The following is a 72,089-nucleotide window of genomic DNA, read 5'->3' on the forward strand; positions in this document are numbered from 1 at the left end:
CTGCTGGCCTGTTAGGGCGGGACGGTATCCATCCCACTCGGGAAGGTGCTGCTCTCATTTCCTGCAGCATAGGTCATAGTCTCAGAACAGGCCTAGTTAATTTCTGACAATCCAGACCCAAGGCCAGGGAGCAGACGAACAGGCTAAACCGACTGTCTGCTAGCTGCACAGAGTCGTCACTCAGGGCCCACTACATCGAGACTGTGTCTGTTCCCCGAGCTCAACAAAAAGGTAAAAATTTTCAGAGAGTTTGTTCCAGTAACCTAATCAATATAAAATTAGATCATACTGACTGTACAGCTGCTGCCAGCACCTTTGATCTAAAGGTGGGGCTATTAAATATTAGATCTCTTACATCTAAAGTGCTAATGGTTAATGAACTCATTACTGATCAGGAGTTTAATGTACTGTGTTTAACAGAAACATGGATTAAGCCAAATGAATATATAGCATTAAATGAAGCGAGTCCTCCTGGATACAGTTATATACACCAGCCTCGTCTAACTGGCAGAGGAGGAGGCGTCGCGGTTATTTATAACGATTATCTAGGTGTAACACAAAAACCTGGTTATAAATTTAATACATTTGAAGTTCTTCATACTCATATATGTATGTAGCCTCGAAAAATAAGTCTACCCAGTTAATTCCATTGCTTATTATTTACAGGCCCCCGGGGCCATATTCTGAGTTTCTTTCTGAATTTGCAGATTTTATCTCAGATCTGGTTATTTCCTTAGACAAAGCTTTAGTTGTCAGAGATTTTAATATTCACTTCGATAACCCAGAAGACCCTTTAAAAACAGCATTTGTGTCCATCTTAGACTCAGTCGGGATTAAGCAGAATGTCATAGGACCGACCCATAATGGTGGTCAGTCTGAAGTTATCTCAGATCATTGTCTCATCTCATTCAAGATATGTCTGAGTAATAATATATGCACCTCACCACACTACTGTATTAAACGTACTTTCACGTCAACTACTGCACAGAGCTTTATAAATGATCTCCCAGAGCTGTCAACTTTGATTGGGTCACTGTCAGCCCCTGCAGAACTTGATCAGGCAACTGAATGCTTAGAGTCAACATTCCGCCATACTTTAGATAATGTAGCGCCTCTAAAAAGGAAAATGGTCAGAGACAAAAAATTAGCACCCTGGTATAATGATGACACTCGCACATTAAAACAGACCACTCGAAAATTGGAACGGAAATGGCATCAAACAAAATTGGTAGTGTTCAAATTAGCTTGGAAGGAGAGCTTCCTGAAGTATAGAAAAGCTCTTAGTGCTGCGAGATCAACATATTTCTCCTCCCTAATAGAAGATAACAAAAATAATCCTAGATTCCTATTTAATACTGTAGCAAAATTAACCAGGAATAAGTCCACTATCAACACATGCACACCTGCAGTATATAGTAGCAATGACTTCATGAATTTTTTTAATGACAAAATTGAGAATATCCGACAAAAAAATTCAAACTACTAATTTAAGGTTAGACAATGAAAGTGACCTTGTAGTTAACAATATAACTATCAGATCAGCAATTAGAATGTTTTACTCCCCTAAAAGAAACTGAATTACTTTTCATTAATCTCTACATCAAAAGCTTCAACTTGCGTACTAGATCCCTTACCGACACATCTATTCAAACAGATAATGCCTGGAGTAATTGAACCGCTTCTAAAAATAATAAATTCTTCTCTTATGATTGGCTATGTACCCAAATCCTTTAAACTAGCAGTTAGCAAACCCCTGATTAAAAAACCTGACCTTGATCCCTGTCAGCTGTCCAATTATCGGCCAATATCAAACCTCCCCTTTATCTCCAAGATCTTTGAAAAAGCTGTGGCACAGCAGTTATGCTCATATTTACATAGGAATAACATCCATGAAATGTATCAGTCAGGATTTAGACCTCATCATAGCACAGAGACAGCACTGGTTAAAGTAGTAAACGACCTACTGTTGGCGTCTGATCAGGGCTGTGTCTCGCTACTTGTGTTGCTTGACCTTAGTGCAGCATTTGATACCATTGATCATTCCATTCTTCTGGATAGACTAGAAAATGTTGTGGGAGTTAAGGGAATGGCCCTCTCCTGGCTCAGGTCTTATCTAACTGATCGTTATCAGTACGTTGATATAAATGGTGATATTTCTAGACGTACCGAGGTAAAGTTTGGTGTTCCACAAGGTTCTGTCTTGGGTCCACTGCTTTTTTCTCTATATATGTTACCTCTGGGCGATATTATTCGTAAACATTGTATTAGTTTCCACTGTTATGCTGATGACACACAGTTGTATGTCTCTGCAAAACCTGATGAGAGACACCAGCTTAATAGAATTGAGGAATGTGTTAAGGACATTAGACACTGGATGCTTATTAATTTCCTTCTGCTTAACTCTGACAAGACTGAAGTACTTGTGCTAGGACCACATACAGCTAGAAGTAAGTTTTCTGATTACACAGTGACTCTGGATGGCCTTTCTGTTTCTTCACATGCAGCAGTAAAAGACCTCGGAGTGATTATTGACCCCAGTCTTTCATTCGAAACTCACATTGATAACATCACCCGGATAACTTTCTTTCATCTCAGAAATATTGCAAAGATAAGAAATTTAATGTCATTGCATGATGCAGAAAAACTAGTCCATGCTTTCGTTACCTCCAGGTTGGATTATTGTAATGCCTTACTGTCTGGATGTTCCAATAAGTGCATAAACAAGCTCCAGTTAGTTCAAAATGCAGCAGCAAGAGTCCTTACTAGAACTAGAAAATATGACCACATCACGCCTGTCTTATCCACACTGCATTGGCTCCCAATCAAATTTCATATTGATTATAAAATACTACTATTGAACTTTAAAGCACTAAATGGTCTCGCACCACAGTACCTGAGTGAACTTCTGCTCCTCTATGACCCGCCACGCCTACTTAGATCAAAAGGTGCAGGCTATCTGCTTGTACCTCGTATAGTGAAGGCTACATCAGGGGGCAGAGCCTTTTCTTACAAAGCCCCACAGTTATGGAACAGCCTTCCAAGTAATGTTCGGGAATCAGACACAGTCTCAGCATTTAAGTCTAGGCTGAAAACATATCTGTTTAGTCAAGCCTTTTGTTAATGGTGTTTATGAGGTAAAGGAGTAGATCTGGAGGGTCCTCAGACATAGAGTGTTTTGGTAAACTGGGATGTGTGGATGCTGTCAGTCCCCACTCGCTTGCTCACTCGAGTTTGTTGACGGTGTAGTGGCTGGCTGCTTTATGTCCCGGGGCTCCCTCATGCCTGTGTTACCTTCTGGCTCTCTCCTTTTAGTTATGCTGTCATAGTTAGTTGCCGGAGTCCCTGCTTGTACTCGGTGCAATATGTATACTGCTCCTACTTATTCAGGTGACATTGGGCATACCTAACAACCTGTGTTTTCTTTCCCTCCCCCCCACCCCAAATCTGTCCCTCTGAGTTACATGGAGTCAACAGGAAATCTTTTGGTGGAGAGGGTGGAGACCTCGACTGGCTATCGTAGCCTGCAGGGAATCAGCCGTCAGACATTCTGTCGCATGTCCCAGACCCGGTGAAATGTAACTGAATTGTCTTGGCCAGCCCTAAAGGTCCCATCTGCATCTCATCATTGCTGAGGAGTGTGCTCCCATCACCCAATCAAGCATCCAGCCAGAGCAGGTCATGATATTTTTTACCATATTAACATGCCATTGTTGTGTGTTATGCCTGATGTAAAGACTCTCGTCTCTGCGAGCCTACCACACAGATTTAATACTTGTCATTTTTAGGGCATACCTAACAACCTGTGTTTTCTTTCTCTCCCCCCCCAATCTGTCCCTCTGAGTTACATGTTGATCCTGGGATTGAGATGCTGGCCTCTTCTGCCCCTCGGACCTGCTTGATCCATCCTGGTGCCCTGTGTCTGGTCGGAGTTTTATCGCACCGCTCCTGTGAAGGACGGCCCCATGAGGACAGTTGAGGGTTATACCTGTTAAAACTGTTAATATTATAGTCAGGCTGTCTGTTGTTGCCCAAATGAGGATGGGTTCCCTTTTGAGTCTGGTTCCTCTCGAGGTTTCTTCCTCATGTCGTCTGAGGGAGTTTTTCCTTGCCACCGTCGCCACAGGCTTGCTCATTGGGGATAGATTAGGGATAAAATTAGCTCATGTTTTAAGTCGTTCAAATTCTGTAAAGCTGCTTTGCGACAATGTTTATTGTTAAAAGCGCTATACAAATAAACTTGATTTGATTTGATTTCCACTACAGACACATGTCTGCTTTTAATGCAGTGTCGCCTGAGGGCCTGAAGATCACAGGCATCCAGTGTCAGTTTTCAGCCTTGCCTCTTGCATACAGAGATTTCTCCAGATTCTGTGAATCTTTTCATGATATTATGGACCATAGATTATGTGATTCCCAAATTCTTTTCAATTTTACATTGAGGAACGTTATTCTTTAATTGTTGCACTGTTTGCCCATGCAGTCTTTCACAGAGCGGTGAACCCCTCCCCATCTTTACTTCTGAGAGACTCCGCCTCTCTGGGATGCTCTTTTTATACCCAATCATTTTACTGACCTGTTGTCAATTAACCAAATTAGTTTTGTTTAGTATTACACAACTTTTTCAGTCTTTTGTTGCCTCTGTCCCAACTTTTCTGAAACATGTTGCTGACATCAAATTCAAAATGAGCATAGATGTTTAAAAAAACCAATAAAATTTCTCAGTTTCAACATTTGATATGTTGTCTTTGTACTATTTTCAATGAAATATAGGGATTCCTGGATTTGCAAATCTTCACATTCTGTTTTTATTTATGTTTTACACAGTGTCCCAACTTTTTTTTGGAATTGGGGTTGTATATACTAGACTAATTACATGTAAACTAAAATGTTTCAAGCATTTTTTTCTATTTTAATTTTTATAATTATGGCCTACAGTGCAAAAAATAATGCCTCAAAATATTAGAATATTTAATTTCAAGTTTGAGTAAAACAATATACCATGTATCTCATGTCTAGTTCAGTACACACAACCACAATCATGGAAAAGACTGCTAACTTGACAATTCTCCAGAAGATGATTATCGACACCCTCCACAAGGAGGGTAAGCCACAGAAGGTCATTGCTGAAAAGGCTGGCTGGAAGAGGTGCACAAGCAACAGGGATTACCACAGCCTTGAGAGGATTGTCAAGAAAAGCTGATTCAAGAACATGGAAGAGCTTCACAAGGAATGAATTGAGGCTGTTGTCAGTCTATCAAGAGCCACCCCACACAGACGTCTTCAGGAAAGGGGCTACAGCTGTCACATTCCTGATATCAAGCCACTCCTGAAGCAGAGACAACGTCAGAAGCATCTTACCTGAGAAAAGGAGAGAAAGAACTGGACTGTTGCTCAGTGGTCCAAAGTCCTCTTTTCAGATGAAAGTAAAATTTGCATTTCATTTGGAAATCAAGGTCCTAGAGTTTGGAGGAAGAGTGGAGAGGCACAGAATCCAAGGTGTTTGAAGTCCAGTGTGAAGTTTCTACAGTCTGTGATGATTTGGGGTGTCAGGTCATCTGCTGGAGTTGGTCCACCGTGTTATATCAAGTCCAAAGTCAACGCAGCCGTCTACTGTATTATGTAGTCTTTGTACTATTTTCTTTTTTTTTTTTTAAAGATATTTTTTTGGGCTTTTTCACCTTTACTGGATAGGACAGTGTAGAGACAGGACAGGAAATGATTGGGAGAGAGAGACGGGGAGGGATCGGGAAATGACCTCGGGCCGGAACCGAACCCAGGTCCCCGGATTTATGGCACGGCGCCCCAGCCACCTGAGCCAAGACGCCCCCCTTTGTACTATTTTCAATGAAATATAGTGCTTCCGAGATTTGCAAATCTTCACATTCTGTTTTTATTTATGTTTTACACAGCATCCCAATTTTTCTGGAACTGGGGTTGTATATCTGCCATCTATATACGCTCACCAGCCACTTTATTAGGAACACCCATACACCTGCTGTTTTATGCAGTTATCTAATCAGTCAATCCCTTGACAGCAGCACAGTGCATAAAATCATGCAGATACAAATCAGGAGCTTCAGTTATTGCTCACTTCAAACATCAGAATCAGAAAAATTGTGATCTCTGTGACTTTCACTGTGGCATGGGTGTTGGTGCCAGACGGACTGGTTTGCGTATTTCAGAAACTGCTGATCTCCTGGGATTTTCACACACAACAGTCTCTAGAGTTTACACAGAATGGTGCGAAAAACAAAAAACAGTGAGTGAGCGACAGTTCTGTGGGTGGAAACTCCGTGTTGATAAGAGGGGTCAGAGGAAAATGGCCAGATTGGTTTGAGCTGCCAGGAAGGATATAGCAACTCATGGCAGCTTTTTACAACCGTGGTGAGCAGAAAAGCATCTCAGCATGCAACAGCAGAAGACTACATTGGGTTCCAGTCCTGCCAGTCAAAAACAGAATTTTAGAATCAAGAACAAGTTCCTATTAAAGTGGCTGGTGAGTGTATATAAAAATATAGTATTTTCTTGTGAAAAATAAAATACATGTGCCAATTTTATTGATAGGGACTCTTGTGAAGATTTGTGGGTTCATTAATTATGCCAAATATTTCACGTTCAGGCTTGGCCATGGATAAAACTTGCAACAAAATGATAACTAAAATATCATATCATCCAAATCAACAAGAATGATTAAGCATATAGAAATTCATTGTATTTCAGTGTTTTTTGTGCATTTTCATTCAGGTCCCAATAATTTTTGAGGGCACTGGATAAAGACAATGTTTCTGGTATTGGTATTGAATGTATTGATAGGTGTAGAACTAAACTGAGATTTTTTGTGTTCAAATGAAATCTTGTATTTTGCATATCTTGTATTGATATCATATATAATGATATAGTATGACTGTTATAGATGACTGAAACTGAGTAAACTCTTAGTGAGCATCTGATCTTCTGGGACTTTACACTGTGCATCTCTGAGTGATTTCATAAAAACAGTACCTGGCTAAACCAGTACCCTTCCAGATCATGCCAGCTGTGAAGAGCCAGAGGAAGGAAGACGATGGTGGAGAGGTGAGGAGAGATGGAGGAGAGCAGTAAAAGAGTAATCATACATGCCAGTCCTCTCCCAGATCAATTAGGCAGTGTTAGAATTCATGAAAGTGGTGTGAATATTAAAGCTCTGCATAGATGTGTGTGTGTGTGTGTGTGTGTGTGTGTGTGTGTGTGTGTGTGTGTGTGTGTGAGAGAGAGAGAAAGAAATGCTGCATATTCACAGTTTTGACCTTATGGACAACTTTAATCTGCCTACTGCAGTAAAACAGCTGGAATTCCAGACAAAATGGGACAGAAATCACTGTATTTTTTTTCTTTATTTGTGCCTCTTCTTAAAGAGCTGCCATATGGAAGAAAGCTTTTTATTATTAAATTATTATTTTTCATAACCTGTCTATTCTGTTTTGGTAGCAGAATATGTAAGAGACTCTTGGCTTTAGAACAGTGGTTCTCAAAGGGCTCTGTAAAACATAGACAAAGGTTATGCTTGCACATTTCCTAATTTGAATTGAATTGATTTAATCTGAAATTAAATAACTCATCATCGTCTGTCATCCGGCGGGCCGGTGACTTGGTAAGATATCCTATCCCAGACTTGCCGGTTGAGGATAGCTGCTCTGAGTTGTTCTTCCTTCAACCCCGTCTCTCGCTCGAGGACCGTTTTCAGGGTGGTACGTGGTCGACTGACTTTGCGCTTTACCTCAGGCTCCCACAAGAGAACTTGTGCAGCAGGTTGATCGTGACGAAACACATGGCCGCACAATGCCAGACGGTGTTTGGCGATTATGGTCGAGAGGCGTGGTAGGGAACCGTACAGGCGGTCGTTTGTCCAATGGTCCTGCCAGCTGATGTTGAACACTCTGCGGAGCATGTGGGTGTACGTGCCATCCAAGGATTGATCTTGTGCTCTCGTTAGAAACCAAGACTCGGATCCGTAGAGAAGAATGGATTCAACTGAGGCCTTGAACACTCTGACCTTTGTGTTTCTAGACAGCGGGGCAGCCCACACCTTGATTAGAGAATTTAGGGCACCCCAGGCTTTGGCCTTTCTGGAGTTGATGTCATGAGCAGTGTTCATCCAACTGCCAAGGTATTTGAAGTCGTCCACCTTCTCGATAGTAGAGTTGTCAAGCGCATGGAGAGATTGGTCCGTAGAGGAATTTATATGCATCCATTTGGTTTTGCATGCGTTCAACTGAAGGCCAACTGATTTAGCAGCCAGTCCTACTCGGTGGAGAAGATCCTCGTCTGAATTCACCGAGTCCTCGAGAAGAGCAATGTCATCAGCGAAGTCGAGATCGGATAGATGGACAGCAGGGTGGCGAGAACTTCTATGACGTTTAAGAGCGAGCCCATCATCCATGCGAAGGGCTAAATGCAAGGCGTAATCAAGAACAATGATGAAGAGCAGAGGAGCTAGGGGGTCTCCTTGAAGAATGCCCGAGTTGATAGAAAACTCCTCAGTTACACCGTCAGGAGTTATAACCATGGCAGTGTTATCGATATACATTGTCCTGATTGCCTAGACCATGCTAGGGGGGACGCCATATGCTTGTAGAATGGAAAACATTGTGTCGCGTCTGATGGAATCAAAAGCCTTCTTAAAAGTCCAAAAAGACTATCACACCTTCTTTATGGTGGTTCATGAGCTCTTCGATAATGCACCGGAGAGCTAAGATGTGAGCGCTAGTAGAACGCAGTTGACGGAAGCCATTTTGGTTTGGGCACAAGAAGTTATCCATTACTGGCCTCAACCTATTGAATAACAGTTGGTTATACACTTTAGAGGCAATCTGAGCTAGACTAATTCCCCTGTAGTTGTCAGGCAACGTCAGGTTGCCTTTCTTAGGGACAGGGATGATGCCTGCTAGACCCCATTCATTGGGCCTGTTGCCTGCAAGGGTTTCATTGCAGAACGTGAAGAGGAAGTCGCAGATGTTTGGGAGCTTCCATAGCTCAATAGGGAGACCATCCATTCCAGGAGCGTGACCAGATTTCATCTCGTCAACAGCAGAGTTAACTTCATTACGGCCGAACGGCCCAGTGAAGATTTGCTCATTGAGTTCAAAGATTTGGATTATCTCAGTATAACTAAAAAGTAATAAATAATAACTAAAAAGGAATACAAAGGAATACAAAGCTAATAAATAGCTAAAATATGGTTGTGCATATGAGCCTAATTTTTGAATAGTTGGATAATATTTAGATTGAGGTACATTCAATTTTTTCATAGTTAAGGGGTGTGGTGTAGCGGCTATGCTTTCGCTGCCATATCACTCCTCAAGCATTACATGGCAGCAGGAAGGTTTATGAGGTAAAGGAGTAGATCTGGAGGATCCTCAGACATAGAGTGTTTTGGTAAACTGGGATGTATGGATGCTGTCAGTCCCCCACTCGCTTGCTCACTCGAGTTTGTTGACGATGTAGTGGCTGGCTGCTTTTTGTCCCGGGGCTCCCTCATGCCTGTGCTACCTTCTAGCGTTCCCCTTTTAGTTATACTGTTATACGGTAGTTAGTTTTGCCGGAGTCCCTGCTTGCACTCAGCACAAAATGTATACTGTTTCTACTTATTCAGGTGACATTGGACATATCTAACACTGTGGTCCCCCCGTCTGTCCCTCTGAGTTACATGTCGATCCTGAGATTCCAAAGAATTTCTTCTGCAATATGTTGATGCACTAATTTTCAAACATGGCTTATGACACATACAGGATTAAAGCTTTGAGTTGCAGCTCAGAAAGTCATGTGTTCAAACTCCAGCACTGCCATTGTTGGGTCTTTGAGCAAGACCCTTAAGCGTGCATTCCTTGATTCTAATCCAAGACACTTTTTGTCAAATTCAGCAATTATCTCCTCATGGTTTGGTAACTGGCTGTTCTCTGTGTGTGTAGAAAAAAATCTGTTTTTCACACACACCCCTGGTTCTGTAAGTGGGAAACAAACAAAGTGGCCTGGACTGAGCCACACAACAATATTCCAGTCAATCACCAACAAGGGGCAGGGTGTTGGTGCTCCTGCACAGGACAAGGGGAAGGAGAGTGGGGAGATGGGGGGAAGGGGGTGGAGGGAGTGATAAGGATGGTGATCCACACTCCATAGCAGTTTGTAGTGGTAATGCACCAATTCGGTCTTTGCTAACCAGCAAAAAACCTCAAAGAAGAAAGAAGAGAGAGTCATTGGTCAGGAGAGGTGTGTGAGGAAGTGGGGGGGGGAAGGGGGAAGCAAACCTTCGCCACCCTGTTCTCACGTCCATCCTGCTTTCCAATGGCTGCTCCCTGGACAATAAACTGGACTACATCTGATTCCAGTAAGCTACTCAGCAGTAGTTTAGAGATTGCTTCATCTTTGTTTTCATGGAGAAGTGGCTCAGTGACAGAATTCTGGACACCGCAATTTAGCTAGTCAAGTTTATTTGTATAGCGCTTTTAACAATAAACATTGTTGCAAAGCAGCTTTACAGAATTTGAACGACTTAAAACATGAGCTAATTTTGTCCCTAATCTATCCCCAATGAGCAAGCCTGTGGCGACGGTGGCAAGGAAAAACTCCCTCAGATGACACGAGGAAGAAACCTCGAGAGGAACCAGACTCAAAAGGGAACCCATCCTCATTTGGGCAACAACAGCTAGATGGGCTCACCTCATTTCATGCTCACAGAAATACATCTCTCTGCAGTAAGGCTTGTGGCTGCTTGTGTTACATCAACACAGAATGGTGCAAGAACTTGGTGCTAGTTTCTAGTTACTGCTCATCACTTTACTCATGCTAGACCTGTGTACTATTTGGCACTGCACTATCTTTTACTGTTTTTTATTCTTTTACTATTGCTCTTTTTTAGTCATTATTGTATTGTGTTGTGATGTTTGCACATGTGCATGTTATGTAGTTCTGTGTAGGTCTGTTTAGTCTTATTTAGTTCTGTGTAGTCCCATGTAGTTCTGTGTTTTTTTATGTGGTACCATGGTCAAGGAGGACATTGTTTTGTTTCATTGTGTACTGTATCAGCTGCATATGATTGAAATGACAATAAAACCACTTTACTTGATCATGGTATTTTTTTGTACAATGTATGCAAAAGTGGCAATGTCATCAAAGACCTAATCAAAGACTTACATAAAAACACAAAAACACAAGTTTGCTTGCATAGTAGGATTATTTTGATTGATGCATAATTTGAAATGCTGTGGTAGGTAACATTACCTTCCTCGTTAGCTTAGCTACAAACCTACAGTCCTCTCTTTAGTTGCTTTATTTTTGTAAAAATCTAAACAACTCTCACTGCTCTTTTCTTCATTGTGGTTTGGATGATGCATTTGTGTACTTGTATGTTGTTAATTTGATGATATTTTATATTACGTTTGTTTTGCTTTCCTCCAGATGTGTCATAAACATTAGGTCAACTGGCTACTACTGGCTACTACTGTTAGCCCTGTGCTAAGACTGGCGACTTGCCCAGTGTGTACCACCTCTTGCCCAAAGTCAGCTGGGACTGGCTTCAGCTTCCCCCATGACCCTGACGGATAAGGGGTATATATAATGGATGGATGGATGTTTATTTTGCTTCAGCTATGAGAAAGAGACATTCACTGGATTCTGCCATATTTCTCTTGTGGTCAGCTAGGCCATTTTTTAGTGTCGTTGCGTTGGCAATGCATGTCCATGAATTTGGGGGGTGGACCTTCTGAAGGAGCACTGAAAGGACATGTGTATTTGTTTGGCTGTTGAGTTTGAAGATCAAAAATCTTTCTCCAGAATCAATGACTCCCTTTTAATCTTCAGCCAAATGAGCAAATGTACTGAATTCTGTGTTATTTTAAATAAATAACTAGACTTCATGTCAAAACTATAACTATTGTGGTTGCACAATTGCACTTTTTGACCATATAGGACATATTTATCATCATCATCATCATCACTGCCACTAGACACAAGCATGGCGGTCCATATGGCGTCTGTCCATATGGCGGTCAAGTTCCGACCGCCTCTTCTTTTCAAAGGTCCTCACACCATCACAAACTGTTCTCCTCCACTCCAATCTATCTAATGGATTTGTGGCCCAATTACCAATCTCACAGTCTTTGAAGGTCCTTTTTATGACATCCTTAAATCTCTTCTTAGGAGTGCCGGCGCTTCTGGTTCCTGTAGATAGCTGATTGAAGAGAAGCTGTTTAGGTAGACAATGTGCATCCATTCTAGCCATGTGTCCATACCATCGTAATCTATTCTGCTATAGCATAGCCTCAATGCTTGTCACAGAACACCAGTCAAGAACCTCAGTATTGGTGATATGATCGTACCACTTGATGTTCAGGATTGTACGTAAGTATCTTTGGTGAAATTTCTCTAGCTGTTTTACTTGATATTGGTACATAGTCCAAGTTTCGGAACCATACAGAAGTGTAGGTATCATGATAGCTTGATAGACTTGTATCTTGGTGTCAAGCTCAAGTTCGTGATTATCAAAAACACACTCACGTAGCTTGCCAAAAGCTGTTGCAGCAGCACTGATCCTGTTATTAATCTCACAATCAAGGGAAACATCACTGGCTACATAGCTACCAAGATACTTAAAGTGCAGGAATACCTTAAGGACAGTTCCATCCACAGTAATTTCAGGGTGAGTGACAGCTGAGGTGGTGGTACCATAAACAGGTCGATACATTACTTCTGTTTTGGTGTAGTTTAATGATAGTTCGAGACTACTGTTGGCTTCTGTAAATGCATCTGTAATTCTCTGCAGTCCGGCTTCTGACGTCGAGCAGGCAGCAACGTCATCAGCGTATTGGAGCTCCACAACTGAGACTGTAGTCACCTTTGTTTTGGCCTGTAATGGGCGCAGATTGAACAAGTTGCCATCATATCAGTAATCTATTTTAATTCCACAATTTCTCAGTTGAGGCTCTGCTAATTGCAAGACAGTACCCATGTAGAGAGCAAACAATGTGGGGGCTAATACCCAGCCCTGTTTGACACCCAATTTCACAGGAAATGGTTCCACTTGCTCACCTGCACATAGTACAGAGGCAGTCATCTGGTAGTGAAGCAGGCGGATCATCATGATCAATTTATCTGGACAGCCATACTTGCTTAGGATCACCTGTAGGATTTCTCTATTGACTGAATCAAAAGCCTTACACAGGTCAAAAAAGGTTATATACAGGGGAGTTCTTTGTTCCCTACACTTTCGTTTCCATTTCCGGTTGAGAGTACGTCGTGCGCATTCTGGCTGCCGCTTCTCACCAGAGCTTTTTATTTTATTTTATTTTATTTCTTTTTCTATTTTCATTTTATTTATTTATTTATTTATTTATTTATTTATTTTTGTGTGTGTTTGTGTAGTTTGATGTTTGTTTGAGTGTTTTGTCCGCCGGTGGTGGTGTAGCTCCAGACCCAGTTTTGGACGTTGGTTCTCTCCAGGCCTTGGTTCGCTGCGGGTGATGCCTGCGCTCCCGGCTATGGACTGCAGTGAGCTCGTTGCTCATTTAACATCGTGGTTGTCCAGCGCTCTGTGCTTTAACGCTTGGCGTGATGTTCCGAGCGATGTTACTCGGTGGTGCCGCGGCGGCTGTGCAGGCGGTTTGGGACACACCAGTGCTCTGCGTGGCGGAGCTTCTCTGCTCACTGTGTGGATCCACGGCGTGGTGTTCGAGCGATGTGGCTGACGGCGTCACGGCGGCGGTGCTGGAGATGTGGGACTTGTTTTCATGCGCCTTTTGGTGGGACTGTGGCTGCTACACCACGGGAATTACATCCTGACCCCTACTTGGTGGACTTTTTATTTTTTATTTTATTTAATTATTATTATTTTTATTTTTTTTCCTTGTCTATAATTGTAAAGCGTCCTTGGGTTTTTTGAAAGGCGCTATATAAATCTAACTTATTATTATTATTATTATTACACTTTTCTTGCACTTGCTGTAGGGCAAATATTATGTTGATGGTGCCTCTTCCAGGTCGAAAGCTGCATTGTGTTTCTGGTAAAACCTCCTCTGCAATTTGACTGAGCTGGTTCAGTATGGTCTTGGCAAACACTTTACCAATGGTTGACAGCAGTGAGATACCTCGGTAATTGTCACAATCAGCTTTATCACCTTTTTTTTTTATAAATTGTAACTATCAGTGCATCTTTCAGGTCAGCAGGTGCATGTTCCTCATTCCAAATACTCTGCATAAGGCCATAGAGGCACTGAGCCTCTTCTGGGCCACCATGCTTCAATGCTTCAGCTGGAATTCCATCTGGTCCAGATGCTTTGCCACTCTTCTGTGACTTAATGGCTAGGTAAACTTCAAGTGTGGGTGGAACTGCAAGCCCATATTTGATTGGAAATTGTCTCAGCTTGCTAATGGCTGTCTGGTCGACCTCAGCTTCATGATTCAGTAAGTTGTTCCCTCCAATGCACCTGTACTAATGCAGGGTCCTTTACCAGAGTTCCATCTGCAGTTTGCAGTGGGGTTAAACCATGTGTGCTAGGACCATAGACAGCCTTCATTGTGGCCAAGAAAGCTTTCAAGTTCTGTTTGTCTGCTAATTCCTGAAGCTCTGCTGCTTTGTTTTACCACCATTGGTTCTTTAATTCACGAGTGCGCTGCTGCAATTCATTTCTTGCTTTTAGTAATTCAGACTTGGAAGATTTTGTTCTTGAGTGCTGCTGCCACTTGATAAATGCACTTCGCCTACTCTCAGTAAGCCTTTTGATTTCAATATCATTTTCGTCGAACCAATCTTGGTTGACTTTTTTTGAACCAATTCTTTTAGTACAAGAACTAAGAATCGCATCCTTCAAATCATTCCACTTCTAAGCCACAGGTTTTTCATCTGTGAGTTGTAAGAGGCTGTGAGACAATTTTGTCTGGAATTGTTCTTGGACAGCAGGATTTTGCAGTGATGCAACATCAAACTTCTTCACTTTGGCCTGTAGTCTTAGCTTCTTTCAAGGTTTAATCATAAGTTTGCACTTCACAAGGCGATGATCCGTTGAGCAGCTATCAGAAGCGATAATGGCATGGGCTTTCTTGACTTTTCGGTCTCTGGCCTTAGTAATTATAAAGTCAATTTGATGCCAATGTTTTGATCTAGGGTGTTGCCACGTTCCTTTATATCTGTTCATCTGGAACTAGGTATTGGTAATAAGGAGGTTGTGCTCAGTGCATTTGGTAAGTAGGAGTTGACCATTCTATTTGATCTTTCCAATTCCATTATGCCCAATTGGTGGCCATGTCTCATGGTCGGATCCAACATGAGCATTAAAATGACCAAGTATCACCAGATGATTCTTATTTAGGGTGTTGACAATCACCTGATCAAGAGCAGTGTAGAAGTTTTCCTTCACAGTGTCGTTTGCATCGAAAGTTGGTGCATACGCACAGACGACTGTAATATAATAGTCATTGTGCAGTTCAAGTCTAGCTGTCATGAGTCGCTCACTCAATCCAACTGGAAGTGCCTTGAGATGTTTAAGAAGGCTTGTCTTGATGGCTAAGGCAACTCCATGTATACGTCTTTCATCCTTAGGCAGATCCTTCCAAAAGAAGGTGTAGCCACATCCTATCTCACTAATCCTTCCCTCTGCAGGGAGTCTGGTTTCTTGTAGTGCTGCAACATCAATGTCTAATCTCCTTAGTTTGTGTCCAACTAGTGCTGTATGTTGCTCAGGCCAAGTACCTGAGTCCATTAGGGTGCGGACATTCCAGGTGGCAAACTTCATATTGCAAGTACAGTTGGGGTGGTGTGAACGGGTATTCTCCGGGCTTCGCAGGTTTAAACACCATTGCCAGAGGAGGCAGCATGTTGGCTACCCCAGATGCGGTAGTCTTTCCTGGTCTTCACCTATTTTTCACCACTGCCAAGGGAGGCACCACAGCAGTCACCCCGAATGCAGTAGCATCATCCAAGGGCAAATGTCTGAGCATCATTCATAGGACAGTGTGTGCAAAGGAATTACAGACTCAGGTGCACAGTCCGAGGCCACTTGTCTGCTGCAGGACCTTGATTCCGTGGCAAGACATAAGTCAGGATGACGGAGGTACTGGAGAGTTGCAGGTTGGTAGACAGCTGTTGACTCACTAGGAGTTCATCCGCCCTTTGTAGATATTTTTCTTTGGTTCTACAGGGCATCTACCCACCCACCTACACTATTTGGAAGCAAACAGGTAGGCTGAGCCAGTTTAGTCACCGGCCACCCAACCATCAACAGGTAGTACCAGGTTATATGCTTACTGGTAGCAGTCAGTCTTACTGATCATGATGTCTGAATATCAAGGTGGCCTGATCTGACATATTTATAGAAGTGAGTTATTTACATCTACAGTATCTCTTATTTACACTAAAACTAGTTGTTTACTGTAAATTTTATAGTACTTTACGGGCAACCCTGCTGCCAATAAATGACTAAAATTGACAGGAAACTTTTTCCAGTGGTATTATTGTATAAAAATGTACTTTGTTTAAAAATAAACATTTGATCAAATTATTCAATAAAATTTAGATTACATGTTGGACTTTTCAAAATTAAAGGCACAAAATACTAAGTATATTTCCAAATAATAATTAAGAAAACCTTAGAAATAAAAATTGTAAACAAATATGGAGCAAAATGAAAATTGTCTTTCCAACTGCTGAAACTAACCAAAAAGCCTTAACTAACTTATCATTTGTATCTATAGTAATAAAATATACTTTAAAAATAAAGCCTACATGGCTTTATTTTCAGTATTTTTCAGTCAGTGAATCTCAAGCAATGATTGTGCCTGACTATAAAAACCTGACCTGTGGCACTTTTTTGAGAATCAACAGCCTCCATTTGTTGCAGTTTTTAGCTTTTACACACAGCTTCACGCACAACTCATAAAGCTCGGATTTGTTTCAGAGCCAATTAATGTGAAAATAATTCCTGTTGCTCCAGCAGTCACATCTTCACATTTTCATATTCCAGGGTGCATGTATGTGGATTTTCACTCTGTGGAGATCTCCAGCCTGTTCACTGTCTATGTTTATAAAAGCAACTGGGTTGCATGCAATATTCACATAGGCAGGGGAATAAAAAAGGCATAAGCATTGTAGACAGGAATGCAATATTTCAAAGCATTAGCACAGAACTCAATGTTCAGCTCACTGTAATCTCACACATCCACTAAAATAGTAATTCATTTCATGGAGAATGCACTTACATACCAACAGTGTCAGAGGGAAGAATGTAAATGGAACCTCTACCGCTGTTACATGATGTGTGTGATATAGTCACGCAAAAATTTATGCAATCAAGCACAAATGCATCATACGTTTCATTTATTTATGTACTATTTCTTCATGTCATGAAATGTTCATACTCAAGGAAGGAAAAAAGACAAAAACTATACACACTTGGAAAATCTTCTAATTAAATTCTGGTTGATGGCATCCATGTGAAAAATCCCTTTAATCCCAGAGTTTTGACATAAAATATCCCACCTGATGGACAGTGATATGATATAGGCTCTATCTTCAAAGGAATGAGGACAGACTTATAATGAACCCATGCACTATGTGACATCTCCCTTTATCTTTAAAGGACTATTGCCATTACAAATTCATAAGAACTCACATGAGGCAACTAACATAAAAAGTAATGAGCATTAAGGTTAGAGTGAAGGAGCAGGCCAATGCTCACAGCTTATCTCATGCCTCCATTGGTATAAAATATAATGCCCATTAGACTCCTTATCAATTTAGGTGAGACAGGAATACAAAACGTGAGTGCAAAAAGTGTCTTGTTTCCAAAAATTAAATAAAAAATGTTAAAATCAGGATAAAATTATATAATACAATTAAATAAATTATGTTGGTCATGTTATACATTTGTAATATTATTAGAGATGATTGCAACATCAATTTGAATTCTGAGGAGATACTGATATGCATCTTTGAGGTTCAGTAGTTCTTACATTCACATGTCATTCTCTGACCATGAAGCACCAGATTACATCTCGACAAAATTTAAAAATGTTTATTAACTGATTCGGGCTCTTCAGAATTCCTATTAATATTATAGTGGAACAGGCTGAAAATTCTGGATACTCACTAAACAAAACCACACATTCTTACTGACTCTAATAAGTGCCAGCATTAGTATTAATTTGCCAATCAAGACAGAAAAAGAAGTACAGTGGTGCTTGAAAGTTTGTGAACCCTTTAGAATTTTCGATATTTCTGCATAAATATGACCTAAAACATCATCAGATTTTCACACAAGTCCTAAAAGTAGATAAAGAGAACCCAGTTAAACAAATGAGACAAAAATATTATACTTGGTCATTTATTTATTGAGGAAAATGATCCAATATTACATATGTGAGTGGCAAAAGTATGTGAACCTCTAGGATTAGCAGTTAATTTGAAAGGTGAAATTAGAGTCAGGTGTTTTCAATTAATGGAATGACAATCAGAATCAGAATTACTTTATTAATCCCTGGAGGGAAATTCAAATTTGCAACCAAGCTCCTGAATCAAAGAAGTAGTAAACATGTCTAAAAATCGAAGATAAAATAGTCTTTAAAAAAAAAGAATAAATAAAAATAAAATAAATTTAAATAAGTTCAATAACTTAAGTAAAAGAAAAATGAAGTGATTTTATATACAATGATTCCTATATACATATATTGCACCTGAGTAAAGGATACATGGTAAGAAATGTACCACAGTTATACAGTAGCATTGTACAGCTTGACAGCAACAGGTAGGAATGATTTCCTGTGTCTCTCAGTTGTGCAGCGTGGAAGAATCAGCCGTTTACTGAATGTGCTCCTGTGGCTGATCAGCTCCTCATGTAGAGGGTGGGAAGGACAGTCTAAGATTGTTTTATTTTGGACAGTGTCCTCTTCTCCAACACCACTGTCAGAGAGTCCAGTTCCATGCCTACAACATGGCCGGCCTTCCTGATGATCTTATTGAGTCTGTTAGTGTCCTTCACCTTCAAGCCGCTGCCCCAGCAGACGACAGCGTACAGGATGGCACTGGCCACCACAGACTCATAGAACATCCGCAGCATTGTTCGGCAGATGTTGAAGGACCTCAGCCGTCTCAGAAAATAGAGACGGCTCTGGCCCTTTATGTATACGGTGTCCACGTTTTTGGACCAGTCCAGTTTATTATCCAAGTACACCCCCAGGTACTTATATTCCTCCACCACGTCCACACTGACAGTCAGGTGTGAGTGGGCACCCTGTTTTATTTAAAGAGCAGAGATCTATCAAAGTCTGATCTTCACAACACATGTTTGTGGAAGTGTATCATGGCACGAACAAAGGAGATTTCTGAGGACCTCAGAAAAAGCGTTGTTGATGCTCATCAGGCTGGAAAAGGTTACAAAACCATCTCTAAAGAGTTTGGACTCCACCAATCCACAGTCAGACAGATTGTGTACAAATGGAGAAAATTCAAGACCATTGTTACTCTCCCCAGGAGTGGTCGACCAACAAAGATCACTCCAAGAGCAAGGCATGTAATAGTCCGCAATGTCACAAAGGACCCCAGGGTAACGTCTACGCAACTGAAGGCCTCTCTCACATTGGCTAATGTTAATGTTCATGAGTCCACCATCAGGAGAACACTGAACAACAATGGTGTGCATGGCAGGGTTGTAAGGAGAAAGCCACTGCTCTCCAAAAAGAACACTGCTGCTCGTCTGCAGTTTGCTAAAGATCACGTGGACAAGCCAGAAGGCTATTGGAAAAATGTTTTGTGGACGGATGAGACCAAAATAGAACTTTTTGGTTTAAGTGAGAAGCATTATGTTTGGAGAAAGGAAAACACTGCATTCCAGCATAAGAACCTTATCCCATCTGTGAAACATGGTGGTGGTAGTATCATGGTTTGGGCCTGTTTTGCTGCATCTGGGCCAGGACGGCTTGCCATCATTGATGGAACAATGAATTCTGAATTATACCAGCAAATTCTAAAGGAAAATGTCAGGACATCTGTCCATGAACTGAATCTCAAGAGAAGGTGGGTCATGCAGCAAGACAATGACCCTAAGCACGCAAGTCGTTCTACCAAAGAATGGTTAAAGAAGAATAAAGTTAATGTTTTGGAATGGCCAAGTCAAAATCCTGACCTTAATCCAATCGAAATGTTGTGGAAGGACCTGAAGCAAGCAGTTCATGTGAGGAAACCCACCAACATCCTAGAGTTGAATCTGTTCTGTATGGAAGAATGGGCTAAAATTCCTCCAAGCCGGTGTGCAGGACTGATCAACAGTTACCGCAAACATTTAGTTGCAGTTATTGCTGCACAAGGGGGTCACACCAGATACTGAAAGCAAAGGTTCACATACTTTTGCCACTCACAGATATGTAATATTGGATCATTTTCCTCAATAAATAAATGACCAAGTGTAATATTTTTGTCTCATTTGTCTAACTGGGTTCTCTTTATCTACTTTTAGGACTTGTGTGAAAATCTGATGATGTTTTAGGTCATATTTATGCAGAAATATCGAAAATTCTAAAGGGTTCACAAACTTTCAAGCACCACTGCACAAATGGAGTAGAAGAAAAAAATGAGGAATGTGAGCTGAACAGCTTTAAATGTTGGCTCACAAACATGTAATATGCAATGTCACTAGATGTCACTGAATATTTGACATACAGTATTTCCCAAAATGAACCACAACATTTCCATAGCAGATAGTTTTTTTTAATTATACATTGTTGTCAATATTATATTCAAATATTTACACAGAATAACAGATTTGTAATAAAAATTTTTATATTTTATTCATAAACATGTTTTGCAGAAAAACATAATAGCACTAAGTATATTGCTGTGAATAAGGAAAAAAAATCCTGACAATTCTATGCTGTCAAACAAAACTAATTTGCTGTATACAGTTATTATTAAGTTTGCTGGCAAATGTATGCAGTTCTCAGTGTTTGGCTTGGTCTTTTTTGGAGATAAAATGAGACGTGAAAAATGTGAAGTCATGAAATAATATCTGTCACCCTCAAAGCATCCTGCTATGAAGATATAGTGAGGTTTTTTTTTATCCAGATTTTGTGCTATTACTCTTTTAATGTGCAATTTTCCCATGTGGGTAAGTCAATAAAAAGGCATGCAGCTATACGGTTTTCAGCCTACGCAGATTTTCTTCTTGACTTAAGTCTACGATTTACGCACCAAGGCAGTTATGCACTTCAGGTGGAGCAAAGGTATTCTGCCCTTGACTTATGTTCTTTTCAGCTATCGACTTATGAGAGCTGTAAAAAGTCAGGCGGCACTACAAGGCAAAACATTGTATTGTCTTTTAAGTACGTAGGTCTACATTTAACATTATTATACATGTACAAATGAAGTTAAAAAATTCCTAAAATTGTGTGTCATTTGTTTTAAACTGCAAAAACATTTCTTATAATCCCATATTATATTGTTAAACAGAAAAAAAAATTATTTTAGATCAAATGGTGCTGTGAACAAGCCTGGTAAATTATTATTTCAATTAAAATAAAACCGAGATATCAGTTGTGATGAGTTTAAATTGGACTAACCTTCTGGTATACATGTTCTGCATCTGTTTGTGCTTCTGAGAGAGTGGGAAAGAAGAAAAAGAGCCCACCAAGTGCAAAGAAAATGAAGTATTCCAACCTCATCTGGATATTCTGGGGCTCAGCGATGCACAGTGCATCCAACGATTTTGTCTGGACTGTGAAGCCATTATCCACCTGTGCAGACTCCTGGATGAACAGCTTTCCAGCCTCAGTCATCACCTGCATTCACACAGGCCCTGCACATGCATCATTGGTATATTTATTTTATTTTTGGGTTTATGTCATAGAAACTAGTGTCTCCCTTTGAGTCGATTCATAATATAGCTAAGCTCTCCCTTTGCATTTATATTCAAAATCAGAGTTTGGTTTATAGTCTGAATGGATTTCAGTGACATTCAAATGGTAAATGCGGATGTCCACATTCCATGTTTTCCGGACAGCCAAAACACGAGGTTGTGACTTCTATTTTACATAAATCATGCCTCTTTCATGAGGCCACCTTCATTCATAAGCTGCGTCTGTTTCTTCATTCTGTGGGTGTAATCGGGACGCGTAGGAGAGAATACACGTATCCGAAATGTACGTAACTGGAAGTGTGCAAAAAAGGACTTGCAAATGGGAGAATCACTCTCTTACAGCTTTTACTCTCTCCCAGTTAGACTTCACAAAATATTAAATATAAGGGGAGCATTAATTTTGTAACTAATGTTTTGTAGAAAAAACTGCACTAAAAACTGTTTGGAAAAAAAAAGAACATGTTAAAATAAAACTATACAATGCCCTTGTACTCTAAATTGACCGTAGGTGTGAATGTGAGTGTGAATGGTTGTCTGTGGTGGGGTTTACATTAGACCGTATCAGCGGATCATCAGATTAACGTTTTTAAAACGATTAGTGTGCACACAGCAACACCAATACACGATTCGCGTGCACACAGCAACACCAATACACGGATACGCTCGGCTCCGCAGGCATCCTGCGCTCCAAATCACTCCGCCCTGAACAGCGAGTGCCCTCTGGAGGGTGCGCACTCCGGCCCTGCGCAGCTCACAGAGCGCACGAGTATAGCGCACGAGCAGTGATTCGGGACTGAGCCGCTGTGTGTGTGATCCCAGTGCATATCACTTACCACTTGCAAGTGGAAGGATGGCAAGCCTAAAGACAATCATAACTACACAATGGGCAGTATTTGCATCAGTATTTGCAGTATTTTCATACTTTTATACTCTTTAATGAAAGGTGATACAAGGCGGAAGTCCGCGCCGTTTTTCAGCAGTCGCGTCACATGACCAACGCCAGCGAATCAGGAAGGTGGATGTCACAGTGACGTTGTCCAATGACGACGCCAGCTAGAGCTCAGCACAGCGTATCCGCGTATTCTCAATGTTTACACAGCACCGGAGCTGACACGATCTGGATTGAATACGTGGACCCTGGCGGATTCCCGTTTCCCGGCGTTTCAATGTAAACGGACAGTGCATCCGCGAAGAAAACGAGACAGATACGGTCTAATGTAAACTTGGCCTGTGTCTAATGCTGCGTTCATGTGCTATGGGAAGATGATATTTTCCAGTTGGGAAGTGGTATTTACCAGTGTGTTGTGTTCACATGCTTTTGTTGTTGTTGTTGACAAATTAAAGATGGTGGACCAGATTCAGAATCAGGCCTGTTATTTGGCTAAAACAATTACAGATTGCCTTGTTCATCAGCTGCAGCAGGAATATGAGTTATCAAAAGTCAAAAGGTAAATAATGCTGAATATTTCCTGATCATGACAAGTAGAGATTTTCTTAACACATTGAATGCCACGCAGTTTTTGGAAATTTGGCTGTAGCCACAATGAGAGTAGCCAGTATCTAGATCATTGTTGGCGTTCTTTGGACAGCCACAGAATATTTTGTATTAGGCTATAATATACATATTATAATAATATAATATACATAACATGACTCGTTTAAAAGGTGAGAGTCAGCTTTCCGTAGGTGAAAACCACTTCTTTCTTGGTTCATAAGCTAATCTTGTACCGCTCGCCGCCATGTTGAAAAGGTTAAAGTTCATCTCATCTCGGCAACTCGTGTATCAAAATTTTTTACGAGTTGCCCAGTGGAAAATACCACAAGAGGGGGCGTTCATGTGTGCTTTCCATGTCGGCGTTTGGTATTTACCATAATTCCCATAGCACATGAACGCACCATATGTGTCAGCCCTGTGATGACCTGGCGACTTGTCCAGGGTGTACCCCGCCTTTCGCCCGTAGTCAGCTGGGATAGGCTCCAGCTTGCCTGCGACCCTGTAGAACAGGATAAAGCGGCTAGAGATAATGAGATGAGATGAGAATGTCCTTGTATGTTTGAGCTCCATATATCCAGGGATGAAGCCCTCGTCTTTCAAAGGTAAAAGAAAAATCAATATAAGGTTTCATTTTGGGCATCCATATCATCTTTTCTGCAGTTAACAAACATTTTAAAGAGGATTATTTGTGATTTTTTTTTTTAAACCAAGCGTAACAGCACCGCTAGTGGTCATACAAAAAAAACACACAGAATGATATGAAGCGAGGCTGTGGGCTAACTGAAAAAAATCCAGTGTTATAGATTCATGCAGCCAATCAACGACAGTCATGTCATGTGATTACACGGCGTCACATGGCCCCTAGTACTGAGCGCCAATAAGCTAATATATTCTAGCCCATTTTGGTGATATTTCCACAATATGTCACCAGTACCCATGTTATGGACTCAGTCACAGGTATAATGAATGTGAACAAAGTGGATTATTTGTTCTTTCGTTATTTTTCCGCTAAAATATTTTTGGAGGGGAAACTGAAAGTTGATAAACACATTGTCTAATCAAAGTACATGTTACACAAAAGGACAGATGACAAAACTGTAAATTTAGTGTTTTTTGATTTGAACAAAAGGGTTACAACTTTTCTGTGTACCGTGTTTGTTATTCAGAAGAAACACAGTTCAGATTCGAATGGCAAAATTTATATGTAAACTTTTAAATAATATATGTTTGATATGTTATTCACTGTGCCCTCCAAAAATTTACCACCAACAGCCACTACATACATCACTTATTGCGTTTGCTATTCTTTTAGATATTTACTTTTTGCTCGTTTATGCCGATAATTCTAGAGGGCACTGTACATGTACAGAATTCTGTTCAAAATCATGCCTTTTTACAGAAAAAATAATTTATATTTACAATGTGTTACCTTTGAGAAATGTCAACATCACATATACCAGTCCATTGGTAATTCATTACATTCTACTGCATGTTTCTTGAAGCAGAAAGTCTTGGCTTATATCCACAAGCAGAGAAACAGTAAACAGAGAAAGATGGTTTGGCCCAGGCTTAAATGAGTGGCTTTTCCTTTCAGCGATTCCTGATTGGTCTCATCTGGGTTCTGGGTCCCTGCGTCTGCTGCTGATTCACTGCGACTAGCGCACATGTCGTACAGGTTACCTGCAAATTGCATCTTTTTAGACTCATGTCTCAGGGACTCCCACACAACAGCGGCTTCGTTGGGGCAGCCAGCCATAGCCAAGTTTGCACAGTCATGAAACTGATCCCATGATCTGCAACAGGTAAAATTCACAAATGATCAGCTAAGTAGGAGTATTTCTTAGGCAACATTAATATACTACAGCATATTGGAAAATACTATGCAGTACATTTACTAACAATATTTTATAATATACACTATGTGCTACTGTAGTACATAAAATATACTATGTGCCACAGAACAGAGACATTGCCAGCATTTATCCAGGATTAAACTTAAATGTGGAGGCACGGTGGTGTAGTGGTTAGCACTGTCGCCTCACAGCAAGAAGGTCCTGGGTTCGAGCCCAGTGGCTGACGAGGGCCTTTCTGTGTGGAGTTTGCATGTTCTCTCCATGTCTGTATGGGTTTCCTCCGGGTGCTCCGGTTTCCCCACAGTCCAAAGATACACTGAAAAAAATGGCCTGTTAAATTAACACAAAAAAATCTTGTACATCGGTTGCACTTATTAAAATCATATCCACTAAGACCAATTAAGTCATGTTCAGTCAAACAGAACATGACTTAATTGGTCTTAGTGGATATGATTTTAATAAGTGCAACCGATGTACAAGATTTTTTTGTGTTAATTTAACAGGCCATTTTTTTCAGTGTATGCAGGTTAGGCTAATTGGTGACTCTAAATTGACCGTAGGTGTGAATGAGAGTGTGAATGGCTGCGTGTGTCTATGTGTCAGCCCTGTGATGACCTGGCGACTTGTCCAGGGTGTACCCTGCCTCTCGCCCATAGTCAGCTGGGATAGGCTTCAGCTTGCCTGCGACCCTGAAGGACAGGAAAAGCGGCTACAGATAATGGATGGATGAATAAACTTAAATGTTATTTAATCATTCTGGTGGTACACTCTACCACCAACCAATCTTGCAATAACGTTGTAATACCTTTATGACAGTCCCACTGCAAATGATTAAAATAAGACACTAGTAATGGAAGGAACATTTCTCTTTGTGGAGGTGTGGTCAAGCATCGGGTTATGAATGGAGAGCGAGGCCACAGGATGTGAATAGTTAAGCGATTACACCTGGGACTGATTAACAGAGATGAACGTGTGTGTGTGTGTGTGTGTGTCTGTCTGTCTTCTGTTGCAGCGACGACCGAGGGCTTAAAAGAGGGGAGAAAGAGCCAAGAGGGGAGAGAAAGAAGTCAAGATCCAGCACAGGGCTGTTTGTGTGTGTGTGCTCGTGTGTGCTCATATGTGTTCCAAATGAGACTGTGAAGCAATAAAACAGCTGAAAAGTGAAAGTCGAAAGTAAAGTGAATAAAGCGACAGTCATAGTAACCCTGCCTGTCTCCATCCCTTCAGTCTCCCAACCCCCTGAATTGTCACACAGACTGTCACCTCAATAGCGATATGCTCAGAGTCTAATTTTTAAACAGATGTGGAAAATGGGAAGAATCAAAAGATGATTTCTGCTTGGTTAAGCCTGTTTCTCACAATCTTATGTGACAATAAACTGACTTTTATTGCATGTGTTTCCCATTGAAAATGCGTAACGCATTATGAAGCGTAAAATACATCAACGGAGACCCCGGACTGTTGAACAAATGAAGTCGTATAGTAAACAAGAATAGGAAAGAAATTCAATTTCAAAACTTCAGCAGTTAGTGTCCTCAATTCACAAACACACAGAGGTGATGTAACACAGTGGTAAACATGCCCCTGTCCTAAAGAGAGAGAGAGAGAGAGAGAGAGAGAGAGAGAGAGAGAGAGAGTGTTTTGTATATGTACATTAAGTTATTTGTAGTTATCCTAATAGTAAATTAAAGCTATTCAAAGGACAAAATCAACTCTATGAACCAAAAATACACTAAGAATAATCTCTCCGAACATAGGGCTTGGAAAGTAACAGGAACACTGAGGCTATGGTGATGATCAAAGAACCATTGATCTCTGGGGCATCTCTGTGTTTAAGGGTAGGAATATTTTCAATCCCATAGCAAACATCATTACATGGCATTTAGCAGACGTTCTTATCCAGAGCGACGTACAATGGGTGCAAAAGTCAAGTACGCAAAGTGCTGAACTTCTAGACAAGAAAGTTCTTGTGCCAACTGAACAAGTGACAACTATACTTAATGTACTGTAATATTCTGTTGAAGTATCAATACTCAGCAAACAGCCAAGGAAACAAACCAAGCATATAAAGTACAACTAAAGAGAGAACTCAAATAGCTAACCCCAGGCTAGACAGTACACAGCCTGGGTTGGTCTAGACTGAAACGCAGTTACACAATAGGCAGGGAAGCAGGGGAAAGGTGCAGCCTGAATAGGTGAGTCTTCAGTCTGCACTTGAAGGTGGTCAGGGAATCAGCAGTTCTGACCTCAACGGGAAGGTCATTCCACCAACGGGGAACAAGGACAGACAGCTGTATTGAGCGGGCTGGGCAGGAGCAGAGAGGAGGGACTAGGCGACCAGTAGTAGCCACGCGTAGGGATCTGGCTGGCATGTAGGGGCAGATCAGACTCTGGAGGTATGCTGGCCCTAACCCCTTGACAGCCTGGTAAGTTAGCACCAATGTCTTAAATTTGAGACGAGCTGTGATAGCTAGCCAGTGCAGGTCGGCAAGCAGAGGGGTGACATGGAAAGAAGAGGGAGGTTGTAGGCCAGGCAAGCTGCAGCATTCTGGATGAGCTGCAGGGGTCTGATGGCAGAAGCTGGAAGGCCAACAAGGAGAGATTTGCAGTAGTCCAAACAGGAGAGGATCAGCACTTGGACCAGGAGCTGAGTAGGGTAGGTGATGAGAAAAGGGTGGATCCTTTGGATATTGTAGAGGAGGAATCTACACATCTGTGCTACTGCAGCGATGTTCGCTGAGGAGCAAAGTTTTATCATTGAACATGATGCCTAGGTTCTTCACACTGGGTGAAGGTGACCTAGAGATTTCCCCCAGGGAGATGATGTCCAGGAGTGGAGAGGATGGAGCAGGAATGTAGATTACCTCCATCTTGCCTGGGCTGAGCTTCAGGTGATGATTGTCCATTCAGCTCTGGATGTCATGCAGACAAGCAGAGATGCAAATGGAGATCTGTGTGTCAGAAGGAGGAAAAGAGAGAAACATTTGGGTGTCATCAGCATAACAGTGGTAAGACAGACCATGAGCAGAGATAATCAGGCCGAGAGACTGGGTGTAGAGGAAGAAGAGAAGCGTACCAAGGACTGAACCTTGAGGGATGCCAGTGGTAAGTGGGCATGGTGCTGATACAGTACCAGACCAGGTAACCTGGAAGGAGCGACCGGAGAGGTAGGACTTGAACCAGTCTACACTGTAAACCCGAATAAGTTGAGTTTACTTAAAAAAAATTGAGGAAAGTGGTTGCCTTAAAAAAAATAAGTAATTATTAATGATTGAATTGAGTACCTTAAACTTACAATCTTCTGGTAAGTTTAAGGTACTCAATTCAATCATTAATAATTACTTATTTTTTTTAAGGCAACCACTTTCCTCAATTTTTTTAAGTAAACTCAACTTATTCGGGTTTACAGTGTAAGGCTATCTTGCAGATCCCTAGAGCTGATAAGGATGACAGGAGGATGGGGTGATTCACAGTGTCAAATACAACAGAAAGATCAAGGAGAAGTAGGACAGAGGAGAGGGAGGTGCCATATGCTGCATGAAGTGCCTCACTGATGGAGAGGAAGCGCAGTCTCGGTTGAATGTCCGGCTTGGAAGCCGGACTGGTGAGGATCCAGGAGGTAGTGCACAAAAAGAGGTAGTGCAGAAAAAGGAAGAACCAAGTTATCTTCAATTTTTTCAGACTTTTTGTACCACACTGTTGAATAACAGGGACTGAGCTTCATTAATGACTGGAACAGCTTCTGGGAAAGGACAGTTTCTTACTGCAGAGGTGGCTGACCGCCAAGTCTCAGTAGCTCACTGATTTTATCTGAGAAGTCTGAGAAGATATAAATGAAGTACTACTTAAAATACTAGTGTGGTAAACACCAGTTTAAAAAAGGTCATAATTTAATATTCCTTATTTCACATCTAGACAAATGAAGTGCAATCTTTTCAGGATTACCTGAAACTAATATAGGCTTATTTACAATGTCACATATACACATTATCTCTCTAGCCGCTTTATCCTTCTACAGGGTCGCAGGCAAGCTGGAGCCTATCCCAGCTGACTACGGGCGAAAGGCGGGGTACACCCTGGACAAGTCGCCAGGTCATCACAGGGCTGACACATAGACACAGACAACCATTCACACTCACACCTACGGTCAATTTAGAGTCACCAGTTAACCTAACCTGCATGTCTTTGGACTGTGGGGGAAACCGGAGCACCCGGAGGAAACCCACGCGGACACGGGGAGAACATGCAAACTCCACACAGAAAGGCCCTCGCCGGCCCCGGGGCTCGAACCCAGGACCTTCTTGCTGTGAGGCGACAGCGCTAACCACTACACCACCGTGCCGCCTGTCACATATACATACAGGAAAAAGCAAACCTCTTTCACCTCTTTAGCAGAATTTTACTGATTTCTTTTTTAATACTTTGCAATATTTCTGCAAGCAGTGCAAATATTTATAATTTTTAATGTCACTATTTTACTGACCAAGTAAAAGAGTAGTATTGATAGTGTTGAACAGTCAGTGCAGTGTTCCATTTCATAAATTATGGAATGTGGCATAAAAATATTATTCATTGCATCAATAGCACTGTAACATTTATTACTGTAAGTTATGTATTTTTTATTAGTTGGTTGTTTGGGTAGAAACAAAATCGATTTAAAGAACTCATTCTTAACCAGTAAACTTTTGATACTTTCCTAAAAATAAATTACATTGCAGATGTATTTCCTGGCTGATTCAAAGACAGTCTATGTGACAAACAGCCTAATTGTTGTAGCCATTTGTATATTTCAAAAACCACTGTCAGTTCCAAATAGGTTTCTAAAGTTTGTCAAACGCTCGCTTATAGAACATTCCAAGGATAAAGGGGTTTTTTTTAAATAGTGATGTAATTCTGCTTTCATTCAACAAAAGTGTAGAACTGCAAACATTAAAGCTGTAGCCTGTACTTTTAATAGAATTCATACACTTACCCAAAATAAGGCAAATTCAAGTGTACCACAGAAACAAATGGTGTATTTATATTTACGTCTGTGAAACTAGTTCCAGTTTTTCAGCTAGTCATAAACAGCTATAAAAATGTGTACATCAGTTCACTGAAAAACAACATAATTTATCCATAAAGAGCTACAGAGCTAATCTTGAGAATGGGATTAAGAGATGCCTGTATTAGTGTGTGTGTGTGTGTGTGTGTGTGTGTGTGTGTGTGTGTGTGTGTGTGTGTGTGTGTGTGAATAATGCAATAATGTCATTGATTACATGTGAATACGTACTGCACACTGTAGATCTGTACACAATACTGAAAATATTGTTTGAATAATTATCTAACACTAACCTGGAAAAATGTAACACACAGCAGCAGTTCAAAAGTACTTCAGTTCCACAGGATGACAAGTGACCTGGCAACAGTGGATGTAACTGAAATAACCTACTTCTGCACTGGAGTGATGCAGATATAATAAGACTTTAGTTTGCTTCAGTATGACATTAACACACTGTCTATAGTGTACAAGTACAGTAAATGGATATAATATCTAACACAATACAGAGGTGAGCACGTCTTGTTCCTATTCCCTACTGCACTCGTTAGAATATTATGGCACTCTCAGACAGTCCACAAAGTTCAGTTAATGTTTGTACAGCGATTTATAATTTCTTTTTCAACATTTGACTAAAATACAATACAATACAAAGACAAGATATTTAATGTTCAAACTGATAAACTTTATTTGGTTTTTTTGTTAATATACAGGTACACTCATTCTGCCATAGCTTCTGGCTGGGCGCTCCCTTAGAGATAGGGTGAGAAGCACAGTCACTCGGGAGGAGCTCGGAGTAGAGCCGCTGCTCCTCCACATCGAGAGGAATCAGCTGAGGTGGCTCGGGCATCTTTTTCGGATGCCTCCTGGACGCCTCCCTGGGGAGGTGTTCCAGGCATGTACCCCCGGGAGGAGGCCCCGGGGAAGACCCAGGACACGCTGGAGGGACTATGTCTCTCGGCTGGCCTGGGAACGCCTCAGTGTTCTTCCCGAGGAGCTGGCCGAGGTGTCTGGGGAAAGGGAAGTTTGGGCTTCCATGCTTAGACTGCTGCCTCCGCGACCCGGTCCCGGATAAAGCGGAAGAAGACGAGACGAGATGAGACACTCATTCTGAATTTGATGCCTGCAACATGTTCCAAAAAAGTTGAGACAGGGGCATGTGTTACATCTGTGTTACATCACCTTTTCTTTTAACAACACTCAATAAGCATTTGAGAACTGAGGATGCTAACTGTTGAAGTTTTGAAAGTGAAACTTTACCATTCTTGCTTTAAAAAATGATTTCAGTTGCTTAACAGTTGGGGTCTCTATTGTCATATTTTGAGCTTCATAATGCATCACATATTCTCAATGGGAGGCAGGTCTGGACTGCAGGCATGCCAGTTTAGCACCCACACTCTTTACTACAGAGCCACACTGTTGTAGCATGCAGAACGTGCCTTGGCATTATCTTGCTGGAATAAGTAGGGATGTCCCTGAAAAAGACATCCTCTGGATTGCAGCATATGTTGCTCCAAAAGATATGCAAGTTACCCATAGCATTGTCACTAACACACCCCCATACCATCACAGATGCTGGCTTTTGAACTTTCTGCTGCTGACAATCTGGATGGTTCTTTTCCTCTTTAGCCCAGAGGACACAACGTCCATGATTTCCAAAAACAATATGAAATGTGGATTCCACAGCATACTTTTTCACTTTGTGTCAGTCCACCTCAGATGAGTTCAGGCCCAGAGAATTTGGTGGTGTTTCTGGATATTGTTGATATATGGCTTTCGCTTTGCATGGTAGATGCAGTGATGAGCTGTGTTTACCAACAATGGATTCCTAAAGTGTTCCTGAGTCCATGTATTAATACCCTTTATACAATCATGTCGGTTTTTAATGCAGTGCTGCCTGAGGGATCGACGGTCACGGGCATTCAGTGTTGGTTTTCGGCCTTGCCCCTTATGTGCAGAGATTCACAAAGTGGTGAATCTTGTCCCATCCTTGGTTGGGAATGACTGAACATTTTGAGGATGCTTCTTCATACCCAATGAATCTTTTTACCTGTAGAATGTTCCAAACAGGTAAAATTCCACAACTTTCCCAGTCTTTTGTTGCCCTTGTGCCAATGTTTTTGGAACAGGTTTCAGACATCAAATTAAGAATGAGTGTATATTTACAAAAAACAATAAAGTTTATCATTTTAAACATTACATATCTTGTCTTTGTATTGTATTCATTTGAAATAGCAAAAATATTAGATGTGGCCAAATTAACTATTTGGTACATTCTTAAAAATAAAGAATGCACTGGTGACCTCAGGAACACCAAAAGGCCCGGAAGAGCACAGAAAACAACCCCTACACAATAGCTGGTTTTTAATGCAATCAAGGTGTGGATGGAGGACCACAAGATCAAGACCCTGTCACTGCCAGCCCAATCTCCAGATCTGGATCCCACAGAAAATCTCTGGAATGTGATCAAGAGGAAGATGGTGACAAGCCATCAAACAAAGCTGAGCTGATTTAATTGTTTGCACCAGGAGTGGCATAAAGTCACCCAAGGGCAATGTGAAAGACTGGTGGAGAGCATGCCAACATGCATGAAAGCTGTGATTAAATGTCAGGGTTATTCCACCAAATATTGATTTCTGAACTCATCCTAAGTTCAAACATTAGTACTGTGTTGTTTAAAATTGAATATGATCTTGATTTCTATGCATCATTCAAGGTCTGAAAACACTTCATCTCATCTCATCATCTCAAGCCGCTTTATCCTTCTACAGGGTCGCAGGCAAGCTGGAGCCTATCCCAGCTGACTACGGGCAAAAGGCGGGGTACACCCTGGACAAGTCGCCAGGTCATCACAGGGCTGACACATAGACACAGACAACCATTCACACTCACATTCACACCTACGGTCAATTTAGAGTCACCAGTTAACCTAACCTGCATGTCTTTGGACTGTGGGGGAAACCGGAGCACCTGGAGGAAACCCACGCGGACACGGGGAGAACATGCAAACTCCACACAGAAAGGCCCTCGCCGGCCCCGGGGCTCGAACCCAGGACCTTCTTGCTGTGAGGCGACAGCGCTAACCACTACACCACCGTGCCGCCGAAAACACTTCATATTTTTTGTTATTCTGACCAGCTGTCATTTTCTGCAATTAAATGGTCTAAGTGACAATATTTTTATGTGGAATTTGGGGGAAATGTTGTCAGTAGTTTATGGAATAAAACAAAAATGTTCATGTTCCTCAAACACATACCTATAAATAGGAAAACCAGAGAAAGTCATAATTTTGCACTGGCCTGTTACTTTTTTCCAGAGCTGTTTATAGCTCGTTGAAACAATGCTTTATTCCTCCTGAAAATGAAATGAAAAGCAATTCTCTCATGTATACTTGCATGCCTTTGGTATGACATAGAATAAAGCAAAAAAAGTGTGAAAAGAAATGATTTATTGTTTATTTTACAAAGACATTCTAAAATAGCCGAGACGGTTTTGATGGTTCCCCTGAGATAAGATTATAAATTGGATTATAGTCATACTTCAGATTAATTGTTTAACCTTAATTAGTATCACAGGCATCTTCAATCTTGTAATCAGTCAGTTATTCAGTCTATTTAAATGGAGAAACGTCGTCACTCTGCTGTTTGGTATAGTTGTGTGCACCACACTGAACATTGACCAGAGAAAGCTAAGGAGAGACTTGTTTGAGGAGATCAGAAAGAAAATTATAGGCAAGCGTGTTAAAGGTAAAGGCTATAAGACCATCTCCAAGCAGCTTGATGTTCCTATGACTCCAGTTGCAAATATTATTAAGAAGTTTATGTTCCGTAGGTCAACCTTCCTGGATGTGACTGCAAGACGAAAATCGATCACAAATTGAATAGAAGGATAGTGCCAGTGGTAGAAAAAGAGCCAAGGACAACTTCCAAAGAGATGAAAGTTGAACTCCAAGGTCAAGGTACATTAATGTCTGTTTGTACCATCTGTCACTTTTTGAGTGACAGTGGGCTCAATGGAAGGACTCCATTGTTGAAAGAAAAACTAAAAAAAAAACCAGACTGCATACTTGCCAACTTTTCAAAATTCTCATGGGGGAGAAAAGTGCATGAATGACATTTTCAATTGGACGAGGGTATGATGCACGGCTGAAACGATAAAAACAGTGGATCCCAATTAATTGCAAACCATTTCATTCATTCATTCATTATCTCTAGCCGCTTTATCCTTCTACAGGGTCACAGGCAAGCTGGAGCCTATCCCAGCTGACTACGGGCGAAAGGCGGGGTACACCCTGGACAAGTCGCCAGGTCATCACAGGGCTGACACATAGACACAGACAACCATTCACACTCACATTCACACCTACGGTCAATTTAGAGTCACCAGTTAACCTAACCTGCATGTCTTTGGACTGTGGGGGAAACCGGAGCACCCGGAGGAAACCCACGCGGACACGGGGAGAACATGCAAACTCCACACAGAAAGGCCCTCGCCGGCCCCGGGGCTCGAACCCAGGACCTTCTTGCTGTGAGGCGACAGCGCTAACCACTACACCACCGTGCCGCCCTGCAAACCATTTGAAAATTTTTATTTATTTAATCACCTTTATTGGTCAACATCATATACTTAACAACAATCACCTAAATTGATACGAAAATCACCTATGGTAACTCCATATGGTAAATTTATACAATTAATGAATTTTTGAATTGTTGATATTGTTCTATCAATTACTCTAGGTTATGGGATTCATGTATCAGGCATGAGAGAGCTCAGAGTGAAAAATCTGAAATAATACTCTTGTCTTGAATTTTAATATAACAACAATGAAAGGGAAGTCTTAAATCAGATTTTTAGCTGAAAAATCTCATGCCTGAATATTGTATACATACAGAGACCCACAGAAAATAGCACAAGTGATGCTTTAGAAGAATGTTTATCATTTCTTAAAATAGTCACAGTGAATGAAAGTATTATTGGATTGCATCAAATGTGTTTTCCTTCTGTAAGCTCATGTAAAAATACAGAGAACTATAATATCACCTCATCTCATCCCATTCATCTCATTATCTCTAGCCGCTTTATCCTGTTCTACAGGGTCGCAGGCAAGCTGGAGCCTATCCCAGCTGACTATGGGTGAAAGGCGGGGTACACCCTGGACAAGTCGCCAGGTCATCACAGGGCTGACACATAGACACAGACAACCATTCACACTCACATTCACACCTACAGTCAATTTAGACTCACCAGTTAACCTAACCTGCATGTCTTTGGACTGTGGGGGAAACCGGAGCACCCGGAGGAAACCCACGCGGACACGGGGAGAACATGCAAACTCTGCACAGAAAGGCCCTCGTCGGCCACGGGGCTCGAACCCGGACCTTCTTGCTGTGATGCGACAGCGCTAACCACTACACCACCGTGCCGCCCCATACTACTGTATAGAATACTACAATAATATCATATATAAGTTAAATTTTAATAAGATTTAACCAAAATAGCAACAACTCAATTAAATAAATACTGCACTGTCTTAGTACTACTAAAATGCATCTCTCTCACTAAACACTTTCCATCAGAATTTTTAAAAAGCACTAGAAATACTATCAAAATCCTATCGGAATGCATCAAAGGAATTTGCTCATTTGCAAACTTCGAAAACCCCTTATGGATAATCTATCAAGGACCATGACATCGCCCAGTATGGCGCAGCCGAGGCCCCACCCTGGAGCCAGGCCCGGGGTTGGGGCTCGTATGTGAGCGCTTGGTGGCCGGGCCTTTGCCCACGGGGCCTGGCCGGGCTCGGCCCGAAGCGGTGACGTGGGCCTGACCTCCTGTGGCTTCACCACCCACAGAGGTAGCCGTAGGGGGTTGGTGCAATGTGGATTGGGCGGCAGTCGAAGGCAGGGGCCTCGACGACTTGATCCCCGAACACAGTGGCTAGCTGTTGGGACATGGAATGTCACTTCGCTGGGGGGCAAAGAGCCTGAGCTTGTGCAGGAGGTTGAGAGGTACCGGCTAGAGATAGTCGGGCTCACCTCCACACACAGCTTGGGCTCCGGAATCCAGCTCCTCGAGAGGGGCTGGACTCTCCACTTCTCTGGAGTTGCCCATGGTGAACAGTGGCGGGCTGGTGTGGGCTTGCTTATAGCTCCCCAGCTCAGCTGCCATGTGTTGAAGTTTACCCCAGTGAACGAGAGGGTTGCCTCTCTGCGCCTTAGGATCGGGGAGAGGGCTCTTGCTGTTGTTTGTGCCTACGGGCCGAATAGCAGTATAGAGTATCCAGCCTTCTTGGAGTCCCTGGGAGAGGTACTGAGAGGTGCTCAGACTGGGGACTCCATTGTTCTACTGGGGGACTTCAACGCTCACGTGGGTGACGACAGTGACACCTGGAGGAGCATGATTGGGAGGAACAGCCTCCCCGATCTGGAACCGAGTGGTGTTTTGTTATTGGACTTCTGTGCTAGTCATGGTTTGTCCATAACGAACACCATGTTTGAGCACAGGGGTGTCCATAAGTCCACGTGGCACCAGGACACCTTAGGTCGGAGGTCGATGATCGACTTTGTTGTCATTTCATTGGATCTCTGGCCCTATGTCTTGGACACTCGGGTGAAGAGAGGGGCTGAGCTGTCAACTGATCACCACCTGGTGGTGAGTTGGATCCGCTGGCGGAGGAGGAAGCTGGACAGACCTGGCAGGTCCAAACGTATGGTGAGGGTCTGCTGGGAACGTTTGGCCGAGCACTCTGTCGGGGAGGTCTTTAACTCCCACCTCCGGGAGAGCTTCTCCCAGCTTCCGAGGGAGGCAGGGGACATTGAGTCTGAGTGGACCATGTTTTCTGCCTCTATTGTCGACGCGGCTGTTCGGAGCTGTGGCCGCAAGATCTCCGGTGCCTGTCGTGGCGGCAATCCCCGAACCCGGTGGTGGACACCGGAAGTAAGGGATGCCGTCAAGCTGAAGAAGGAGTCCTATCAGGCCATGTTGGCCTCCGGGACTCCTGAGGCAGCTGATGGGTATCGCCAGGCCAGGCGTGCCGCAGCTCGGGCAGTTGCGGAGGCAAAAACTCGGAACTGGGAGGAGTTTGGTGAGGCCATGGAGAAGGACTATCGGTCGGCCTCGAAGAAATTCTGGCAAACCGTCTGGCACCTCAGGAGGGGGAAGCAGTACTCTGCCAACACTGTTTACAGTGCGGGTGGGGAGCTGTTGACCTCGACTGGGGACATTGTCTGGTGGTGGAAGGAATACTTCAAGGATCTCCTCAATCCCACTGTCTCGTCTTCCATTGAGGAAGCAGAGGCTGATGACTCAGAGGTGGACTCGTCCATTACCCAAGCCGAAGTCACTGAGGTGGTTAGCAAGCTCCTCGGTGGCAAGGCACCGGGGGTAGATGAGATCCGCCCTGAGTATCTCAAGTCTCTGGATGTTGTGGGGCTGTCTTGGCTGACACGCCTCTGCAACATCGCGTGGCGGTCGGGGACAGTGCCTCTGGAGTGGCAGACTGGGGTGGTGGTCCCTCTTTTTAAGAAAGGGGACCTGAGAGTGTGCTCCAATTATAGGGGAATCACACTTCTCAGCCTCCCAGGGAAGGTTTACTCCAGGGTACTGGAGAGGAGAATTTGGCCAATAGTTGAATCTCGGATCCAGGAGGAACAACGCGGTTTTCATCCTGGTCGCGGAACACTGGACCAGCTCTATACCCTTCATAGGGTGCTCGAGGGTTCATGGGAGTTTGCCCAACCAGTCCACATGTGCTTTGTGGATTTGGAGAAGGCATTCGACCGTGTCCCTCATGGTATTCTGTGGGGGGTGCTTCGGGCGTATGGGGTTCGGGGCTCTTTGCTAAGGGCTGTCCAGTCCCTGTACGAACGGAGCAGGAGTCTGGTTCGCATTGCCGGCAGTAAGTCAGACCTGTTCCCAGTGCATGTTGGACTCCGGCAGGGCTGCCCTTTGTCACCGGTTCTGTTCATAATCTTTATGGACAGAATTTCTAGGCGCAGCCAGGGGCCGGAAGGAATCCTGTTTGGGAACCACAGGATTTCATCTCTGCTTTTCGCAGATGATGTTGTCCTGTTGGCTTCTTCAAACCAGGACCTTCAGCATGCACTGGGACAGTTTGCAGTAGAGTCTGAAGTGGCTGGGATGAGAATCAGCACCTCCAAGTCCGAGGCCATGGTTCTTGACCAGAAAAGGGTGTCTTGCCCTCTCCAGGTTGGTGGAGAAGTCCTGCCTCAAGTGGAGGAGTTTAAGTATCTCGGGATCTTGTTCACGAGTGAGGGAAGGATAGAGCGTGAGATCGACAGGTGGATCGGTGCAGCCTCCACAGTGATGCGGTCGCTTTACCGGTCTGTTGTGGTGAAGAAGGAGCTGAGCCAAAAGGCAAAGCTCTTGATTTACCGGTCGATCTACGTTCCGACTCTCACCTATGGTCATGAGCTTTGGGTAATGACCGAAAGAACAAGATCGCGGATACAAGCGGCCGAAATGAGTTTCCTTCGCAGGGTGGCTAGGTGCTCCCTTAGAGATAGGGTGAGAAGCACAGTCACTCGGGAGGAGCTCGGAGTAGAGCCGCTGCTCCTCCACATTGAGAGGAATCAGCTGAGGTGGCTCAGGCATCTCTTTCGGATGCCTCCTGGACGCCTCCCTGGGGAGGTGTTCCAGGCATGTCCCCCCGGGAGGAGGCCCCGGGGAAGACCCAGGACACACTGGAGGGACTATGTCTCTCGGCTGGCCTGGGAACGCCTCAGTGCTCTTCCCGAGGAGCTGGCCGAGGTGTCTGGGGAAAGGGAAGTTTGGGCTTCCATGCTCAGACTGCTGCCTCCGTGACCCGGCCCCAGATAAGCGGAAGAAGACGAGATGAGACAAGACGAGATGAGGCAAACTTTGAAAGTTTTCAAACAAAATTTTAAAATGGCACTATAAATACTACGATACTGTCAAAATATACTCCACAAAGAAATTCACTCGAATGCAAAATTTTAGTACGATCAAAATACACTCACTAGTAATCTTTCACTTAAAACCTCAAAACTCTATCAAAATCAGTCACTTTCCAGATAATTCACTTGTAAACTTTCACTTAAAACTTTCAAACATAAATTCAAAATAGCATTAAGACACTACCACACTATTCAAATACACTCACCAAACAAATTCTCTGTCATGCAAAATTTCACTAAACACTTTAGAAGTTGTACAGTTTGTTTATGAAATGGTATGGAAGACTAGTTTAATTTCACATTCAAATGTCCATTATATTCTGATTTAAGGTATCTTTACCTTAAAATGTGTAACTGGCTGGTCGAACATTTGCTTATCCATGGAAATTCATTCTCCCATGCAACCTGGTATTTGCATTCATATTTTTGCCGTTTGGTATTTGGTTTAGTGGCCATGATGAATGAATGCTTGTAAAAAATGTCAGACAGCCTGGGTGAATCCTACATTACGGAAGTGACTGTCGTTCTGTTCGTTGATTGGTTAAAAATCAGTTGACGTCAGCAGTGTTTCTCATACGATTCTGATTGGACATAATCGGGAGTATTTTTAACTTGGCGGAAGGGATTTCCCCAAACCAGGAGATGATCCAGTTTTTAACAAGTATGATCGGGAGGTGGGAGACGGAGGCTAAAATCGGGAGCCTCCCGCCGAAATCGGGAGGGTTGGCAAGTATGAGACTGGAATTTACTAAAATGCATATTGACAAGCCACAATGCTTCTGGGAGCATGTCCTTTGGACAAATGAGACAAAATTCAAGCTTATTAGCAAGGCACATCACCTTTATATCCACAGATGAAAAAATGAAGCTGTCAAAGGAAAGAACACGTACCTACTGTGAAACACAGAGGAGGCTTGGTTATGATTTGGGCTGCTTTGCTTCATCTGGCATGGGATACCTTGAATGTGTGCGGGGCACAATGAAATCTCAAGACTATCAAGGCTTTCTGGAGTGAAACATACTACCCAGTATCAGAACGCTCTCTCTTGGCCACAGGTAATGGGTCCTCCAACAGGATAAAGATCCAAAACACACAGCTAAAAGCACCCAAGAATGGCAAAGAACAAAGCTTTGGACAATTCTGAAGTGACCTTCCATGAGCCCTGATCTGAATCCTATCGAACATCTCTAGAAAGAGCTGGAGAGTGTGGAGAAGAGTGTGGAGAAGGCACCCTTCAAACTTGAAACAGCAAGAGCAGTTTGCTCAGGAAGAGTGGGCCAAACTACCTATTGGCATATGCAAAAGTCTCATTGAGAGCAACAGAGATCGCTTGTTAGCAGTGATTGCTGCTAAAGGTTGTGCAACAAAATATGGAAAACTGCAATAATTACACCAGTGTACAAATCAGGTGAGCACATGGTTGTTAGTAATTAACGACCCATCAGTATCCTTCCACCAGCATCAAAAATTGCAGAAAAATTGATCTCTGAACAAATGATATTATATTTGAATACTACTTCTTTCTTTTGTATCCTATGCAATTTGAGTTCCGAAACATCATTCCACTGAAACTGCAATTTTTTTTCTGGAATATATTAAGGCTAAATTGGACAAGTGAGGTGTAGTTAGGGCTGTTTACCTTGATTTAAAGAAAGCCTTTGATACAGTTAGTCATGATACATTTTTCACCTAATGTAATTAAATGGATAAAATTATACCTTACAGACAGAAAACATTGTGTTCGCACAGATCATAAAACCTCACAAATAGTTGATAATTATGTTGGTGTACCTCAAGGTTCAACTTTGGGTCCTTTGCTATTTAGTTTATATATTAATTATATATTATGTGACGTTTGTCCACCTACTGTAACTTGTCAGATGTATGCTATTGTGTATCTACATGCTAAAAACAAGAAGCAAACTGCAGAAGAACTATCAGCTTCAGTGGTCAATATTTCTAATTGGTTAACAAATCCATGTTTACACCTTAAAGTTAGCAAACCTGTATATGGGGGGGGGGGGGGGGGGGGGGGGGGGGGGTTTAAGTCTGCAAATAGAGAACCAGATCCAGATGTTAGAGAAAAATATCAGTAGTGCTTGAGTATAAATACTTAGATATAATAGTAGTTTCACACCTTACATTCAAAACACAAAAAAGTTGTAAACAGAATCAAATTCAGTTTGGCAAATTTTAGATACATTAGGAATAATTTAACTATCGAGGCCTCAAAGTTGTACATCGATGCTATGATTCTCCCACACATGAATTACTGTCTTACCAGCTTGTCACAGACCGGTATGACCACATTACAATGAGTAGAAAGACTTTATAAACAAGCTTTGAAAACATTGGATAAAAAGTCATATTCATATAATCATTGCAAAATTTTTTATTTACTATGATCTCTTAAATTGGAAAACATGATCAAATTTGTAGATCTTTTACCTGTATATAAAATTTTTCATGGTTTGGCTCCTGCTCCATTCAATGAATTCATTAAACAAAATCAAAACTCATCTACCAGAAAGGATTGCAAAATACCATATAGAAAAAGAAGAAAGAGGCTATGTCATTGTTTTATTGTCTCTGTTCATGAACTTTTATCTGTGCATATGTGCCTTTTTGTGCTTTTGTATGGTTTTTTTCTTTAATGGTTTCTATATGCCATATGGTTATGTTGTTGTTTTACTATTTGTATGTGCTTTGTCTGTGTTTGTCTATGTGCTTTTGTATATTTTCTTTAATTCTTTTTATACGCTATCAACCCGTCAGGGACTGCAGATGAAAATTAGCTAAATCTGGCACATTTACATGATGGATCTGAGTGCTCATGTTAATTAATGTGCATTGTCCCTTCTTTAAAAAATAAACATAAAAAAATTTTAATTGCCAAGAACTTTGTAACAAACAAATAATCCACTTGCAGTCAACTGACTAGCAGCTAGCTATGTGCAGCATGCTAACCAACAACCCAGCTGTAATAACAGTAGGTATGTGACCAAAAAAAAAATCCCTTGATGTCTGGATCATAAACGGTAGCAATGAAAAGTTTATTTTGAAATAAAACTTTCTGTGACAAAAACTTTGTGAGAAAGATACCTTTCTAAATGTTAAAACCTTTCTCAATTTTTTTTTTTTACATAACTCAATAAAATAAAAAGAAGATACCAGGTAATTTAAAGTCCAGGAAAACAGTGCCAACTAATTTATTAACTAATTGCTAATCAATTAGTTAAATAAATCAAATTAATTAACAATTAATTAAAAACTCAACAAGAACCGAAAAATGGCCATAATTTCCATACTACAGGGTGTTTCAAAAAATTTGATATCATTTCACAATCTCATAACTTTGCCAATTCTCATTCAATTGACCTCAAATTTTAACAGCATGTGTGGAAACAGGTCAAAATTTTATGTTTAATGTTTTTTGTCTTTGTCTTTTTAGGTATAGAAATGCCATTCACTGGAAAAGAAAAGGCGTTTTGTGTGTTAGATTATGCTCAAACACAGTCGAACAAGACTGTGCAGTGTGCATTTATGAGAGAATTCTCTAAAAATGCACCAACTGCAATGCAGATTTGGACACTGCAGAAAAAGTTCAAAGAGGAAGGCTGTCTGTGTGTGTGTGTGCGTGTGTGTGTGTGTCTGTCTGTCTGTCTCAGGTGGCATGCATATTGAAAGTTTGTGAAATCATTCATGGAATCCACATACCTTTGGATTTCTCATTCAAATTTTGAGGAATAAATCTTATATTGCTCAACATTCAGCCTGTTCAGTTTCATTTGCCTAGACTATGTAGTTTCTGGGATATTTACATCTCACATAATATCACGTTTTGAAACACCCTAGAATTTTTTAACAAAATTTTCACCATTTGGTAGATGGTGCTTGTCAAAATCCTCAATCATCGTCTCATCATTTTTATAAATTTGACTGTAAATCAATAGTAAAAAATAAAAACTACCACAAAATATAATAAATGCATGATAAGAGTAACATCAATCATGATTAAGAGAGCTGTTTCAATGGCAAACTCCAGCCAGATTTCTGCAACTTCCGCCCAGACAACCCTTCCATCCATCCATCCATTATCTGTAGCCGCTTACCCTGTCCCACAGGGTCGCAGGCAAGCTGGAGCCTATCCCAGTTGACTATGGGCGAGAGGTGGGGTACACCCTGGACAAGCCACCAGGTCATAGCAGGGCTGACACAGAGACAAACAACCATTCACACTCACGGTCAATTTAGAGCCACTAATTAACCTAACTGGGCTGTGGGGGAAACCAGAGCACCCGGCGGAAACCCACACAGACACGGGGAGAACATGCAAATTCCACACAGAAAGGCCCTCGCTGGACGGTGGGCTCGAACCCAGGACCTTCTTACTGTGAGGCGACAGTGCTAACCACTACACCACCATGCCGCCCCACCCAGACAACCCATTAGTATAAATCTCAATCTACGTGATGATACTCCAAATTTCTTGAAAATAACAAGTGATATAGACAACTGTATTAACTAACAAATAAAATGACACTTGACACTATTGAAACTTATCTTCATATAAGTTTCAAGTTTCAAGCTTCATTGACTGATGAACCAAAGTTATACCAACTTTGTTCACACACCTCTACATCTGTTTACAAAAACAGATTTTGTGGACTATGTCATCAATACAGGCATACTCTGGGTGGTCCTAAAATTCAGCTTCAAAACTAGAGTTATGTCATGGAAGTGCATGTAATCCAAGCCCGATCAGCAGCAGTGAACCAGGTGATCAGTGATTGGATGACCTGACTTTCACATACCTAATATTACGGTGACTTATAGCTATCCTTACCTTACTAGGCTTCTTACATGTGTGCTAATAACTTATCTGAAGAGTCTGAAGAGCATACGTCACATTCATCAAAAGCATTAGATATTTATCTCGAACAATTTGGTATGTTGACACAAAAACGTTCAAATTTAAAATTTCAAAGAAAACCTGTTCTCCTCGGTTTGCTGAATTTGAACGCAGCTGATGATTTAGAGTCAAGGTTATCAGATTGGGTTGGTTGTTGTTTTTTCTATGTGTTATTGTCCCATCAGTTTCGGTTGAATTTGGTCTTCTTGTTGGGATGGTGCACAAGGATAGAAAATATAAAAATAATCAATAATTCCACTCAAATGGATTAAAACTAAAGTAAAAAGTCTGATTTGAAAATGTAAGGAGTATAAAGTATGCATATTTGTGTTGAAATGCAGGGAGTAAAAGTAAAAAGTTGTCAGAAATATAAATAAAGTACAGATACCTGAAAACTCTACTTAGGCCTGGCAGAACATCACCAGTGAAGAAACCAAGTGTGTGGTGATATTTATGGGCTCCAGACCTCAGTCAGTCATTGCATGATTTTTAAAGCTTATATTCATTATAATTGAGTTGGGACTCTGTGTAAAATGCAAATAAAAACATAATGCAATGATTTGCGAATCCTTTTCAACCAACATTCAATCAAATACAATACAAAGACAAGATGTTTAATATTCCAACTGATAAACTGCATTGTTTTTTTGTAAATATACACTCATTCTGAATTTGATGCCTGCAACACGTTTCAAAAAGGTTGAGACAGGCGGCATGTTTACCACTGTGTTATATCACCTTCTAACGTAGGCCTGGTGTGCAGTCGGCATTCCAGTTCATCCCAAAGGTGTTCAGTGGGGTTGAGGTCAGGGTTCTGTGCAGGCCACTCGAGTTCTTCCACTTCAGTCTTTACAAGCCATGTTTTTATGAACCTCACTTTGTGCACTGGGGCATTGTCATGCTGGAACAGGTTTGGACGCCTTAGTTCCAATCAAGGGAAATTCTATGGCATGCAAGGACATGCTATACAATTGTGTGCTTCCGATTTTGTGGCAACAGTTTGGGGAAGGCAACCCATGTGGGTGTGATGGTCAGGTCTCCACAGACTTTGTGCCATATAATGTATATATATTAAGCAAAGTTTTTGAGACAATTTGATATTTTTCCATACTGTTCTAACAAAAAGCAGCCTGTATATTTCGAAGGTAGAAAGAGTGCTTGAAAATAATCATGTAGATATAATATATTATGAATGCATTTGATACTTAAAGCCACACAAAAAAGTGGAACATGGACACTAAGTAATAACATTAAACAAACTCAGAAGCACAGCTCTATCACGACAGGATGCTGATCAGGGTTCTCCAGAAAATCTGAAGTAGCCGGCTAAAAAAACAGTAGTAGGCAGCTCTGGAATTTGCAGCATGCCAAAGGCATGCTAATGCTAGGGGGTCATGCCCACTCTGAAAATTTTGAAATTTACATGCATTCTGATGGCTTTTGGTGCATTCTCAGATAATAAATTACTAATCATTTCCCTGTAAAATGCTTGCAAAATATGTATGAAATTTTCCTCCAGATGTATGTGCTTGGCTTTCTCAGTTACCCTCTGTACAACCCCGATTCCAAAAAAGTTCGGACAAAGTACAAATTGTAAATAAAAACAGAATGCAATAATTTACAAATCTCAAAAACTGATATTGTATTCACAATAGAACATAGACAACTTATCAAATGTCAAAAGTGAGACATTTTGAAATTCCATGCCAAATATTGGCTCATTTGAAATTTCATGACAGCAACACATCTCAAAAAAGTTGGGACAGGGGCAATAAGAGGCTGGAAAAGTTAAAGGTACAAAAAAGGAACAGCTGGAGGACCAAATTGCAACTCATTAGGTAAATTGGCAATACGTCATTAACATGACTGGGTATAAAAAGAGCATATTGGAGTGGCAGTGGCTCTCAGAAGTAAAGATAGGAAGAGGATCACTGATCCCCCTAATTCTGCACCGACAAATAGTGGAGCAATACCAGAAAGGAGTTCGACAGTGTAAAATTGCAAAGAGTTTGAACATATCATCATCTACAGTGCATAATATCATCAAAAGATTCAGAGAATCTGGAAGAATCTCTGTGCGTAAGGGTCAAGGCTGGAAAACCATACTGGGTGCCCGTGATCTTCGGGCCCTTAGACGGCACTGTATCACATACAGGCATGCTTCTGTATTGGAAATCACAAAATGGGCTCAGAAATATTTCCAGAGAACATGATCTGTGAACACAATTCACCGTCCGATCCACCGTTGCCAGCTAAAACTCTATAGTTCAAAGAAGAAGCCATATCTAAACATGATCCAGAAGCGCAGACGTCTTCTCTGGGCAAAGGCTCATTTAAAATGGACTGTGGCAAAGTGGAAAACTGTTCTGTGGTCAGATGAATCAAAATTTGAAGTTCTTTATGGAAATCAGGGACGCCATGTCATTCGGACTAAAGAGGAGAAGGACGACTCAAGTTGTTATCAGCGCTCAGTTCAGAAGCCTGCATCTCTGATGGTATGGGGTTGCATTAGTGCGTGTGGCATGGGCAGCTTACACATCTGGAAAGACCACCATCAATGCTGAAAGGTATATCCAGGTTCTAGAGCAACATATGCTCCCATCCAGATGATGTCTCTTTCAGGGAAGACCTTGCATTTTCCAACATGACAATGCCAAACCACATACTGCATCAATTACAGCATCATGGCTGCGTAGAAGAAGGGTCTGGGTACTGAACTGGCCAGCCTACAGTCCAGATCTTTCACCCATAGAAAACATTTGGCGCATCATAAAACAGAAGATACGACAAAAAAGACCTAAGACAGTTGAGCAACTAGAATCCTACATTAGACAAGAATGGGTTAGCATTCCTATCCCTAAACTTGAGCAACTTGTCTCCTCAGTCCCCAGACGTTTACAGACTGTTGTAAAGAGAAAAGGGGATGTCTCACAGTGGTAAACATGGCCTTGTCCAAACTTTTTTGAGATGTGTTGTTGTCATGAAATTTAAAATCACCTAATTTTTCTCTTTAAATGATACATTTTCTCAGTTTAAACATTTGATATGTCATCTATGTTCTATTCTGAATAAAATATGGAATTTGAAACTTCCACATCATTGCATTCTGTTTTTATTTACAATTTGTACTTTGTCCCAACTTTTTTGGAATCAGGGTTGTACTGTAAATGTCATATTTTATGTTTACACTAACAGTAGTGCTTGAAAGTTTGTGAGCCCTTTAGAATTTTCTATATTTCTGCATAAATATGACCTAAAACATCATCAGATTTTCACACAAGTCCTAAAAGTAGATAAAGAGAACCCAGTTAAACAAATGAGACAAAAACATTATACTTGGTCATTTGTTTATTGAGGAAAATGATCCAATATTACATATCTGTGAGTGGCAAAAGTATGTGAACCTCTAGGATTAGCAGTTAATTTGAAGGTGAAATTAGAGTCAGGTGTTTTCAATCAATGGGATGACAGTCAGGTGTGAGTGGGCACCCTGTTTTATTTAAAGAACAGGGATCTATCAAAGTCTGATCTTCACAACACACGTTTGTGGAAGTGTATCATGGCAGGAACAAAGGAGATTTCTGAGGACCTCAGAAAAAGCGTTGTTGATGCTCATCAGGCTGGAAAAGGTTACAAAACCATCTCTAAAGAGTTTGGACTCCATCAATCCACAGTCAGACAGATTGTGTACAAATGGAGGAAATTCAAGACCATTGCTACCCTCCCCAGGAGTGGTCAACCAACAAAGATCACTCCAAGAGCAAGGCGTGTAATAGTCGGCGAGGTCACAAAGGACCCCAGGGTAACTTCTAAGCAACTGAAGGCCTCTCTCTCACATTGGCTAATGTTAATGTTCATGAGTCCACCATCAGGAGAACACTGAACAACAAATGGTGTGCATGGCAAGGTTGCAAGGAGAAAGCCACTGCTTTCCAAAAAGAGCATTGCTGCTTGTCTGCAGTTTGCTAAAGATCATGTGGACAAGCCAGAAGGCTATTGGAAAAATGTTCTGTGGACAGATGAGACCAAAATAGAACTTTTTGGTTTAAATGAGAAGCATTATGTTTGGAGAAAGGAAAACACTGCATTCCAGCATAAGAACCTTATCCCATCTGTGAAACATGGTGGTGGTAGTATCATGGTTTGGGCTTGTTTTGCTGCATCTGGGCCAGGACGGCTTGCCATCATTGATGGAACAATCAATTCTGAATTATACCAGTGACTTCTAAAGGAAAATGTCAGGACATCTCAAGAGAATGTGGGTCATGCAGCAAGACAATGACCCTAAGCACACAAGTCGTTCTACCAATGAATGGTTAAAGAAGAATAAAGTGAATGTTTTGGAATGGCCAAGTCAAAGTCCTGACCTTAATCCAAACAAAATGTTGTGGAAGGACCTGAAGCGAGCAGCTCATGTGAGGAAACCCACCAACATCCCAGAGTTGAAGCTGTTCTGTACGGAGGAATGGGAATTCCTCCAAGCCGGTGTGCAGGACTGATCAACAGTTACCGCAAACGTTTAGTTGCAATTATTGCTGCACAAGGGGGTCACACCAGATACTGAAAGCAAAGGTTCACATACTTTTGCCACTCACAGATATGTAATATTGGATCATTTTCCTCAATAAATAAATGACCAAGTATCATATTTTTGTCTCATTTGTTTAACTGGGTTCTCTTTATCTACTTTTAGGACTTGTGTGAAAATCTGATGATGTTTTAGGTCATATTTATGCAGAAATATCGAAAATTCTAATGGGTTCACAAACTTTCAAACACCACTGTACAGTACATTCACTGTTGAGTCTCTAAGTTAATAAGGTAAACAAAAAAAGAAACTCAAAAACACAAAGTAGTCTTTCAAGAAGACTTTCCCTTAATGGAAAACTGACTTAGTAACTGTTAGAAATTGCTAGCAGTGGAGACGCCATAAGTTTCCAAAAAGGTTAAATGAATGTCTTCTTACAGAAAGCTTCACAATATCAACAATTATACATATTTTCTATAACAGCCATAGAAGCTGTTATAGAAAATCAACAGCTTCTGACCAATCAGAATGGAGAATTCAACAACACAGTGGTGTAATTATAATATGTTATAATGCAGATATCATGATGCTTCTCACTCAGTCAGTTTAAATAGAACCCCAATTCCCAAAAAGTTGAGACATTGTGTAAACTGTAAATAAAATCAGAATGCGATAATTTGCAAATCATGGAAACCGTATATTTCACTGAAGATAGTACAGAGACAACATATCATACTCATTTTGAATTTGATGTCAGCAACATATTTCAGAAAAGTCGGGACAGGGCACTGTGTTGCATCACCTTTACTTTTAACAACACTCTGTAAATGTTTAGGAACTGAGGAGACCAATTGCTGTAGTTTTGAAAGAGAAATGTTGTCCAATTCTTGCCTGATATACAATTTCAGTTGCTCAACAGTTTGAGGCCTCCTTTGTCGTATTTTCCACTTCATAATGCGCCAAATGTTTTAAATGGGAGACAGGTCTGGACTGCAGGCAGGCCAGTTTAGCACCCAGACTCTTTTACTACGGAGCCATGCAGTTTTAACATGTGCAGAAAGCGGTTTGGCTTTGTCTTGCTGAAAGAAGGAAGGCCTTCCCTGAAAAAGATTTTGTCTGGATGGCAGCATATTGCTCTGAAACGTGTATATATCATTCAGCATTCATGATGCCTTCCCAGATGTACAAGCTATCCATGTCATGTGCACTAATGCACCCTCATACCATCAGAGATGCTGGCTTTTGAACTGTGCACTGACAACAAGCAGCATGGTCCCTCTCCTCTTTAGCCTGGAGGACGTGGTGTCCATGATTTCTAAAAAGAATTTCCACTTTCAATTCGCCAGACCTCGGGACAATTTTCCACTTCGCCTCAGTCCATTGTAAAAAAGCTCAGGCCCAGAGAAGGTGGCGCTGTTTCTGTATATTGTTTATATCTAGTTTTAACTTCCATTTGTGGATGCAGTAATGAACCGCTTTCAGAGACAAAGGTTTTCTGAAGTGTTCCTGTAGCCATACAGTGATTTCCACTACAGACACATGCCTGCTTTTAATGCAGTGTCGTCTGAGGGTCTGAAGATCAGGCATCCAATGTCAGTTTTCAGCCTTGTCTCTTGCATACAGAGATTTCTCCAGATTCTCTGAATGTTTTCATGATATTATGTATCATAGATGATGTAAGCCCCAAATTCTTTGCAATTTTACATTGAGGAACGTTATTATTAAATTGTTGCACTGTTTGCCCACGCAGTCTTTCACAGAGCAGTGAACCCCTCCCCATCTTTACTTCTGAGAGACTCCACCTCTCTGGGATGCTCTTTTTATACCCAATCATGTTACTGGCCTGTTGCCAATTAACCAAATTATTTTTTTAGCATTACAAAACTTTTTTAGTCTTTTGTTGCCTATGTCTTAACTTTTCTGAAACGTGTTGCTGACATCAAATTCAAAATGAGCATATATTTTTTTCAAAAAACAATAAAAATGTCTCTGTTTCAATATTATGTTGCCTTTGTACTATTTTCAATGAAATATAGGGTTTCCGAGATTTGCAGATCTTCACATTCTGTTTTTATTCATGTTTTACACAGTGTCCCAACTTTTTTGGGAATTGGGGTTGTACGAGTGCAAAGACATGGAGCTGTTTTAAAAGCATACTGTGCTGCTACACATTGAATACTTATGCAGCTTCTGCCGACATGAGGCGACATTGTATAAATATGGATTAAGGATGCATGGACTAATGATTGGCAGGAATCCTGTGAGCAAGAATGATAGATAAGATGGAAATGGAAACACTGGAAGAAAGTCAATGAATGAGCTGCTGTGCTAGTGAGCCATAGTACTCTATATTATCCATTACGTACCTGACAATGCCACAAGCAGAGTATGACACATAATCCTAAGGTGTGAATGAGTTATACTGTGTGTAGGTGGAACTGGATCATAGTGCACATAAAGGTTTGTACACCCAGGGAACCCATTTCTTTGATGCATTACTCTCATATCTTTTCATTGGGCTTGAGAACATCCCTATACTGTGTATGTGTCTTAGCGTAATGCTAGGGTCTACAGACCTGCAGATTGAGTCAATCTCATGTACATCCTCGTCTTTTTGGCTGCTGACAGACAAGCTGTCCCCCAGGGCCAGAAGACACTGTGCAAAGCCCCTGTAGATGGAGCCACACCTTCTAGCAGCGGCCATAGAGCTGAAGCTTGGCACCATCACTGTAAACCCAGACAAAAACTAATATTAGGCAGGATTTTGCACTTTTCCCTTGCTGCCTTTGTATTTTATTGCCATCATAACTGTTGAGTAAAATACAAGGAATGAAAGAAATATAATTAGATTCAGGGTTGTGTTCAGTTAAAAAAATACACCAAGAAATCATTGTTAAAATTGCTACCAGAAGCATATACCACTATACACTGAAACAGAAGATGAAAACTGATTATTGAAGCATAATTGTTTGATGTTCTCAAATAATTGGAGTACAGTGCTTCTTGTTGTCTTAAGTAAAAATCTTTAATATAAATACACAGGTGATTATAGGAAATCGTGCGCACTGATTGGTCGAGAAATTCTGACTATTTCTCAATTCGGCAAAATGGCGGCCAATCGCTTTATCACCGTAAGTGAGGAAGAATTACAAATTATGTGCTGTTCCTAAAAGCACTGAAGATGCTACTTAGTTTGGTCTAAAACTATTCAAAGGTAAGGTGGAATTGTGATTTATTTTATCTATTTCAAAGCAAAGTATTTTGTGAGAGTCGGCATAGATAAGCTACGCAAGTCTACACTGTGCCGTTACTACATTTGCATGCTGCTTTTGAAGTTTGAAGTAAATGATTATTTTAATAGAATTTTTTTTTCAGTAATCACCTGTGTATTTATACTAAAACAATTATCCGTCTCAGGCAAAGTGAATATCGGTGAATAAAAACTTGGACTTCGTTTCAGCTATTATTCACCGATATTCACTTCACCTTCGGCGAATAATCTCATCTCATCTCATTATCTCTAGCCGCTTTATCCTTCTACAGGGTTGCAGGCAAGCTGGAGCCTATCCCAGCTGACTACGGGCGAAAGGCGGGGTACACCCTGGACAAGTCGCCAGGTCATCACAGGGCTGACACATAGACACAGACAACCATTCACACTCACATTCACACCTACGGTCAATTTAGAGTCACCAGTTAACTTAACCTGCATGTCTTTGGACTGTGGGGGAAACCGGAGCACCAGGAGGAAACCCACGCGGACACAGGGAGAACATGCAAACTCCACACAGAAAGGCCCTCGCCGACCCCGGGGCTCGAACCCAGGACCTTCTTGCTGTGAGGCGACAGCGCTAACCACTACACCACTGTGCCGCCCTCGGCGAATAATTGTTAAATATAAATTAGAAACATTCTCCCTCACTTATATAAAATAACTGTGGTTAATGGAGCACCACAGATTCGTTTACACACACACAAGAAAGAAAGAAACCAACAAAGATGCAAAGTCTGTGATAAAAACAAATTTATCCACAGTTGTGTGAGGATATGTTGAAGGACTCAGGAAATGAAAAGGAATTCAGAGATGTTATGTATGAGGTGCACAAGCTGGAGTGTCAGATAAACTGATCCACTTTTTTTGCATGGTATCTTCTAAGTCTTTAAAGCCCTGCCATTAGATGCCTGCTTCTACAGCTGTGTGTGGATATGCATTAATCACAAGTAAAACGATAGTGTGCTTGCCTCCCTAAGAGACCTGCTTTGTGTCTTCTGTTCCTGAGTGTCTTCATTCTCACTGAGTTCTTCTTTCTGGATGAGACATACAGTATCTACTGATGGTCACAGCGCAGAAGCAATAGCAGGCCTAACTGGGGATCTTAATTAGGACTGAGAGTGAATCGCCGTCATTCTCCTGTGTCCTCAGTGGGAATGCTTTATTAATATTTGATAGATAAAGCTTTCTTTCTTTTACCCATCTCTCTGCTACACCTGCCCCAAGTGCTGCAAACCTATTGATTGCTGGCAATGTTTTTGCAGCAAGATTATTGGTTTCACTGATCCCCATCAACATTTAATGACAACCTGGAGATCAAGGGAGAGAAACCAAAAAGCATGCATGGGACAGCAATGCAAAGGAAAAGAAAATACTTCACTACTTCTGAATCTGTAAAGTCCCAGGCAATAAAGAGTGGGAAACAATGCAAGTAAAAAAAAACACACACTTCAGTCCTTCGGTGTCTTATCCTCCTGCTTTCAAGCTGATCAGAGACACTTTCTCTCGCATGCCTACATAGTTTGCTTTCTATAATATACAGTATGAAGGAAGCTCCAGGTACATTAATTTATCATCCGTGCATCTTCAGTAATTGCTTTATCTGGAGACGATCCTAGGAACACTAGGTGTGAGGTGGGAATACACCTTGAATGGAATACTAGTTCATCGCAGAGCAACAAGTACACACATACATTCACCAATCCACCTATAGGCATGTTTCTGGGAGGTAGGAGAAACCAGAGAACCTGCAGGAAACCCACTAGAGCACTCCATAGACAGTAACCTGAGCACTGCATTGATCCAGAGACCCTGGAGTTGTGAGTCAATGCCTGTACTGTCCCATGTACATTCAAATCAACCATACAACAAGCCAAATAAACTAGCAGGAAATATAATGAATTTGATAACATTTTGCTAGATTTTAATAATTTGGTATTTTCTGCAGTCTCTCCTTCATGGAGTACCAAATGTAAACATTTGAATACTCTTTTCTCTCTGACTTTTTTTTTAAATCATTTGAGGCCATTCTGACACATTTAGACAGCAACTCTTGCCAAATAATAGTTAAGTCTCTGTTAAATGTTAATAATAATAAGTCTCATCTCATTCTCTCTAGCCGCTTTATCCTGTTCTACAGGGTCGCAGGCAAACTGGAGCCTATCCCAGCTGACTACGGACGAAAGGCGGGGTACACCCTGGACAAGTCGCCAGGTCATCACAGGGCTGACACATAGACAACCATTCACACTCACGGTCAATTTAAAGTCACCAGTTAACCTAACCTGCATGTCTTTGGACTGAGGGGGAAACTGGAGCACCCGGAGGAAACTCACGCGGAGAACATGCAAACTCCGCACAGAAAGGCCCTCGCCGGCCCCGGGGCTCGAACCCGGACCTTCTTGCTGTGAGGCGACAGCGCTAACCACTACACCACCGTGCCACCCTAATAATAAGTCTTAAATGTAAATTAGTTTTTCATCAAAACATGATTTCATTGCTTGTATTAGATGTAATTTAAACAAAGTTGCAATCTAGATTGTTTACAGTCTAGTAGTAGTACACTAGACTTTCTGTGTTGAGTTTGCATGTTGTCCCCGTGTCTGCGTGGGTTTCCTCCGGGTGCGCCGGTTTCCCCCACACTTCAAAGACATGCAGTTCGGTTAACTTGGGTTAACCTTGTGCCAAAGTGCCCTTGAGCAAGGCACCTAACCCCCAACTGCTGTAACATAGCTGCCCGCTGCTCTGGGTATGTGTGTGTGCTCATTGCTCATGTGTGTGTGCGCATGTGTGTGTTCACTGTTTCAGATGGGTTAAATGAAGAGAAGAATTTCACTGTGTGCTTAAGGGTATGTGTGATAAATAAAGTTGCTGTTCTTCAGTATTAACGTGGTATGGTCGGGTATTGTAATGAGTAGCACCACTACTTCATAGCTCAAGGATTTCAGGTTCAATCCTCAGCTTGGACGAGCGCATTTATTCCATGACCCGGTCAAATCATGCTGACTGTGCAAAAGCAAATTGTGTAAAGGCAACTTGGTTCATTCACAATTAAATGCACACATACAGTGGTGCTTGAAAGTTTGTGAACCCTTTAGAATTTTCTATATTTCTGCATAAATATGAACTAAAACATCATCAGATTTTCACACAAGTCCTAAAGGTAGATAAAGAGAACCCAGTTAAACAAATGAGACAAAAATATTATACTTGGTCATTTATTTATTGAGGAAAATGATCCAATATTACATATCTGTGAGTAGCAAAAGTATGTGAACCTTTGCTTTCAGTATCTGGTGTGACCCCCTTGTGCAGCAATAATTGGAATTAAAAGTTTGCGGTAACTGTTGATCAGTCCTGCACACCGGCTTGGAGGAATTTTAGCCCATTCCTCCATACAGAACAGCTTCAACTCTGGGATGTTGGTGGGTTTCCTCACATGAACTACTCGCTTCAGGTCATTCCACAACATTTCGATTGGATTAAGGTCAGGACTTTGACTTGGCCGTTCCAAAACATTCACTTTATTCTTCTTGAACCATTCTTTGGTAGAACGACTTGTGTGCTTAGGGTCGTTGTCTTGCTGCATGACCCACCTTCTCTTGAGATTCAGGCCAAGTTTACATTAGACCATATCTGTCTCGTTTTCTTCGTGGATGCACTGTTTTTAAAAACGTTAATCTGATGATCCGCTGATATGGTCTAATGTAAACATGGGCTCAGTCCATGGACAGATGTCCTGACATCTTCCTTTAGATTTCGCTGGTATAATTCAGAATTCATTGTTCCATCAATGATGGCAAGCCGTCCTGGCCCAGATGCAGCAAAACAGGCCCAAACCATGATACTACCACCACCATGTTTAACAGATGGGATAAGGTGGTTATGCTGGAATGCAGTGTTTTCCTTTCTCCAAACATAACACTTCTCATTTAAACCAAAAAGTTCTATTTTGGCTCATCCGTCCACAAAACATTTTTCCAATAGCCTTCTGGCTTGTCCACGTGATCTTTAGCAAACTGCAGACAAGCAGCAATGTTCTTTTTGGAGAGCAGTGGCTTTCTCCTTACAACCCTGCCATGCACACCATTGTTGTTCAGTGTTCTCCTGATGATGGACTCATGAACATTAACATTAGCCAATGTGAGAGAGGCCTTCAGTTGCTTAGAAGTTACCCTGGGGTCCTTTGTGACCTCGCCGACTATTACATGCCTTCCTCTTGGAGTGATCTTTGTTGGTCGACCACTCCTGGGGACGGTAACAATGATCTTGAATTTCCTCCATTTGTACACAATCTGTCTAACTGTGGATTGGTGGAGTCTAAACTCTTTAGAGATGGTTTTGTAACCTTTTCCAGCCTGATGAGCATCAACAACGCTTTTTCTGAGGTCCTCAGAAATCTTCTTTGTTTGTGCCATGATACACTTCCACAAACATGTGTTGTGAAGATCAGACTTTGATAGATCCCTGTTCTTGAAATAAAACAGGGTGCCCACTCACACCTGACTGTCATCCCATTGATTGAAAACACCTGACTCTAATTTCACCTTCAAATTAACTGCTAATCCTAGAGGTTCACATACTTTTGCCACTCACAGATATGTAATATTGGATCATTTTCCTCAATAAACAAATGACCAAGTATAATATTTTCATCTCATTTGTTTAACTGGGTTCTCTTTATCTACTTTTAGGACTTGTGTGAAAATCTGATGATGTTTTAGGTTATATTTATGCAGAAATATAGAAAATTCTAAAGGGTTCACAAACTTTCAAGCACCACTGTAGAATATTTGAATCAATCAATGAATTTATTTTTCGGTGTATTTTCATAGCAGAGAATAATTTCAGGATTTACCAGTTGTACTGATGACTCTGTGGTCCCAAGATGGCCCTGAATCATCCATATCACTTATCCATCAGGGTCGTGGGTGAGCTGGAGCGAATCCCAGCTGACTTTGGACAAGAAGCAGGGTACACCCTGAACAGTCTGCCAACAACCACTCATCGGCAATTTAGAGAAGCCAATTGACCTAATCAGCATGCCTTTGTAATGTGGGAAAACCCACGTAGAGAACATGCAGACTTACACAGAAAGGCCCCAGTTGGCTGCAAGTTTTAAACCCAGAATCTTCTTGGTGTGAGGCGACACTGTTAACCACTGCACCATCTGAATAAATAGTTGCAATATATATTCAAAAACAGACATGCACACTATAGTTTCCACAACCTTCTCAAGTGATGGGCACTCATTTGGAAATTTTGTAGTACTGACAAACATACAGATAAATAGTTGGATAGATAGATGTACACTACTGTTCAAAAGTTTGGGGTCACTTTGAAATTTCCTTATTTTTGAAAGAAAAGCACTGTTCTTTTCAACGAAGATCACTTTAAACTAATCAGAAATCCACTCTATACATTGCTAATGTGGTAAATGACTATTCTAGCTGCAAATGTCTGTTTTTTGGTGCAATATCTCCATAGGTGTATAGAGGCCCATTTCCAGCAACTCTCACTCCAGTGTTCTAATGGTACAATGTGTTTGCTCATTGCCTCAGAAGGCTAATGGATGATTAGAAAACCCTTGTACAATCATGTTAGCACAGCTGAAAACAGTTGAGCTCTTTAGAGAAGCTATAAAACTGACCTTCCTTTGAGCAGATTGAGTTTCTGGAGCATCACATTTGTGGGGTCGATTAAATGCTCAAAATGGCCAGAAAAATGTCTTGACTATATTTTCTATTCATTTTACAACTTATGGTGGTAAATAAAAGTGTGACTTTTCATGGAAAACACAAAATTGCCTGGGTGACCCCAAACTTTTGAACGGTAGTGTACTTTATTGAGCTACAAGAGTAAATTTGAGAAAAGATAAAATGAAACTCCACCCAGTCACCCAAACACAGGCTTGAACCCGTGAATTTAGTGTGGGAAAAGTAAAAGCAGACATTCTACCACTGCATCCCACTTGGAACACTCACCAATTAAAATAAAAACAGACACACTTCCTATGCTGTATAGAATATGTCTAATTATGTGTTTCGACAGCATGAGAAGAATACAACTTAAAATCACAAGAAAAAAATAACTCATGGCCTTTCTATACTCACGTAGAAAAGAAATTATTCTTTACATTGTAGACAGGTCTACACTATCTGCATTTTTTTTAAATGCCACCAGCTTTTTACAATTTCAACCTTATTCCAAAATTATTACAGTATGGTGTAACCCGAGCAACTCTACCGGCACTTTTTGGCATGATGCATACTCCAAGGGTCAATTAGCATATGAACCAAACATTTAAGTTCTACATTTACGATTTATATTTACATTTAATATTTACACAGAAACATATTTTAAACCTATTATGTAGCATGAGTCGCTATTTAAATATATCAGAATGGCCTCAAATGAACAAAAAAGTCAGAGAGAACAAAGTACTCAACTTTTTAGGTCTGGCACCCCATACTCTTTTTCTTTCACCCTATTATATTGTTACTGGTGTGAAATCTAGCCAGTCTGCTAAATTCAATGCTATCACCAGAGGATCACTGCCACTTGGTCTGCTGTGTCAGACAGAAGACACAGGACCTGTTTGAATCAGGACATTAATATTTAATCTATGGTCACATCGTATTATCAACAAGAAGAGGCTCTTGCACAAGAAGGATGGAGGTATGGAAAGAAAGAAAGAAAGAAAGAAAGAAAGAAAGAAAGAAAGAAAGAAAGAAACCACTGAGAACATCCATTCATCCATAACTGCTTATCCTGTGCAGGGTTGCGGGCAAGCTGGAGCCCATCCCAGCTGACTATGGGCGAGAGGCGGGGTACACCCTGGACAAGTCGCCAGGCCATTGCAGGGCTGACATAGGCTACATCCACACGACAACGGCAACGAGATATTTAAAAATATATCGCGTCCAAATGGGCAACGATCAGTAAAATATCAGGTCCATATGGCAACGCAACGCTTGCTGAAAACGATGCAATACACATGCCACACCTCTAGGGGCGCTGTAAGACGGTCCCTTCAGAGACACCAGAACAATAGAAGAAGTAAGGACGCATGCGCATAAACTATTATGCGCGAGACTTCATATTAGCCACAAAGTCAGGAAAATCTGTTCGTAAAATTATATTATAATGACCAAATACAATGAAAAGTATTTTTCCAGTCTCACCTGTGAAAGGTAATCCCATGTGATCTCGTTTGGACGGTAAACCTGTTGGTACAGTTAAACGCAGCTAATCTTTATTCTCCGCTTTGACCTATCCAATATGGCGGCGAGGATGACGTATGATTCTACGCGGAAGGCGGCGTCTTTAATGGTCCGGAATAAATTGAATACTACACGTTGATGGATTAATTTGTTGTTTCTCACCTGTGAAAAGTAATCCCATGTGATCTCGTTTGGACGGTAAACCTGTTGGTACAGTTAAAGGCAGCGCATGAATCTTTATTCTCCGCTTTGACCTATCCAATATGGCGGCGAGGATGACGTATGATTCTACGCGGAAGGCGGCGTCTTTAATGGTCCGGAATAAATTGAATGCTACACGTTGATGGATTAATTTGCTCCTCTACGCCCTTTTTGAGGAATGTATTGTAGGACTAAAACCAACATCTGAAGAGGTGAGATCGCTCCTTTTTTTCCCTATTTTTGCTGGCGGGGTTGACTCTGCCCTAAGGGCAGAGTCTCTCTCTCTCTCTCTCTCTCTCTCTCTCACTTTGCACCATTACACAATAAATATTCACAGTGAAAATATTTTGTAAGCGCGTTTCATGAACCAAGTTATAGGATTTGTTGACAACTCGCATCGCATCGCAATGAGAAGATCATTGGCACTACTGGTGTTAAGAATCAGACCATTTCATAAATGAATATTTTGCTGTAGAGCTGCAGTGTTTGTACAATTGCATGTTTTTGCTTCACTATTACTGTCACTATTCTGCTTCTTGCATTACTACTGTGAACTAACACTGAACATAATAATAATAATAATAATAATAATAATAATAATAATAATATCCAAGCTCGTGTTTCACTCTCACTAGTGCTCTGTAAGGCTTTTTCCTGGTGATATCCTGGTGATATTCGTTACACTTCTACCCGGCGTGAAGCACTCACAGTCATGTGGTTGTGACGTCATCGTAAACAAATCCGTTCTACTCATCCAGACGACTTCACAACGGCAACGTTGCCAGATCTTTCCACTCTGGAACCCGTTCTCAAAAAGATTGCGTTTTGGGCACCCAAAACGCCGGTGCCGTGTGGATGCCAGGCCTAAACTATAAGCAACTGTATCGGAGTCACCTGAATCCGTTGCCGTGTGGACAGGGCCATAGAGACAAACAACCATTCACACTCACATTCACACCTACAGTCAATTTAGAGTCACCAATTAGCCTAACCTGCATGTCTTTGGACTGTGGGGGAAACCGGAGCACCCGGAGAAAACCCACACAGACACGGGGAGAACATGCAAACTCCACACAGAAAGGCCCCCGTTGGCCACTGGGCTCGAACCCAGAACTTTCTTGCTGTGAGGAGACAGTGGTAACCACTACACCACCGTATAACCCCACTGGTATTACTAACAGACAACAGACGATAGATTTATGCCACTTATTAGGTGATTATTATTTTGGAGCTTTACACACCTCAACACATGCAGTGATTTATTCCACATCTAAATATATCAAAATTATTTTGCACTGTACTTCAATATGCGAACCAAAACAGTCATGACAGCCAGTGCAGAGAACTTGGATCCAGAAGAAATTCTCAAAGCTGCAATGACATTTAGAGTTCAGATAAAAGTGCTGTATCAGTACTGGCTGGCTGGAGAGTATGTTTCCTGTATCGGCTACTCCATTCCTCAATAATGAACTGCCCAATGATCCAGGACAAACAGCCACAGGCCAGTCAGATACAGCTGGGAAAGAAGAATGGCTTAGGAAAAATTCTGACCTCAGTAGTCAGCAGTACTTTTTTCCAATACCCTTCTTTCAATTCTTGTCAAATTTGCATAAGCAATAGACATATTAAGATAATAAATGATACTTTGATTTACGCATGCAAAGAAAGCACAGTAATTCAGGGGAATTTTCTGTAAAACCTGTAGACACTCATCATGCAAACATAACACTTCTAAAAATGAGTTTCAGAATATTGCAGAAGCAATTAAGATCTCGTATCAGGTCTTTTTTTTTCGGCTGTAGTTTTTCGGCTGAAGCTTTCAATAGCTGTTAATGCACAAAGCCATGTTTGGAGCAATAACAAAAACATATATATCATAAGCTATGCCACTGCTCAATAATCAGTACAATATAACAGGTTGATTTGTTATATCCAAACCGTTTAAAGTGGCTCTTTTCTCACCGCAATGCTCCATCTGATACTCTGCACTGACCTCTCCACCCCAGCAAGGCTGAGCAATGATGGAGGGAGAGTCATCCACACATCCACATGACCCATCTCCTATTCATAAAAAAAGAAATAAATGTGTTTCAGCCAGGCCTTTGGTAAGCAGGGAGGTCTATTACAGGCATGCTGATGTCTGCTGAAAATGACTCCCTTCAAAAAAAAAAAATCCTTCAACATAAATAATTTTTTTTCTAATGAGTTTTTATCAGAAGGATGTAATTTTGTCCCTACAGTGCTACATTAACATTTTACATTTAAAACAGTCTTTATCAAGACTTCAGTTAAAAAAAAAACTGATTTGAGAAGCATTAGCTTAGTTTGTTGTCCCGAAACAGGCTTAAACATTTGAACCTGACACAGTCTGTTATGCAGATTTTTATAGGATGACACTGTAAACAAAAATTTTAGCTACAGGATCTGCATGCTAAGCTAACTAGGTGGGTGGGGACAGGACTGTAAAAGGACATGAGGCTGGTTTAAGTATCATATTTTTGTCAGGTATCATTCTTCACAAACTAAGCATTCGACATACATTTTTAATGGTTTAAAATTAAACATTTATGGACATTTTCCAATCATTCATTCACTATATGGCCAAAAGTTTGTGGAAACCTGACCATCATACGATCTCATCTCATCTCATTATCTCTAGCCGCTTTATCCTGTTCTACAGGGTTGCAGGCAAGCTGGAGCCTATCCCAGCTGACTACGGGCGAAAGGCAGGGTACACCCTGGACAAGTCGCCAGGTCATCACAGGGCTGACACATAGACACAGACAACCATTCACACTCACATTCACACCTACGGTCAATTTAGAGCCACCAGTTAACCTAACCTGCATGTCTTTGGACTGTGGGGGAAGCCGGAGCACCCGGAGGAAACCCACGCGGACACGGGGAGAACATGCAAACTCCACACAGAAAGGCCCTCGTCGGCCACGGGGCTCGAACCAGGACCTTCTTGCTGTGAGGCGACAGCGCTAACCACTACACCACCGTGCCGCCCTACGATCATACCAATGTATGCTTTTTGAATATCCTAACCTCCAGTCTTCTGGAATGGCTTTCTATTAGATTTTGGCATGGTTGTGGTAATTTCTGCCCATTCAGCCACACGAACATGAATGAGGTCAGCCACTGATGTCCGGTGAAGAGGCCTGGGGTGTAGTCAATATTCCAATTCATCCCAAAGGTGTTCAGTGTGACTTGAGATCAGGTCACTAGAGTTCTTCAAAAGAAACCTCATGTCTTCATGGACATCGTTTTGTGTACAAGTGCACTGTACTGCTGGAACATGTTTGGGCCCTTTAGTTCCAGTAAAGAAAACTGTAATGCCACACTCATAACCCGCCGTAAGTATTTTGGACACGCACGGGTCGCAGGGTTTGGTAGCTTGCAGCCGTGCCGCAGGGTCGTGGTGAACCCGGGGGAAAGTTTGGGGGAGGAGTACAGGCAAAGTACTTGTTAAGTACAGGTTGCATACCCGCCTTCCTCGAGGCGTGGGAAAAATTGCACTGTTAGCCCGTGGAAAGCGTATGTCTGATGCACATGATCAGTGCGTGTTCAGTGAGTGTGGAGTGCATGTGACTTGCATTTTACCAGTTTCCTGCGCTAGGAGTATGGGCCACACTTGTGAAGCATGTGTGACACGTGATTAGCACATGACAATCACTCATGACTTGCGTGTGACAGGTATAAAACCAGCGTGTCTGCAGCATTCTGCATCTGTCTTTTGGCTGAAGAACAATATCGCTTCGTACTGCTCCTCAGCTTCTATCATCTGCCTATAAGGGTCCAACTCCCTCAGTCGTTGCGGCGGAATGGCGACAGCCATCTTCTTCCCTTCTACAATACTACACGTTACATGATTAGTTCCTTGGTTCCTCCCCAATATATATACCCAGACTCTTGCCCCTCGTGTCGTGTGTGGGTCACGTGCACGCCACACATAGGGGTAGAAAGTGAGATGTACTTCTATCTTGGGGGCCACACAGATAGCAAATCATCTTACTGTCATTGCAAAGCCCCTACTAGCCGCGCTGCTGACTTGGTTCAGGCGTACAAAAGGAGTACGGGTCCCATACGTAGTGTATGCGTTCTTGATTTTTCGCAAGACCTGTAGAATTTGCATATGCAGGACCGGATGTCTCCACGGCCAGTCTGCGACTTTTTATGGCGCTGAACACACGCAAGCGTCACGCAAGTCTCAAGCACGGTTTTGCCAAATTTTTTACCATAGACCGCCTGTAGTAGCACGTACAGCAGGTTGTGAGTGAGCCTTAATACTACCACATACAAGTGTTTGCTTGTACCTTTGTGGCAATATTTTGAGGAAGGCCCATATTTGGGTGTGATGGTCAGCTGTTCACAAACTTTTGGCCATATAGTGTATAGATCCCTTCGCAGTAAACGTCATTCATACGTAAGCGGAAATTGCGCGCGCAGCCTGGGCCCAAAAAAAGACTCAGAAATGCCTAGTTGTTGTGTTGTCGGGTGTCAGAATCGTAGCAGTGATGGGGTTAAAATGTTCAGAATTCCAGCAGGATCTCACCCATTCCAAAAAAATCGCCGACGTCTATGGCTACAAGCCATCAAACGTGTAGACTGGGATGAAAGCACTATCAAAAATGCGCGGGTTTGCAGCGCCCACTTCATCACAGGTAAGATCAGGCTATTCATTAAATCTTTCTTTTTTATTCTTTCTAGTCTTCGTTTATTGATGTAGCAAAATACTTTGGTAACGTTTGTCTGATTAGCTAGGTCATAGTTACACAATGTAATGAATATTGTTAGCATGTTAACTTAGCTTTGCATGCAGTTTTGTTTGTAGGAGAGGTCTCGCTTGACTCAAGCAGTCCAGATTTTGTGCCGTCATTATTTGTGTATGCCGAAAATCACAATTTTAAAGCAAGGATGGAAAGGTAAAATTGTGTGCACTCGCTCTAAATGCCAACTTACGTTGACTGCTCTAACCTAGCTCCCGCCCCGTTCAGTTTCATTTCTGCTCTCTGCCTCTCGCTTTTTACGCAGCTCTGATTTCTCTTAGCTGCACTCTTTACACTATCATTCCTTTCATGCCATTACCTCCTGCAAATTGCTGTTTAGTGTTGGTATTTGCTGTTGTAGCTAAAGCCACATTGCCATCACATCACTGGCATAATTTGATTAAAACAAAATGAATATGAATGTCCCATTGTTAATCAAGTTGTACATGCCCGCACATAACATAATCATATGCGTCTAAAGACTTGTAGGCACGAAGTTTTTCGTGGGTGTACACTGAAGTCTTGTCAATAAGGTACGAGTATATATCTGGCCATTGTATACCAGGGAACTTACTAACATCGTCCGTCCACTCTTTAATTAAATACGGATCCGGTAGGCGATGTCCACTTGTTAGAGTTAACTTATTTATGTAGCATTCTCGATCTTGTAACGACAATTGTTTTGCATAATCTGACAGCTCATAATGCCGGTCTATGGGCAGCACCATTGTTTCTGGGTCCAGGCTGCGCGCGCATCCTGGCAACGGTCGGTTTGTTTACAAACATGCGAAGGGGTCTATATACACAGAGGCTTATCAAAATGTACTGTATCTGACCTGTGCAAAATTTTCAGAAGATGCTGTTTCTTAGGTTCCCTCAGCTCTAAAGACAAAGATGAGGAACGAGGATTAAAACCACAAAACCAGAAGTCTAATGGGCAGGAACTATATGAACGTTAAAAAAAAAAACAACTTCAAAATTGATGTCAGGAATTATGTCTTCACAGTAAAAGAATAAGAGTAATTTGCTTTATTCTATTCTTGCCGTGGCGGCACGGTGGTGTAGTGGTTAGCGCTGTCGCCTCACAGCAAGAAGGTCCGGGTTCGAGCCCCGTGGCCGGCGAGGGCCTTTCTGTGCGGAGTTTGCATGTTCTCCCCGTGTCCGCGTGGGTTTCCTCCGGGTGCTCCGGTTTCCCCCACAGTCCAAAGACATGCAGGTTAGGTTAACTGGTGACTCTAAATTGACCGTAGGTGTGAATGTGAGTGTGAATGGTTGTCTGTGTCTATGTGTCAGCCCTGTGATGACCTGGCGACTTGTCCAGGGTGTACCCCGCCTTTCGCCCGTAGTCAGCTGGGATAGGCTCCAGCTTGCCTGCGACCCTGTAGAAGGATAAAGCGGCTAGAGATAATGAATGAATGAATGAATGAATGAATGAATATTCTTGCCGTTGACTGAAAAGTAACAGAAGGACGTATAAATGAAACTCATATTAGAAAAGTGCTCTTCCCAAGTTTCAGCTAATTAGAATAATTATAATCAGAGTAGATGGCATGCGGTAACTGATTAGTTGTGAGATAACTGTATGATTATAACTGTATACTATATATATATATATATATATATATATATATATATATATATATATGGCTAAACCTCTCTAATTAAAATTACTGCCTTTGTGACTTTATATCCAAAGTAAGAGTGATAGTGTTAATACCACATGCAGTGTAGGATAATGCAGGGGAGCAGAGCATCTCATCAAGACATTAGTTCATTACCCGCTGGGATAAGAGCTCTTTCTAAATCACGGGAGGAACTCTAGAGAGGCTTCATTAGTCAATTTATCACCGAGATATATTTAACAGTGCGCCACTGGCACACAAATCAGAGATTCACTGCAGTCGCAGGAAGAAGTACCTTCTTACTTTAGTACAAACTGTGCATAAGTGGTTGGGATTGGGTGTTGGGCACTTTGATGGTGTGGAAGAGAGGAGTGTGTGTGAAAACTTTGTGTTTGTTCATGTTCACTCGACAGTCAGAGACATAACATCCTCTTTCATACATTGTTTTAATGGGACTCTTTTAAAGGTAAACGCCACAAGGCATTTATGGGCTAGTTAGAGAATTATATGCAAACAGTAAACATTGCCCATAAATGGAAGCATAAATGAGAATGATGTGATGAATGAAAGCAAAAGAAAGAACCTCTGACACTTTCTGAACAGACTTGTCACTGCCATGTTCAAAGGCAGCTGCTATGGTTCTTTAGCAGCACTATGGTAACTTTACTGTTGTAACTATGGTGCTCTCTTGCGTAGCATTGTTAAGGACGATGCAATAATGAAACGCATGCCACATAGCGTGCGAGAGGCAGACAGCGGACCTAATTCCCTGAGGAAAGCCACTGAAATGGGATCTCCAGCAATTCTGCATTGCACAAAACAATACCTGATAATTAATTCAGCCAGGAAACAAGGCTTTCCAAATGATCTGGTTAACCTTTCTGTGTTTTTCATTCACACCTCCGCTTCCAGGATGCTGAATGAGGGAGGGAGGAAAAGAGCATGTGCAGACTTAATTATTACATAAAAGAGTATTTGAATAACAGGAACTACTTTGGTAACTTTGGTTCTATTTTCCAGCCAATAACAGCTCGTAGGTATGAAAACAAACAGGACAGTGATTAATTTTTCTTTCCAGAACGCACACATAATTGGTCATAATGCAGCCTGTTAACCATGTTGACATGTTAAGCATGTCTAGTTTGGAAATTCATAACCTGAATCTCTTTTAATCCCAATATACCCTTGGTCGAATTGTACAGACTCTGCAAGAACATCTATTCTCTATGTCAGATTATACAGTGAAGATTCTCTAATGATAGACCTGTGATGAAAGAAAAAGTCGTGCTTACGTCACCGATCAGTGCAATCTGGGCTTGTGCAGAAAATGGGATTGTATAAATGGAAACAAGCCCTTCGTATTTTGGCAACAATGTTATGCCGAGAGAAATCACATTTTAAAAGGTGTAGAAGAGGAGGTTGGAGCCATTTGTGGCTGGGTAAAGAGGACACAATGGACTACCTCTTCTTCAAAGTGAGCTTGAGGTAATAAGCATGTTTTTTCACACATTTTCACACTTTAAAGCATGGCCTCACTTTCGTTTATAAATGTCTTGAGATCTCAAGAATGGCACAGGAATAGTTTTAAGCATTAACAATAAATCTAATATAGTCATTTTTACGATTAAAGTGATTCATATAGAGAGCGTGCACGTGACGTCATGAGGTCACGTGATTTTGTCTATCCGCCATTTTGGACGGCAAGGTCGCGCATAGAACTTAGACGAACCCGTTCTAATTATCAAGTGTGTGGGAGTAGATCTTTCGAGAATGGTTATATCTTGTTCAGCATTTTGTTGTACCAATAGACAGGGCCAAAAGGAGACACGCAAAATGGGTGTCCGCTGTGCGAAGAGAAAACTGGTACCCCAGTTCTACCAGCCGAATTTGTAGTGAACACTTCATATCAGGTAGGTGTAATCTTCTAATTCAATACTCCTAGTACATCTGTTAAGTTGATTTTCGGATTGAATGATAACTGCATACTTAGAAACTAGACAGTCTCTAACGTTTAAAATGGCTATGCCTAGCCCTACTACCCTGGCCTAGTCTATGACAATGTTTTATCTTTTTGGCTCATATATGCCTTTGAAAGGCCAATCCATAGTAGAGATGGCGAAAACTAAAAAAAAAAATCTTGACCGACCACCGAGCCTCATTAGCCGGTTAAAGTCGGTTAACCTATGAGTTTAAACAGGGATGCAAACGGCGGATGCGCCTTTTTCACGGCTGAATCGCACAGATCCGATTTTTTTTGGGGGGGGGCGTTGGAGTGTCTGAATAATTTCATCAAAGTAAATTATGTATTAAAATTACTAAATGAGCAAATGGTGTTACAGTCCATGAAACATAGGAAGTATTGGTATGAGAAGAAAACAGTAAATCAGAAAGCTGCGCACATTTGCGCAGCTTCCGCGCAAACGTGCGCAGCTTTCTGATTTTCTGTTTTTCAGACAAAAACATACATATTTACAACCCTGTCATTATCTGGAACTGAGTTTAGATTTCGAACATTCTTAAGATAAAACGTCCTGCATAGTCTCTTTATGATAAACGTCTTAATGCCACTTACCCGTGAGGTTATCAAGTAGACATTCTTCTTCGGGACCTTCCAGAGGTATAGTTGAGATATCCATCCCGCAACAAAATATTTATAAGCTTCCAGGCTCTTGTAAGCTTTGAGGGCTTTGCCAGTGTAACACGATTCACGATTAACGAGAAAATTGTAAATGTCGTGGTGGGCCAGATCAGGCAAATCGCCGGCACCGCAGCTCCGAATTTCCCTGAACAAGGATTGCGGCAAGTTGTATGGATCTGTAATCCCCAACCTGGAACACTTTTCCACGTAACGCTGCCTCACGTCACCTTCAAGATGCTGAACAAACTTAGACAAGTAATCGCACGATGTAGATGGGGTATTTTCCGAATTTTCTTGGGGATTACTGCCTGGATCCATTACGCTCGCGCAAGGTAAACTATCCTGATGCCGTCCAATATGGCAGAGTACACACGTGCGGGTCACGTGACTGCACATCCTCTATAGGTAACAGTCCGAGTGAATGACCTTGACGTCCGTAACGTCACAGCAGGAAGTCTATTGGTCTCATTGCCATTTCCGCTATACTAAAACACAGAGCTGACTGCAACTCCGATCCTCCATTTTGAGCTAATTTATCGCCATGCCACGTAGATGTGTTGCTGGCGGGTGCAGCAACACGACAGAAGGTGGATTTACGTTGCATTCATGGCCCGAGAATGTTCAAACTGCAAAGATTTGGACGCGTTTTGCGAGAAGTTCACGGGAACATTGGGCGCCTACGAAGTGGTCTCTCCTCTGCTCTGCACATTTTACTGAAGACTCGTACGAGACCTCTGATCTGTTAAGGAGCATTGGCTATAAGCCCGTATTGAAAGAGGGTGCAGTCCCAACAATTAAAGAAAAATAAAACAAGAAAAGGAAAGTATTTATTTATTTTATTTATTTATTTTTTAAGGAACGCAATTTCAGTTGCAAGCAGCACGGTGGTGTAGTGGTTAGCGCTGTCGCCCCACAGCAAGAAGGTCCAGGTTCGAGCCCCGTGGCCGACGAGGGCCTTTCTGTGTGGAGTTTGCATGTTCTCCCCGTGTCCGCGTGGGTTTCCTCCGGGTGCTCCGGTTTCCCCCACAGTCCAAAGACATGCAGGTTAGGTTAACTGGTGACTCTAAATTGACCGTAGGTGTGAATGTGAGTGTGAATGGTTGTCTATGTGTCAGCCCTGTGATGACCTGGCGACTTGTCCAGGGTGTACCCCGCCTTTCGCCCGTAGTCAGCTGGGATAGGCTCCAGCTTGCCTGCGACCCTGTAGAACAGGATAAAGCGGCTAGAGATAATGAGATGAGATGAGATGAGATGAGATGAGATTTCAGTTGCACCAGTTCTCCCAGAGTGAGCCAAGGATTGTTGCTAAAACCCGGGACAGAACAGGACGGGACATATCGCTCAGGCAGTGACCTCCCAGCGGTTGTTGCTAAAACCAGTGACGTCCCATTCCATCCCCGGTTTTAGTAATTGCCTGAGCTAAGCAGTAATGGTGGAATACTCAGTAATGGAGAAAATGGAGGATGAGTGGAGCAACCGTCTTATTTCTGTGCTGGATATTGCTGCCATCTCGCCCTTATGTAGAAGAAGTGAATGAACGGAGAACTGAACAAACAACTGAAAGTCAGATTGTTTCAAAACAATCAGCCACAAGATCGGCCTTCAAGAAGCGAGAACACAGATGGGTAAGCTCCGACTCTTATTTGGATACAAAACAACAAAAACGACACACGTTTACCTGCATTTAGATTAATACATGTAACTTGTATTGTGTATTTAAGTTACCGGTATAAGATTGTGGCAGTGGGGGCGTGGTCAAGCATCGGTCTGTGACCGGAGGGCGGAGTCAGGGAAGGTAAGTGGCAGAATCACTACACCTGAGGTGAATTAACCTGTTTGTGTGTCTTCCCAGCAACCACGCCCTGTATAAGGAGAGAGAGAGCAGAGGAAGTGAGCTCTCCCAAACCAGATGACTGATGTGTGTGTATATGCGTGTGGCTGGGAGAGTGTATGTTTGCGACTGTAAAGTGCAAATAAAGAGAGTTGTTGGAACTCAGTTCTGGCCTGCTGTACTTCTGTGCTCCACCCACCTGCTCTGACCGCTACAAAGATTATTTAATTTGCTTCAGAATGTGATTGTCTCAGTTCATCAATATTTAATTAGCCTTTTACGTTTTATCAGTGAAAATGCATGCATGTACATGTATGTTGCAAAAGTTATAACACCTATCCTGTTTTAATGAGAGTCAACCCACAATCAATGAAGTCAAATCAGTCTTAGTTGAGCAAATCGGTAACGCTATTTCTGACTTTCACCATAAATTTTTATTTATATGACTTTGGTCGAGAGCTGTCAAAGGCCTTGGACTTAAAACCAGTTACCACGGTGACGTCACGCACTCAGGGCTGGCTGGCTCAGTGGGGCAGCTCAAATGCCAACTTTGCGGTCGATTTTAACTCTCAAAAATATATTTTTTTATTCCCATTTATGCAGCATACAAGAGTCAAGGATGGAGATACTATCCACTCAGAAATTCATTTAAAAATAAAGGCTCTGCGTATCTCCTTTAATGCTGAAAACGCCAAAGCTATGAAATAAGATATGGAACATATATGGAATTATGTGGTTAACAAAAAAGTGTTTAAAAAACTTTTTCATATTTTAGATTCTTCAAAGTAGCCACCTTTTACCTTGACACTTTACGCACTATTGGCATTATCTTCACCAGCTTCATGAGGTAGTCACCTGGAATGCTTTTCAATTAACAGGTGTGCCTCGTCAAAAGTTAATTAGTGCAATTTCTTGCCTCTTTGTGTTTGAGATCAAACAGTAAATAGTAAATAATAATACAGTAAATAGCCCTATTCCAAAACTGTAGTATCCCTTATTATATTAAGAACCGTTCAACTAAGTAAAGAGAATCTACATCCATCATTACTTTAAGACATGATGTGTCTTTAATTAATTAAAATAAAGAAAACATCACATTAGGCATTCAAAGAGCACCAATCTCAACTCCTACCCAAATAATTATTTTATGATGTCCAATTTTTGTTTGCAACAGAAAAATTAGTTCAAAAACTGTACACTTTTTTTTTAAAACAATGTAGTTTGAACCGCTGATAAACAAGCATTGGGAATCACACAACTGGCTTTTAGTTATGCAGATCCTCCAAATAAATAACAGCAATTGGTTTATAGCAGGCTTAGGTTTAAAATGCACTCAGCTTGTGCAGACAGATCAGGTATCCGATATTTGCTTTATAAAGTGCTGCAGTCCACCACTTACGTTCCTGAATAAAGTCTCCCTAGAAAAGAACCGTTTAACTATTTGTGTGTGTGAAATGCTATACAACTTGTACAGTATCTGTTACTCACTTGACGCAAGACAATGCAGTGTTTTGGTGCGAAAGAAGTGATACAGATCGGAGTATGAAGAAAAGTCTGGGAAATAGTCTTAAATATAATGCATATGGTCCATTTGGGTATACAAAACAGTACATCCAAATGTAGATTTACACACAATTTACAGCAAAGCAAGAACCTGATGATGGGCTGAGACTGAGAGAGAGAAAGAGTATGTGTGGCACAGAGAGGGCACGGCAGGTCCGCGACTATCCAGTAGCCCTTGTTTAAAAATAGTCAGAGGAACAATGCAGTGTTATGAAGGGCTTTTCAGACATACCGGTAGGAGCAGAAATGTTCCACAACCTTCACATCAATAGACTCTTTCCAAACATCATTCAAACAGCTCTGCCACTGAATGCATGCTTTCTCAGCATTATT

The 72,089-nt window shown here is 41.6% G+C and overlaps 1 protein-coding gene across 1 annotated transcript; it reads right to left on the reverse strand.

The window, feature by feature from the left end:
• Window positions 1-24,880: 24,880 nt before the first annotated feature.
• On the reverse strand, window positions 24,881-51,360 carry nrn1la (neuritin 1-like a). The gene is made up of 2 exons (XM_060922976.1): window positions 51,212-51,360; window positions 24,881-25,157 (listed from the first exon to the last, which is right to left on the reverse strand). Exons 1-2 carry the CDS (start codon window positions 51,358-51,360, stop codon window positions 24,881-24,883), a joined length of 426 nt encoding a protein of 141 aa, XP_060778959.1.
• Between the last annotated feature and the right edge of the window lie 20,729 nt (window positions 51,361-72,089).

This window comes from Neoarius graeffei, chromosome 6 (assembly GCF_027579695.1).
Source record: "Neoarius graeffei isolate fNeoGra1 chromosome 6, fNeoGra1.pri, whole genome shotgun sequence".
NCBI lineage: Eukaryota > Metazoa > Chordata > Actinopteri > Siluriformes > Ariidae > Neoarius > Neoarius graeffei.

Coding starts and splice junctions, on each gene's coding strand:
- nrn1la (XM_060922976.1), bottom strand. CDS start 51,360: ATGGTGCCAAGCTTCAGCTCTATGGCCGCTGCTAGAAGGTGTGGCTCC. Junction 25,158..51,211: donor GAGATTGACTCAATCTGCAG/GTCTGTAGACCC, acceptor TACCTGTTGCAG/ATCATGGGATCAGTTTCATG.